The sequence below is a fragment of the Osmerus eperlanus genome, chromosome 27 (assembly GCF_963692335.1).
Source record: "Osmerus eperlanus chromosome 27, fOsmEpe2.1, whole genome shotgun sequence".
NCBI lineage: Eukaryota > Metazoa > Chordata > Actinopteri > Osmeriformes > Osmeridae > Osmerus > Osmerus eperlanus.
In genome coordinates, this window is record NC_085044.1 from 7,729,087 (window position 1) to 7,790,034 (window position 60,948).

The window sequence follows — 60,948 nt, forward strand, 5'->3', positions numbered from 1 at the left end:
ATTTTAGGAGGAAGAGGGAGGTACCTGCCCCTCTTTACATAAAAGGGGACACTGAAGAGGGCAAGTGACTTTAAGTTCCTAGGAACTCTGGGCTCTGGAACTGCCAGTCTGCTGTGAACAAGGCAGACTTCATCCCGGCGTTTGCATCCCATGCTTCTCTTCACGCCCTTGCGCTGACAGAGACATGGATCCTCCCAGAGAACACTGCAACTCCAGCTGCTCTCTCCGTCAACCACTCGTTCTCTCACTCACCCCGCTCAACCGGGCGAGGTGGTGGGACAGGTTTGCTTCTTTCCCCACATATTAAATACGCATCCACACCACTCTCTGTTACTGACAAGTCGTTTGAACACCATTATGTGATGCTAATTGATCCTATCAAAGCATTTGTAGTTGTCCTCTACCGCCCACCAGGGCCGCTAGCCGACTTTGTGTAGGAGCTGGACATGCTCCTCAGCGTCCTCCCGGATGATGGAACCCCGCTCATAATCCTTGGGGACTTCAACATCCGCCTCCAAGGATCGCAGGCCGTCGACTTCTTGTCTCTCCTGACCTCCTTCAACCTGACGCTGCTGAGCACACCGGCGACCCACAAGGCAGGCAAACCTCATCCTGACACGTAACTGTATCACTGAATTTAACCTCTGTAACCCCACTGCACATTTCTGATCAAGTCTCTGTCTCTCCCTCCAACTCCTCCTACCTCCCCTCCCCTCGTAACTTTCCGGCGCAACCTCCGCTCCCTATCCCCCTCCCATTTCTCCTCTATTGTAACAGCCTACCTCCCTCCCATCAACGAGTTCTCGTCCCACCCCACTAACACTGCCACCAACACCCTGTTAACCACTTTAACTGCATCACTTGCCTCTCTCTGTCCCCTGTCAACCAGGCCTGCACGATCTTCTCCCTCCTGCCCGTGGCTTACAGATGTTATCCGTGAAGAACGGTCCACCCTTTGCTGAGAGGAGATGGCGCAAGTCCAAAGACGGTCTGGACCTTGAGAAGTATCACTCCCTCCTTAAATCCTACTCTTCTCACTTAACTGGTGCTAAAACACACTACTTTCTGAACAAAATTAACTCTGCTTCAAACCCACACAAACTTTTCTCTACCTTCTCCACCCTTCTTAACCCCCCTCCCCCCACCCCCCCCCTCCACCCTGACAGCAGACGACTTCTCCTCCTTCTTTGAGAAAAAAGTCGCCGACATTAGCAGTCGGTTCCCTAAACCCACCTTCCCTACCCTCTCACTCTCCATGACTGACCCAACTAAATGTCTAAACTCTTTCTCTCCCCTGTCCGAGGCAGAGATCTCTGACCTCATTCTCTCTCATCGCCCCATCAAAACCCTCCCTTAACCCTGCCGTCCTCCAGAACTACAGACCAGTATCACTGTTACCCTTCTTTTCAAAAATAATTGAACGTGCTGTATCTAACCAACTGTCAAACTTCATCTCTCAGAACAACCTGCTTGACCCCAACCAACCTCCTGCAGCCTTACACCCCCACCCGCCACCTACGGTCTTCTTCAGACAACCACCTGGTGGTCCCACCGCTCAAGAGCGCCCGGTCCCAACACAAGCTCTTCTCCTGTCTGGCCCCCCAGTGGTGCAACCAACTCCCCACATCCATCAGAGACACTGACTGTCTCCCCACCTTCAAGAAAAGGCTCAAGACGCACTTGTTCCGGGAGTACAACGGTACTTAGGAATGGTTTGCTGGACCCCATGTTAGTTTCCTCAAGGATCGCAATGACTCTTGCTTAGAGCCTTGCTGCTCTTGTTGGTTAGTGGTAACTGATTTAAGTTGTTGAAATATTTTTTACTGTTGCTTGCTTTTCTACAGGTACACTTGCACTTATAGCAATTCATGTTGTTTAATTGTAACTTGTTTAACTACATGCTCTTGTGGTTCTTCCCTTTGGCACTTATTTTGGTTGTTCACAATATGTGCTTCATGTTTTGGCTACCCGCAATGTTTTGGGGTCTATCTTGTTGTTATCAGTGACCTATGCACTTTGTAAAGCTCTCTCTTGGAAGTCGCTTTGGATAAAAGCATCTGCTAAATGAATAAATGTAATGTAAAAATCACAGCAGCGACTATACTTTTTGAGATCACTGAGGAGAGTCAATCTTTCCCAGGAACTGTTGCTGTCTTTTTAAAAGTGTTCTGTAGCAACCCGTGAGTTCCTTTAAATAGATAGGTAGGTCGGTAAGTGGATGGATGGACGGAGAGGCAGCTAAATCCCTCAGAGCGTCATGGACGTCGTCGCTAGGGGGGAGTCGCATGGACGGCGATGGCGGTTTAACATTTTCCTTGTAAAAATCGCCTCGGTTTGCCAATCTACACATAGCAATATGCTAGGAAGGCAGTGCGCGCGTTCACGCGTGGCATTCTGGCAGGGAGTGAAATTTCGGCACAACAATTTCTCTGCCTAGCTTGGATGAAAACTACAGTAACGCACATTGAGTGCAGGGGTTGAGTGCGCGCAGGTAGGTAGACAGACAGACAGGTAGCCTGTCTAATCATTAGTCTCGGAACGGTGATTTGTCGTGTTTATTACAGTCCTGTGATGCCCACACGTTGGATTGATTTAATATTACAGTCAAACCTTTATTGGTTGCTATCAAGACATGACGTTTATTTAGTCAAATATGACAAAAAATGCTTCTCAACAACATCTACACAGATCTACAAATGCTTTAAGTACGAACGTTGATTTTGACAGTGGCGTTAACTCCGCTGATCATTAACTTTATGAGCAACAAAGTCCATCAAATTTCAACGACTTAATAATACTGTAATAAACTGTGACATAACCATGGTCTCAATTACCTCTATTATAGGCTATTTGGGGTATTAACAGTGTCTAACTGACATGTTGATCTACCTCATCTCTATTACACACAAGCCAGTCCTATATAGGGTTGTCCGTTTTATTGTTTGTGTAACATGTAGCCTACTTCTTTTAGAACATGGACATGTTTTGGTCAGCAATATATGAGAATACCGGAAGAGCTTGGGATAATTATATGCACACAGATGCCACAAACAGCGCTTTATGTGACTGTATTCTTATTGTTATTATCTTCATTAATATAATAATAATAATATATATATAAGTGATGTTGCACTGCACTTGAGAGCCTATACGATTTGAATGTTGTGCTACACATAAAATCTGAATGACTGTTTCACGAAAATAGACGTGAAGTTGAGCTGCACTTGACAAACGATGTTGATGTTGTGCTACACTGTCCTATTATCGGAATGAGGGTACTATGTGAACTAGAGAGGGTACAATTTCTGGGGAAATTGTAGGGTGTGCTTGCTTGCGTCGGTTGCACAGGGGTCCGTTTTTGAATGACATTTTTACAACTGATATTTCTGTATATGTTATATAAAAATGCATACTTATTATTTATAAAGATTACATAGATTTAAAAGCATATTTTTTTTGCTGCTCATTTACAACTGAAAATACGAGTGAAGTGTAGAATGAAATAGATGTCTTCTCATTTCCCCTGCAAGAGGCAGCCTCATCGTTGAATCAAAACTAATAAATTTGGCAGACCGGTGTAAAAATTGACCTAATCTCTATGATTTAAACGTCATTTTAAGTTTTTCCCTTCTCATGATATTTTCAGGCATTTAGCCTACTCATTGCATTCATTCATTAATAAAGAACCCCCTTTGAAGATTATTCTACGACGTTACCCGGCAGTAGAAGATGGAATCGCGATTCAAACAGTACCATCTGCTAACTGAAAATATGCCCCCAAAACGTAAATAAGCTTGACATTTATTTAGTGGAAAATCGCTCATTTATAAAAAGCTCACTGGTAGCGATCATTGTCAGTAACAACGCAAAATGCGATATAGCCCTGTGTGGAGAAGCTGCCCCGGTAAATTGTACTACTACGGTACAGTACTAGACTACTGCTGTGTTCGTCTTGGTACTGTAGCGATTGCGTTGGTTGAATTGGATTTAACGTTCCGTTGTACGGTTTAAAATGAAATTAATTATTTTCATGAACAGATTGACAACGTTTAGGCTGTGGCAATGAAGTTCAGGTTAGTAGTTAGATAGACTTTTGATTTAAGTAAGGAGAGTGCCGAACATGTTCTGTCGCCGTTTGACTTCCTAAACAGCTGTGTAAGTTAGATGTTTTTGTCGTGTGAACGTGTGAACGAAAATGTATATGTGAGGAATGTTTATTTTAACGATTGAAAACAGATAACGCTACATCATAGACCACTGTAGTATGTGTTGCCCGGGCAACACAGGCTAATGTCATGATGCTAATACTTCAGTGAAATAGTAGACTACTGTTTCCGAAAGTAGATGTACTTCCTTAATAATATCAGCTTATACTGTACATTACACATCACAATTGTGTGTCATATCACAAAGTAAAATGAGTAAATAGTTATCACCCTGGCCTCTTTGCTTGTGGCGTTTCTGCAGCTGCCTTGCAGTAAAGCTATAGTTAGCCTAGCTATCCCCCAAGTTAACAGATTCGAAACGAATGTTCTGGCAAAGGTAGTCACGCGTGTTTTCGTGACGTTAGTGACGTAGTGACGTTAGTAACGTCAGTGACTGTGGCTAGCAAATTAGCCACCGTTAGCTTCACTTTTCGCCACAAAAACTTAACTTCAGCCTAAACCATGCAACGGAACGTAAATTCCAATAGAAGCAACTCAATCGCTACCAAGACGAAACTTTTGACACCTACGTTGTCTATGTAGGCCAAATATTGACTGAGTTTTAGGGGGGCAAAAAGAAATAAAAATAATAATAATAAATATAGCTGCAAGCAGCGATGTGGGTTCCTCCGCAAAATGGCAAAATATTATAAACATGTACATCTATCGAAGATCGAGAGTTGGAAAACAAGAGAGCAAAACTACTTCATGTTTGGCCAACAACAGGCTGAATGGGGATTTGAACTCATGAGCATAAGGTTACAAAGCAGTCTCTCTATCCTCTCTGCTACACACCAACTGTTGAGATATAGAACTGTTTCTTTGAATAGAAAGGGCAGAGTATTAGCTTTGGTCAACATTGGGACAAAGGTTAAGAAACAGTTGACATTTCAAGGTGAAATTGCATGAAATTGTGCATGGTATTTCAGAATGATGTCATCCTGTTTAGCTAAACAGATAATCAAAATTATGACAGGCCAAAAGATAATGGCTGGATTCCAACCTACTACCTTATACTTTACAGATCACCATCCCAGCCCATTGAGCTATTCTCAGTGTTGAATATTATCATGTTCAGTTACTGTATAAAAAAGTAACTGTTTCTCCTGTGGTAAGCGTTGTTAGATTCAGCCAACGTTGAAACTGCTCTAATTCAATCATATTTTCACATACCAAGGTGAAATTGTTTGTGGTACTTCAGAATGATGTCATCCTGTTGAACTGAACAGATAATCAAAATTATGACAGGCCAAAAGACTATGGCTGGATTCCAACCTACGACCTTATACTTTACAGGTCACCATCCCAGCCCATTGAGATTTTCTCAGTGCTGAATATTGTCATGTTCAGTTACTGTATAAAAAAATAAGCTGTTTCTCCTGTGGTAAGCATTGTAAGATTCGTCCAAAGTTGAAACTGCTTGTACATTTCCTATAAAAACGGGACAACGGAATGACTGGGTTGCTGCTGTAAAGAATAACTTACTCATAGTTTTTTTAAAAAGGTTGTTAGGAGTGCCATAACTTGTCAAATTTCAAATCATGCCTAGCATCAGTGGGGATGTGTCCTGGCTCAGGTTACTGAAATGAATTTGTGCAACAGGCAAGGGATCCACCTGAACAATTAATTTACTTCATTAGAGATAACCATTAGAGTTATCTCTACCATGCGTAGACTACAAGTAGCTAGCTACTGTGGAGAACCTGGCTTGTTTTGCAGTGGTTTACACAGTCTCGCTAAACATATGATCGGAGTGTTGTGATGGGCTCAAATAAACACGCATTGCTATGTTTTACAACCGGAGGATTTATCGGGAGACTAGAAACCGTTTGGTCAGAATAAAAAATTAAAAACTATGCCTCTGACTGGTATTGAACCTTGATTACCAGCACAACATCTCAGCCAATTGAGCCATTCCCAGGCATGGAATACACAAAGTTCAATAACTGGATAATTAAAAAAAGCTGTTTCTCCAATGGCGAGCATTGTCAGATTTGGTCCAAGTTCAAACAGCTGTAATTCAGTCATATTTTGACATATCAAGGTGAAACTTTGCATGGTACTTCAGAGGCATGTCACCTTAAAGCTTATTAGGTTTGAACCATCCTTCAAAAATACATTTGATTTAGTGACACAAACATATTGAGGCAATGTGGACATTTACATAAATACAACCATTTCAGACATTTTGTACTTGATTCAATTGCCTTAAGTAACGTTTTTAAATATGTCAATGATACATATCTGTACCAAATTTCAAGTCAATTTCACCTTTGGTTCAAGAGAAGAGGAATTTTGAAGGTTTTCCCAGATTATCACAGTACAGGAAAATCCATCATGGCGGACCTTATGGGTCCTTGAGGCTTTTTTGTTCCTCATGAAAAATGAGGCATGCACACCAAGTTTCAGAAGAATTGGAGCAATGGGGTGGAAATGCCATCACTTTGAAAATCTGACATTTGGGCGTGGCCTGTGGCGCCCCCTATGGTCCGATGTGGCCCATATTTGGTGTGGGGGTACCCACTTGGATGTAGTATCAATGTGCCATATTAGAAAATTTATGACTAGGGACTTTTTGAGATATTGGGGCGCAAGGAGAAAAATAATAATAAGAATACCAACAATAACAATAGGTTCCCTCCTACCGGAGGAACCTAATAATATATATGTGAGAGAACAAAGGTTGTGCTCTCGCCGAAGGCTTGAGCACACCCAATTATGTTGTATTTGTGACAGCTGTTGTGTCACTGTCTGGTAAAAGCTAGCATCCTTCTTTGTATTCATTTGTACAAATCACTTTTAGTAGAACTATTCACTTCTGATTTTTGATTACTTGCTATTATTGTCTACTTACTAAATGCAGTATGTGCCAATTGTAATACAAATAAATTAGTAGTTTTTTTCTTCTTCACAGGTACACTTGCACTTTTGAGGTTATTGCTGTTTAATTGTAACTTGTCTAACTACATACTCTTATTATTCTTCCCTTTGAGACTTATTTGGTTTTCACAATGTATGCATCATGTTTGGCTACCCGCAATGTTTGGGGCTATCTCGTTGTTATGATCAGTGACCTATGCACTTTTATAAAACTCTCTCTTGGAAGTCGCTTTGGATGAAATCGTCTGCTAAATGCATAAATGTAAATGTAGTGCAGCTACATTATTTTACACATTTATATAAAAGGCCCACGGCCAAAGGTCCCTTCTACCAGAATTTAACTTATATTTCCCTCTCAGTAAACTACTTGACACACAACTGTTTTGTGTTTACAATCATATCCATTTGAAAAGATCCTGCTTCTCACAGCCTTGTTAGTATCTTCTCATTTGCAATGTACAGTGCTTGGTTGTAGTAAGCCCAGCCTGGACCTTCCCTTTGTAACTGGCTAGTGAAAAACACTGGGGGGGGGGGGGGGGGGGGGGGGGGATTTCGGCAGGTTTGAAAAACAGTGTTGCCAAAATCCTACTCCCCCAGTAAGTAAAAAAAAAAATACTGAATTGCTGTATCGATAGTTGATTCAAGTAGCAGTTGGTTTTCAGGATTGTTAAATTGGTGAGGTAGCGTGCAAGATAAAGAACATTTCAGGGATGTAGGAGGTGGAAGAAAATAGATTTCCTATGTGCTTATGCTGATCACAATAGCAATTGCCTTATCACCTGTTCATACAGACAACTCCAGAATTGCAGGCACCACAATGGCAAAGAGTGAAAAATGTCATATATTTATTTTTAATGAAAATGGAAACAATTAAACCTCCAATTTAATATCAAGAAAATAAAATGTAATCAATAATTGTTTTTATTTCTTTTGACACCATGTGTGCCATGCCACAATTCTTGACACCCCTACATATTGTTATGAACAAAAATTTAACTAAAACATTTTGCCATTTATATTACATTTACATTTATTCATTTAGCAGACGCTTTTATCCAAAGCGACTTCCAAGAGAGAGCTTTACAAAGTGCATAGGTCACTGATCATAACAACAAGATAGCCACAAAAACATTGCGAGTAGCCAAAACATGAAGCACACATTGTGAACAACCAAAGTAAGTGCCAAAGGGAAGAACCATAAGAGCATGTAGTTAAACAAGTTACAATTAAACAACATGAACCGCTATAAGTGCAAGTGTACCGGTGGGGGAAAAAAACAAGCAACAATAATAAAAACAATATATCACAGCGAGTACAATTTTTTTTCATCTGTTACCACTAACCACAAGAGCAACAAGTCTCTAAGCAAGAGTCATTGTGATCCTTGAGGAAACTAACATCGGGTCAAGCGAACCATTCCTAAGTACCGTTGTACTCCCGGAACAAGTGCGTCTTGTGCCTTTTCTTGAAGGTGGAGAGACAGTCAGTGTCTCTGATGGATGTGGGGAGTTGATTCCACCACTGGGGGGCCAGACAGGAGAAGAGCTTGTGTTGGGACCGGGCGGTCTTGAGCGGTGGGACCACCAGGCTGAAGAAGACCGTAGGTGACGGGTGGGGGTGTAAGGCTGCAGGAGAGACTTGATGTAGACGGGTGCAGTCCCGTTCACTGCTCGGAAGGTCAGTACCAGGGTCTTGAATCTGATACGGGCCATGATAGGTAGCCAGTGGAGAGAGATGAGGAGCGGGGTAACATGGGAGCATCTGGGTAGATTGTAGACCAGGCGGGCCGCTGCGTTCTGAATCCTCTGAAGAGGGCGGGTTGCACATGCTGGGAGACCAGCGAGCAGCGAGTTGCAATAGTCCAACTTGGAGAGGACAAGTGCTTGGACTAGCAGCTGGGTGGAGTGCTCAGACAGGTATCTCCTGATCTTCTGGATGTTGTAGAGGGTGAATCTACACGACCGGGAGACCGCAGCAATGTGGGCCGTGAGGGAGAGCTCGTCGTCCATGGAAACCCCAAGGTTCCTGGCAGAGGATGAAGGGGTCACCGTCGCAGATCCCGGGGTGATTGAGAGATCGTGGGAGATGGAGGGTTTAGCCGGGATGATGAGAAGTTCTGTTTTGGCGAGGTTCAGCTGGAGGTGGTGCTCGGTCATCCAGGCGGAGATGTCTGTGAGGCAGGCCTCAATCCTAGCTGAGATCCCCGGATCGGTCGGGGGGAACGACAGGTACAGCTGCGTGTCGTCAGCGTAGCAGCATATTAGACTTTTTGAAGTTGATCGAAGTATTTAGGAATTTACCAACAGTAAATCGTAGGCTATTGTAGCCAGAGGCAATATTCATTTAAACCTTCAATTTAATATTAAGATAATAAAATGTAATAGTAATAATTGTAATAATTGTTTTTATTTCTTTTGAAACCATGTGTGCCATGCCACAATTCTTGACACCCCTACATATTGTTATGAACAAAAATTTAACTAAAAAATTTTGACTTTTTGAAGTTGATCAAAGTATTTAGGAATTTACCAACAGTAAAACGTAGGCTATTGTAGCCAGAGGCAATATTCATTTAACCCTATTGCTGGGGTGGGCTGAGCTAAAGAATAGTGCACAAGAGAGTAGGACCCTGGATGATCTGGAGAGATTATGTAAAGAGGATTGCTCTCTGATTCCTGACGAACCCTATTTGACTGTAAATTATGTCATATTTGTTTTCTCTATTCACACCGTTCTGTCCTCAGAGAGACTTCTTTACCGTTGTGTCTGAACAGCTCATTTTACGTCGTCGTGTTATAACATTCTCTCCAATCTGCAGATTGATAATAGGCTTCTTATAAAACCCACGACTCAGTTTAATTTTGTAACTCCGTTAGTGAAGAGACGAACACTTTCTCCATTAAGAAGTTAGCAGTTTGCGAGCCCTGTAGCAGAACAGCGATCAGATGTTTTTCCATCCGCAGACATTAGCCTACGTAATCAGTAATGTGAAACGTTGCATTTGCATTGCAATGCATTTCACAATGAATTTTAAACACAGCCTATAATAAAACTGAATACAAATAGCCTCGGAACGCAACTCTACGTATAGCAGTTTACTAAAAGGTTGTGTGCGCGTTCACATAGGGGAGTGGAACACCGGCACAACCGGACTGACCCAACAGGGTGAATTCGGGTAATACTAATAATTGGGTAATGTGGGACACCTAAACTCCAGTGTTTTTCCTGCTTTGGCAATGTCTAGTCTCCACAACATTTTTACTCTAGGTTTAGCATGGAGGTTAGTGAAATCACAAAACTTGATTGGTGTTGTGTCAGAAAGGGGCAGGGCAATTGTCAAAGGTGCGTTTAAATAAGAAAATCAATTGGGAAACTGGGAGGATTCCCACTGTGGTCATTTCCCGAACCTCTATTATACTAACATCATTTAGATTTATCACCCAACATGACAGACTATGAGGAAAGCATTGCCTTCCTCGGACAATGGGGACCGTTCCAACAAACAGTGTTTTTTCTATTGTGTTGTAGTGCAATACCTAATGGTTTTACCGGCATGTCCATTGTATTCATCGGAGACACACCGCCCCATCGTTGCCTTATTCCCGCGGAAAGCAACATCAGTGCCGAATGGAGGAACCACAGTATTCCCTGGGAGGAAGATCAAAGTGGAACTTTGTCTCTCAGCAAATGCTCTCGGTTTCGACTGGATGTCATCAAAAACTTATCGAATAGTGGATACGTCCCGGGGATTGATGTGAACGTCACTGAGTTACCCCTCGAGACATGTCTGGATGGATGGAAGTACGACCAGGGGACGTACATCTCTACTATTGTCACCGAGGTGCGTTGATAGTGTTGGATAGTGTTAGTTTCAGAAATGTTTGTCTTTGAATTGTGCTTGCACACCACCGAGGTAAAGTTAGTTTCAGGCTGGATATTCGACAGGTTTTACCATTCATTTTCCTAACGTTCGCTAAAACCAGTTAGGGACCGTCAACAAAGTGACATGTTGTTTTATTAAAATGACAATAGCGCTTTATCAATTACTCCAATTTGTTTACTGATTCTAGCTAACCAAATAACATTGACACATTGTACAAACCCTTAGATTTAATCATTCTCATCTCACAAAATGTCAAATAAATATGTAAAACATTAGAATTTCAATTGATCCTTGGTCATGTGACCAACTGACCTCAAAATACTTTCAGAATATCCAGTAACTACCATTATATAACACACACGGATTAGATTGTCCACCTAACTTTGTACATCTTTATACCTCCCTTGTGTCTCTTTCTTATTTAAACACATGCATCTGCATCCACATTTTTGGTATTACCTACCCCTTTATGGGCCTATCTAACCCCAATAATTTGACTACGTACTACTTTCTGTAGTCTGTTTCCGAAGCCGGACGTTGTGGGAAGGCGAGCGGAGCGTTGCGAGTTTAAATTGTTCAACTTTATGTAAATGAGGAGCGTTAAACACTAGCGTTGGCCAATCTGATTGGTTTCTTGTTTCTTGTAACGTAGCAACCACTGGTCATGGTAAACATTTCTAGGTTTCACAGTTTCAAGATGGAGGAGAAACTTGTCGTGTGAGGCTGGACACCCAGTCCTGTTCAGAACAAAGTCACGTAATGTGACGGGACTGAATTTAAAGATTACGTAAAAATATTCATGCACGGTGCAGGGTTGCCGATGTTGTCAATTACACTGGTGTATTTTTTATACTTTTAAATTCAGTCTTTGTTCTGTGCCAATGCTAGCTCGCTAGCCCAGCCAACACACGGCTGGTTGAGTGACCGGTGGCGTAACCATAGATATATATAAAGGGTAGATGTCTCGACAACAGAGTGAAAGCTACAGTCAACTCGCTCACCCATAACATTGTGTTGATGCTACATGTAAAAAAATAAATAATTATTTATTTTTTATATAGAATAGAAGTATGCAGTGGCATAACGACATCTCTGATGTTGATAACAAACCAAACCGTTTCAAAATCGGTTGAAAATTTAGCAAGTTATGGTCATTTAAAAAGTACATGTACATGTAATTATACATGTACAAAAGTACATGTACAGGTCATTTAAAAAGTACATGTAAATTGGTACAGCCTGGAACACTGCATTTACAGTGCTCCATTTTCAATAGCTTGAAAACTTATTAACTTTCTTATTTGTAATTCCTGTGGAAGTACAGAGCAGCACGCAGCTAGCTAAAAAATATTGTCCGAGATCTACGCAACCTCCGTTCCTGGACCAGAAAACCAGAGGGCGGGTAAATGTACATTTTGGGGCGTGACAAAGTTGATGCTGCAAGTTGTGACGTCACAACTTGTTGCACTGTTTCAAAAGCTAGTGTTTTCAGGTTGCAGTTTCAAAAAGTGAAATTTTGATAGGAAAGAGGTTTCAATGGACTTTCAATGGAGATTCACTGTATGTCTATTTGACACACCAATCTGTCATTTTTCAACTATGACAAGGTAAAATCGGTTTTGCAATCAATCGCCCCTTTAAGCCTGAGGCCTCGACCAATCAGGGGCCTCTTAATAATAATACAAAATAATAATGATGATAAACGTCCGTATTCGCGGTGTCATTATGCTCTACAGTGGCATCTGGTGGTGGATGTGGAGGGAGCCCCCCACCCCCCTTATCTAAACAAAATGTAACAAAAACTAGAGAGGGTACAATTTCTGGGGAAATTGTAGGGTGTGCTTGCTTGCGTCGGTTGCAGATGGGTCCATTTAATATGAAACAAGCTGAACCCCCTTTGAGACAAGCTATTCTAACAACGTTGTCACCGGCAGTATTTTTCAGATGGAATCGCGATTCAAACAGTACCATCTGCTAACTGAAAATATTCCCCCAAACGCGACTTTTTGGTCTCAGTCTAGAGCCCTGCGTGGAGAAGCTGAATTGTGCTACGAGCAAGCTAGCCTAGCTGTTGTTGCTAGCCTAGCTGTTGTTGCTAACTACACTGAGGGGATTGTTTGAATGCGCCGGACAGTAAAAACGTTTCTTTTGACATAAAGTTTAGGCTGTTGCATTGAAGACAGCGACGCACCACACAAGCTTGAGTTTGATGTGACATTACTTACGTTTCTTTTGACATAAAGTTTAGGCTGTGGCATTGAATACAGGGACGCACCACACAAGCTTGAGTTTAAATACATAATTTATTGTGACATTACTTACTGTATATGCAAGTCTTGAATTGCTTAAATGTATAATGCTGCTAGTACACCATGGCACGATACAATATTTGCTGTGCAACAGCAATGCACATTGTATCCATGCGTCGTTGCTAACGTGCGCTGACGTTGTGACGTAGGCTAGCACTGACAGGGTTTTTGCAGGTTTCAGTAAGTCAAATTTAAGACCTTTTTAAGACATTTTAAGACCATAAAGATTTAAATTTAAGACCTACACGACGCATTACCCCTAAAAATATTCAAATCAAAGAAATTCTGAAAAAAAAACATTTTATTTCAATGAATTCAGTCATTGAAAAAGCATACATGTAATTTACAGATAAAACGATCACATTAGTAATTTTTGAATATTTTTGGGGCAAAGTTTGCAGCAAACCTTGTACCTGGAGCTGGGTACCGCTTGTAACCAACAGCGGAAATCGCTGTGATCTAGCCATGTCTCTTGAAAGTACACTTTCCCATTTTCCACACGTAGCCGAACTTTAACAAACTCTGAGGAAGCGCAGACGTATTTCGCGGTCATGTATTGCATTTATAACAGGATTTGTAGTTTTATCACCGTGTACATACCAACACCAATATCCCCCCAGAAAGAACTACAACACACCGAACCAACGTTCTGAGGGCAGCGTTCTGCTGGTTTCGTTTGTAGAGCTCCGCTTTGTAGGCTGCGACTGCTACTTTGTCATAACTTTCTGCGGCCAGCGGTTCTGGAAATGAATGAGGGTAAAACCTTTTTTAGACCTGACTAAATGAAATTTAAGACCTTGGATGAAAATCTGGCCGTTTTTAAGACGTTTTAAGGCCTTAAATTTAAAGTTCTGAATTTCAGCCTAAACCGTGCAACGGAACGTAAATAAAAATACAAGCAACTCAATCGCTACCAAGACGAAACTTTTAACACCGACGTTGTCTATGTAGTCCAAATATTGACAGATCATGGATCTAAGGATCATGTGATCCTTAGCGGGGCAAAAATAAATTGATTGTGCGATTAGCGGGCGGGGGGCCTCAAAAAATGAAAAAAAAAGTCCATAGCCCAGGGGCCTCAAGTGCTATTAAGATGCCCCTGTGGACACGTACCGTTATATACAGTAGACACAGTGAGCCTGCTCTTTAAAGATGAGGTCTCCATTCATTCATTTCTATGTAAAGTGCTCAGTGAGGCAAGCGAGAGCACGAAACGGACCACGCCATCCTTCCAGTTCCGGCTCGTCCGGTCTTGCGCAGAACAGTGGCTCGCCTTGCTCCTAGCTCCAAAACTCGTGCATTCTTGCATCTGGCTGTACACGTCATACTTTGCAACAACCTGTCGCGAGCGTGTGAGCTAAGGCAGTGCAGTCGATTTTTTTTCTTCGTCACAGCACATCCTACGTCATTTGTCAGCAGCACGTGGCGCGTCCTGTCCGCATGTTGACCCGATGACATGGTCAAAGACTGTTTCCACACACACCTGCCACACCCCCGGCCTGGGTCACTGCACCACCTTAAGTAGGTTTCTCATTGGAAAGGGAGGAGTATGAAGAGTTTCCGATAGAGGGAAAAACATGCAGTGGTAAATGCACACCAAAACAACGTAAATAATAGTATAATAAGTAATTGATATAACTTAAAGTCTACCACTATATTTAGAGCTCTTATAGTTTTTGTATCCAAAGTAAATGAATGGCTCCTACAGCTAGCGTAACGTCACAACGTTAGCACACGTTAGCAACGACGCATAGATACGACGTTCTAGTAAGACAGACAGCGATATCAGTATTAGTACTGTAGCTAAAGTCTAGGAAAGTTGAGGCTACTTTTCGCTAGGTACCTACGAACATGTCTTAATCTGCTAAACAAGTGGGTTCCCTTTCGTTCTTTTGGTGAGCAGTCTCACAAGCCCTACTTACGTGGCGTCATGGAGCCAACCAGCTAAATAGTTATTTAGCACTAGCGTTGCTACCTGCATATACCTACAGCTGGCAGCTGTGCTCCGTTTTGCTCCGAGATTCAGACCTAGCCACGGTAAATTGTAGCTCTAGCTAATATAGACTTCTGCTGTGTGGAAATCGCAGGAGCTAACCAGTCGAAAGGGAGTACAAAAATACAGGGTGTTGATATTCACAGCCTGGAAACATACCCATCTGCAACCGACGCAAGCACACCCCACAATTTCCCCACAAATTCCCCAGAAATGGTACCCTCTCTAGTTCTCTATTGGAACCGTTTTGTTGAGAATATTTGTTGGAAAAAAGTCTGGATGTTGCCCCAAACATACTTATTATTTTACAAAGTTAAAGAAGTTTCCTTTAAGATTATCCAGAGATACTATTCTGCAACATGAGGAAGTTTAAAAAGGATATACTTTTTAATTGTACTTTCTGTGACGACCACCCAGAGACATTGGCTCATCTGTTCTGGCATTGCACTCATGCTAAAAACTTTGGCTAAATCTTTCAACATTTATAATGGAAAATGTTTACAAGGACTTTGTACTTCTGTTTTTGTCTTAGTTATGAAAGTAATGTTTAGTTAGAAAAGTCTGGTGCCTTTAGTCTCTTCCACATGGTGGAAAGAAGGTATAAGGTGGAAGGTATACAGTTTATTATTAATTCAACAACGGTATCGGATCGGTATCGGGTATCGACAGATACACAAAGCCCAGGCATCGGTATCGGTATCGGGACTGAAAAAGTTGGATCGGTGCATCCTTAATAGTATTCCTTTCACTTGGTTTTTAGTAATATAGGCCTATTCTAGATGGAACATATGTTCCACATATGACTCAGAATCACCACATATACGTTGTTCCTTTTGCTTCGTGTTTTTAGTGTGACTGCTTAAGTATTTTGTCGGATTAAAGAAACTGTAAACTTGAATATCTGGCTCCTTCGTTGTTAAATAGCTAAGTTAAATAGGCCTATATATATGTTACTATGATAATGATGAGTGTTGCTTTACTATTACTAGCTTAGTTATTGTTAATGCCATCATTGTGGTGTTAACCTGTTGCATAACCATAACAATATTGTGGTTATCAGACATGATTTATTCATCTTCGTCTTTGCTCCAGAAGAACATGTCAACATTCTATAACGACGCCTTAACATGCCACAATATCACTAATTTATTAGGCTATAACTACGTTTGTCATGCCATGAACATAATAACAATCATTACAAAATTGTTAAATCTGCTTTAAAATAACGGAAATAAACTCTATAAACAACCGTCATGTATGTGTGCAACCATTTGTAAAATTGGCTACAGCAGGGCAGGCAACTGTAGATTATCAAGCCCTTTCTCCTTGTGCTCATTCAGCTCAGGTAAATCAATGATCGGCTAATGTTCCCTTTTGTGCTTGTGCTCTGTTCGTACCCGCGAACACAGTTCCAGGCATAGACATAATAAAGAGTAGACGCCGCATTGGCTGCTGGGCGCAAGAAATGCGGCCGCCACCTTGGACCGGGCATACTCCTAGTTGGGTAGCAGAAGAATAAACAAGATGCCAGCACTGTGCAGCATATTCCTGCTCAAATCGGCGGACCATCGCAAACAGGGCTTGGGGGATTACTTTTCACAAGTAAGATAGAACATTACCGTACTATTGGTTGTTTTTTGTGAATAGAATAATCATGTCATGTATCATAGCTACATGTATGACCTTTGCAGCAAAAAAAACAGTGTGAAAATCAGTTTGGTATTCAGTGAGGTGTGATTCATTAAATGTGCTGACAGCTCATTGTCCCTGCCAAACTGATTACACTGAGTGGAGCGGGTGCCCGTTCCAAGATGGCGACCCCACGGCTCGTCAGCGCCAGTAGGCTGTAGCGGTCGATGCGGCGTCTACTCTTTATTATGTCTATGGTTCCAGGCAACTTTTCTTGACGTAAGCAAATAAATGGGGTTCTAGTTTACCCCTTTCGGATTTGTTTGAAATTTAGACAAATTTGGCAAAATGATTACATGAAAAAGCTAGTAGTATGAGCCAGGTTGGAGAATAGAACAACAATTATTGGGGGATAGTTTTTGATATGTTGACTTGAGTTAATAGAATAAAATCAACCGGACAAGTCGGGCACCTAATCCGAAATGCAATACCACCAACATGTTTTACATTTTTAGTCATTTAGCAGATGCTCTTATCCAGAGTGACTTACAGTAAGTACAGGGACATTCCCCCCGAGGCAAGTAGGGTGAAGTGCCTTGCCCAAGGGTACAACGTCATTTTGCACGGCTGGGAATCGAACCGGCAACCTTCTGATTACTAGCTCGATTCCTTAACCGCTCAGCCACCTGACTCCCACATTCACCGGGACTTTTGCCTCAAGACCCCCACCCCCCGAGGAGCGGGGGGTGGCAGTTCTCAAATCGATCTCACGGTATCAAAACATGTAAAAAAACTATCTCCCCCAATAATTTTTGTTATATTCTCAAACCTGGTTCATACTACTAGCTTTTTCATAGCTGAATTTTAGCTAAATGTTTTGGTTTGAAACCAATCCGAAATGGGTAAACTAGCACCCCATTTATTTGCTTACGTCAAGAAACGTTAGCCGATTGCCGATTAACCTTGAGCTGAATGAGCACAAGGAGAAAGGGCTTGATAATCTACAGTTGCCTGCCCTGCTGAGGCCAGTTTTACAAATGGTTGCACACATACATGACGGTTGTTTATAGGGTTTATTTCCGTTATATTAAAGCAGATTTTACAATTCTAACAGTTCTATGTCCAAGACATAGAACCAGTAATGGGATACTGCAGTTATACAAATCATAGCAATAGTTATCTAACTACAGCTAGCTATTTAGCTTTGATAGCTAAGATTCAAGATTATTTATTGTAAGTCTTAAATTTAAACAAGACTTGGCATGTGAGTGGCAGAAAAAATGGAAAACAAAACACGTGAAACATGAAATATTACATACCCACTCACAAACATACCCATCACCTCCCTCCCAACAATTAGTAGGCATACAGTCAATCATACTATCACAGTCACTAAACTACTTATTATCTAAACAGGGGATGTGGAGATGCACACAGAGATGACAGTTGGATGTTGCTAAATGACAGTTGCTAAATATGCTTGCAATTAGCATAGGACAGGATTTGCTCGTCTAGCTAGGCCACCTATTCGCCTGCCTCATGTCGCCAGCTATCACACAGGCTACTGCATCGCGGGGCCTGTCATGTGACATCCTATGACTTCCATTTGTCTGGAGAATTTTTCCTTGATTTGCTGTCAGTGGATCCATACTTTCTCATACACAAATGGTACCCTATCCTAATTTGCATATTAATAATGTAATGTAATAATGTATTTATTAAAGCAGACGGTTTCATCCAAAGCACTATACTGGGGGATTTGAATGTGGGACCTCTTGATCTGTACTGCCACTAAACTATACCCCATCCCGTGTGTCTGTGTGTGCGTCGGTGTGTGTGTGTGCGCGTGCTGTTTAACAGTGGGACCTGGTTTGTGATGAAAAGTGGAGGAACCCTTTGACCTCCTCAATCTTCTTCTGTGGTGTCCTCACCGGTTCCTTCCTGTCAGGACAGCTGTCAGACAGGTGACACACACATACAGTCTGGTCTTCTATTGGGTTATTCTCAGTTGTTAGGTGAATCATTTAGTATTATTAAACTTTTCCAGATTTTCTTGATATTATATAGAAATAGTTAATACAGATAGCCATCTGTCCTACCATAAACATTGTTTATTGTAACAATTGTTACAAATGATAATAAACCTGAAACTGGAACTTGAACACACACCCATGTGTTGATATGCTCTCTTCTCCAGGTTTGGGAGGAAGATTGTGCTGTTTGTAACCATGGGGGTCCAGACAGTGTTCACCTTCATCCAGGTCTTCTCTCTGTCCTGGTCTATGTTCTGTGGACTACACTTCATCGTGGGCATGGGGCAGATCTCCAACTACGTGGCTGCCTTTGTCCTTGGTACTTTGAATGTTCATTTGATCATAAAACATGTTGTTATTCATGTAGCAGATGTTTTTAATTAGTAATTTGTTAATGAAATCTTTTTGTATTAATTTAGCAAACTTTTTGAAACCCAAAGTAAAAAAATAAAATAATAATTGACATGCAAATAGTAGTAAGTGAATCAGTGGCCAGTGATTGTATCAGGGTGGCTGTGGCCCCCCCAGCCCCCCGTTGGCGGTGCCACTGATGACAAATCAATCAGAATCAGAAATAGTATAGTTCTAACAGTATTTCAGTGCTTAGTGCAAGGGCGTAGATTTGTTTTATGGGGGGTGGAAGGGGGGTTCATTAGGGGGGTTGAAGTAATATAACACAATGTTAATTATATTCAAACATCGTACACCTCCCCCCTATCCCCCCCACAAACTACGCCCTTGGGTTAGTGCCAATACATTGTCTGTTTGACCAGGCAGTGCTACAATAACATTATCTGAACTACATAATTCTGAGAATACAAAAACAACAAGATCTTAAGAACAACATCTTTGGCAATTTTGTAGCTGTTTATGAGTCAGTGCTAGAACAGGATCTCAAATACAACATGCAGAAAAGGCCAGTTTTGCAGGTACCACAATTAGTAATGTAATTAAAGTTTCCTAAATGTTAATAGTGTATATATATATATATAAATATATATAGTAGTATATATAGTAAAGTAATTAGTTAATCTAAATCCATTTGAGACTGTCCTAAGGTCAAGTTATAAGTAATTAGACCAAGGTACAAGCTGTACATCTGTCGGTTTGTCTATCCATTTATACATCAATCAATGAATATATTTTTTGATTCATCAATCCATGTATCACTCCATCTAATTCATAACAAAACGATTTGACGATGCAGATAGGCAGATTGAAGTAACGGTAGCCTCTATCTCCAGGCACGGAGCTGTTGAGCCCAGAAGTGCGGATCGTGTTCTCCACCTTGGGGTTGTGTGTCAGCTTCGCCCTGGGCTACATGCTCCTCCCTCTGGGGGCCTACCTTATCAGGGAGTGGAGGATGCTGCTGCTGGTTCTTACCCTGCCTGGCGTCCTATATGTGCCGTTGTGGTGGTAAGTGTGTGTGCATGTGTGTGTGTTTATGTATGCCGTGGCAACCACTGAGTATGACAGGGCTTTTCAGCACTTTACTTATTTAGCAGATTTTTGCTTGATAAGCAAAATGCTGACAGAAGGCAGGGGTAAAGCCCACAGTTATTCATTACATAACAAACTAGCAAAAACTAAACGAAGGACCTCAGTCGAGGGCAGGAATAGACGTAGGTCAGCTATGTCTGCAGGGATACAGCAATGCAACAGAGTTATCTCACAACGTTACATAGATGCTAGATACTTGGATCTTCAGATGAACGTGAACACATCCCTTAATCCGTGCACTTGCTGGCCTTTATGCAGTAGGAGAGTCCAGTCAGTCGATGAGCTACAGCTGCGCCACTTGTCCCGTAACTGGAACGTGGAAGCAGGTAATACCTGACATGGATCCCATGTCCTAAGGGCTGCCTGGGTTGCTGCCTGGGTTGCTGCCTAGGTTGCTGCCTGTGGTTCTGACCAGGAATTCTTGGACTGGACTGAGCCACAATGCATGTCATTTTGGCTGTATACGTGTGTGTTGTGACAGGGCAGAGGAGACCAGGCACACACAGTACGAGGGTAAACCCTCAAACGTGTTTATTTAACTGTGTAAGTTACAAAGAAAACTAAAAGAGCTCTCCGTTGAGGTGTTTTCCTTTTCCTGGCAGATTGTCCCGTCCTCCTCCTTGCTGCCTGTGTGGACACACTTCGAGGTTAACGTGCTCTCCTATTTAATAACATTGCAAATTAATGAAATCAATGACAAGGCAAACATGTTACAAAAGGAAGGTTTGAACTCTTACCTACTCTACCTTGATTATTGTAAATCAGAGAGAGAAAGAAAGCAAAAGGTGAGCAAGGAGACAAGCCAGAGCTGAGGAGAAGCCCTCAGGAGATGAAGAATCCAAAGAACAATGCTTCACAATTCCCTTTACACACAAGAACAACCAATCAGACCACATCTTGACCCTTACTTATCAACATATGACTAGCAATGCGACAGTAAGTTACACAATGAGGTGTGAGACCCCTCAAGTAGAGACTCCGTCCAGCAACTCCAGATGTTAGCAAATGAGAGGCAGAAATCTGCGGGAGCTGGACATGTAAATGAGGGGGCTTTAGGCACCTCCAGGTCTCCTCGTGGCTATGCTAATGGTGTGTATGCATGTGAAGATGTCTCTTGTTTTACCCACTTGCTGTGAAAGTATCAAGTCAATGAAATCAAATGCAAAATCACAAGTTCAAGACAAAATCAAACATTTATTATAGATCTATGAGGTGCAGTTGTCTGATACACTTAAATTGAGCATCTCAGAGGACTGGACAATGAATACAGGAAGAAAGGGCAGTTAAATAGTATCACAATATGGAAGGTTTTACTCTCACAAGAAACGTCAGGGGGTGACATCAACATAGCCTTCGCAAGCACAGACAGAGGATGTCATATTTATGGTGCTAGATAGCTTTTGTTTGTAAGGGGTCAGATGGCTGAGCGGTTAGGGAGTCGGGCAGAAGGTTGCCGTGCCAAAGGACGTTGTGTCCTTGGGCAAGGCACTTCACCCTACTTGCCTCAGGGAGAATTTCCCTGTACTTACTGTAAGTCGCTCTGGATAAGAGCATCTGCTAAATGACGTAATGTAATGTTTAGTCTTTAGATGGTCCATAGAAATAGTAAAATTGTGACCTCGGACCTACCCTAGTGTCTCAGACATTCCCTAGTCGCATCATACAAAGAACTAACTTATGGCTATGCAGGCATAAGCAAGCTTTAGCAAACAGCATAATGACAGTTTATTAATGATACGAGCAACATCATTCATAGATAGACATATTTCTCTCCTGGACATGACCACGGATTAGTGTTAGGGTCTATAGCAGGTAAACTTTTGACTGGTACTGTAGATCAAACATTGTTTATCATTTTCAGAACATTCAAATCACTATAAAAGTAATAAAGCAATCGTTATTTGTAATCTTAAATTATTGTGAATTGATCAGTGGTTAATGACAGACCTCTTCACATGTCATTCTGGTGCTAAGTGTGTGTTTGTGTGTGTACTTTGTCAGCACTTCAGCTTGAGATCAACCACCCCCCTCAATTTAGAATAGTTCACATCACAAGCGTTATCTATGCTCTGCTATGCTCAGCTATTACCCTTTTTTTGTCTGTGATAGCTGCCAGATCCTGTATTTTTCCTTAGACTTTTCATCGTTTATTGGTGTTCGTTTTTTATTTTATTTTAAACCATGTTTTTATTCAAGAAAGATCCGACAGTACAGAACCATTTATTTAGGTACAGTGTCTTGATTACTATTGTCCTACATGAGAATCAATCCCATCTCACCCACACCACCCACATACGGCCAACACCGACAAGGCAAAAATAATAATAATAAATAAAAAATGTAAGGGGGGGGGAGGACGAGGTTGAGAGAGGGAGCAATTCCCACTCTGTGTAAAGCTCACATCATGCATCAGACAACGCAGCTGTGCGTACTGGGCAAAGTTGTTAGGGCCTTATAGTATCTGGGGGTAGAGTGGTAAGCCTCTCAAAGTACAACAGCAACAGATCCCATATTTTCTGGAACTTGTCAGTTGATCCTCTAGGAATACTTAATTTTCTTGAATTTCAGGAATAGCATCAGGTCATTAAGCCAGACTGACGCATTCGGTGGTCGAGGAGTCTTCCACTCCAGTACTATCCTTCTACGAGCCAAAAAAGAAGCAAAAGCAAATGCGTTGTTCTTATTAATTGACATTAAGACCTCACTTACTAATACACCAAAAATGTCAATTTCTGCATTCGGCCTCACATTTGTGTCAAATGCTTCATTTAAAGTTTTGCAAACAGTTGACCAGAAGTCACTTAACTTTGAACCAGACCAAAACATATGAGCCATGTCTGCCGAAGTAGAATTGCAGCGGTCACACCTGTCATCAATGTCTGGATATATTTTGGACAGCTTTGATTTGGTGTAATAAATTCGGTGAAAGACTTTAAACTGTATCAGGTTGAGGCGGGCACATGAGGATGTGCCATTAACTCTACTCTGAGCACAGTCCCAGGCTGCGTCAGATATCTCCATCCGAAGTTCTTCAGCCCAATCAGTTCTGATTTTATCTATCGACACCTTCTGAAAAGAACAGATTGTGCTGGATATATTTGAAATCTGGCCTTTACGCTGCATAGGAGATTGTAAGATATCATGCAACTCTGAATTTTCTGGTAACGCTGGAAAGTTTGAACTCCATGTTTGGATAAAGTGACGAACCTGGAAATATCTAAATAAATCTGACCGTTGCAGTTAAAAGTTTTTGGTAAGATCATTAAAGCTGCCAAAAAGACCATCTATATAAAAGTCACTACATCTAATAAGACCAACTCTGTGCCACTGTGTAAAGGTAGGATCCAATCTGGCTGCAGGAAAGAGGTGGTTATTGGAAATAGGGCTACACATAGAAAAGTCAAGAAGTTTGATCTGTTGTCTAAATTGTGCCCATATTTTGAGAGTAGAATGTACTACAAGTAGGGGTGGAACGGTATATGTATTCGTACCGAACCGTACGGTACGGGCGTCCCGGTTCGGTGCATGAAATTACACAGAGAATACACGGTATAAAAATAAATAAAACTTGCATGCAAATTAATTAATGTAATGCAGAACTACTGTTAGATACTCGTGTTCTTTAGGGACATCTAATCTGTAGCTCTGAAGCTCTGATTGGCGCCGCCGTGAGTCAGAGATAGGCTAGCTAGCAGCACTAAGGACGAGTATGGCGAGCCACGAGAGATAGAGGACCCGCCGGCCTTTTTAAGATTGCAAGTTTGGGAAAACTTCGGTTTCCCATTCAGTTACAGTAGTACAGGTGAGAGAGTGGTGGATAAGATGAGCACTGTGTGTCGGCGTTGTTCAGCAGTTGTGGGGTATGTGAGTGGAAATACATCTAACATGCTAACGCATATAACGCATCCGGCGTGTGCTAAATTACTAAAAATGTCCGACGCCATCACCCAGGTGTGCCAATTACTGGAACGAGACAAAAAAAAAAATCAACTTCTCCCTACAGTGCTTAACCAGCCATTAGATACACATACAAATAGGGCCAAAAAAATTACTGACGCAATCGGAATTTACATGTCATCTTCAATGCGCCGTATTCACTCGAAGAGGAACCTGGTTTGTTTTGCTTTTCCCTCCATTGTACCGAACTCGTACCGAACCGTGATGTCTGAACCGCGGTATGAACAGAACCGTGACTTCAGTGTACCGTTCCACCCTTAACTACAAGGTTTGAATACTGCGATGGTGGTAAAGGTAACTTTGCTGTAATAAGAGCGGAGAGAGATGTTGATATGCAGGAGTTTGCTTCAACATGCCACCATTCTCTTTCTGGAGACTGATACCAGTATATAACTTGTTGTATGTTTGACGCCCAGTAATAATTCCTTAGATTGGGAAGTGCTAGGCCACCCTGGCTCTTGGGTCTCTCTAGGAGCTCCCTTCGGATTCTAGGATTTTTACCATCCCACAGAAATGAGATTAACTTATTCAAAGACTGAAAAAAGTCTTTGGACAAAAATACTGGGAGACATTGAAACAAATACAGAAATCTGAGTAGAACGTTTTACACAATTACTCTACCTGCGAGAGATAGTTATAGGGCTGACCATCTCTGCAGGTCTGATTCTATTTTTTTCATGAGGGGTTTGAAATTCTTTCCATAAAGATCAGAGAAGTTACGGGTGACTTGTATACCTAAGTATTTAAAGTCAGATTTGGAAAAACGGAAAGGGAGTGCATCATCTGAAATCTGAACCGCTTGTTTTAGAGCCAAATTATTGAGTGAAAAACATTCACTTTTAGACAGGTTCAGCTTGCAACCAGAGAAAAGCCCAAATATACCTAACATTTCCACAATATTACGGACACATAACACTGGATCTGATATATAGAGCAATAAGTCGTCTGCATATAGAGAAAGTCTATGTTCAACTCCCATCCTGTGAAGCCGATGTATGACGTGTGATGTTCTCAACTTAATTGACAGGGGCTCTATGGCTAATGCAAACAGAAGTGGGCTGAGGGGACAGCACTGTCTGGTACCCCTTGACAGAGGGAAAAGTTGGGAAGCCAGTTGGTTAGTTATCACTGATGCTTTTGGGGAAGTATATAACAGGCGGATACAAGAGACAAAATTAGAACCAAAGCCTAATCTTTCTAATACAGCGAACAGATAACCCCACTCGATTCTGTTGAATGCCTTCTCCGCATCCAGGGAGACAACCACTTCTGGAGTCTCCCCGGACGCTGGAGAATGCACCACATTCAAAAGTTTAAGAATATTTGTGAAAGAGTGGCGGTCCTTCATAAATCCGGTTTGGTCCATTGAGATTATTTGGAGCATTACAGTATCCAATCTTGAGGATAGGAGTTTAGCTAATATCTTTACATCTGTGTTTAGAAGTGAAATCGGCCGATACGACCCACACTCAAGCGGGTCCTTACCGGGTTTTAAAATAAGTGAAATAGATGCCACTGTTAGGCTCTTTGGTAGGTTTGATTGACTCAATGAATGATTGAACATTTCAAGGAGAATGGGAGCTAGCTGAGATGAGAATTGATTGTAAAAGTCCACAGGATAGCCATCTGGGCCCGGGGTTTTACCATTTTGCATTTTATTGATGGAATCAAAGATTTCTTGTAGTTGCAAGGGGTGGATGACACGTTAATTTCTGCCCTACTATAATTTGTGCCATGTGCTGTGAAACGGAAGAAGGAGAGGGGGTGGAGTGTCAAAATCAACAAAAATACCATTCGGCAGTATAAAAAACCCTTTTAGCACAGAATGTCAGTCTTCAGGGGGTCAGATGGCTGAGCGGTTAGGGAGTCAGGCTATTAATCAGAAGATTGTTGGTTCGATTCCCGGCCGTGCCAAATGACGTTGTGTCCTTGGGCAAGGCACTTCACCCTACTTGCCTCGGGGAGAATGTCCCTGTACTTACTGTAAGTCGCTCTGGATAAGAGCGTCTGCTAAAACACTACATGTAAATGTAAGTCGGTTGTGTCAATAAGTAAACCCATCCCAACATTGAAAATAACTAGGACTGTCAAGCGATTAAAATATTTAATCGCATTATTTCATATACTTAATCGCGATTAATCGCAAATGTATTCAATTTATTTAATCTGTTCAAATTTTACCCCAATAAAAGATTGGGGGAGATTAACATAAAAATGGTGTACTAAACTTCAAATAACTGGAGGATAACAATAGGAAATTGTGAGCGGGTTTTATTCATTCACACATAGGCTGTACAATGTTGAACATACACATTGTTATATATTTAGGAAATGTAATCTAAAATGTAACATTGTCGAGTGTTGTCTGCTTTATATTACCGGAGTGAACGATGTTGTTGCTACCGCGCTGTTGCTGCTACCGCGCTGTTGCTGCTACCGCGCTGTTGCTGCTACCGCGCTGTTGCTGCTACCGCGCTGTTGCTGCTACCGCGCTGTTGCTGCTACCGCGCTGTTGCTGCTACCGCGCTGTTGCTGCTACCGCGCTGTTGCTGCTACCGCGCTGTTGCTGCTACCGCGCTGTTGCTGCTACCGCGCTGTTGCTGCTACCGTGTGCTTTGCTTGCATGTGATGTTTTAGGCTGGAAGTAGGCCTACTCCGGTGATAACTAAACTCAGCCTGACAATCAGTACACACAGCCTTGGTTTTGTCAACCGAGCCGTCTGGCAACTTTTTGAAATGGAAATTCCCATCTAAAAGCCCTCTCTCCATCATTCAGATACCGTCGGCAGTCGAAGTCATGTGACGACAGGTGATTCCCAGGGTAAAAAAGAAACCTGCGTTAACGGCTCTATTTTTTTAAATAGCGTTAATGTGAGATTACATTAACGCGTTATTATCGCGTTAACTTCGCCAGACCTAAAAATAGTACAAAGATCTCCAATGTCTGCCTCCAGAACATAGGCAGACCGCTGGTCCCACTCTAAATCTTGAATCTTCCGGGGATGCAATAATTCTTAACTAAACCGTTAACCTACGTTAAACGTAACGTTAAACAGTAATAGTTAGGTAACATTAATGTATTGCTAGGTATAACCAGCTAGCCACCATTAGTAAATGAGTCACAGTTTAGAATGACCCCAAACAAACAATTCAACTCAATTTAGCTAGTGATCGAGCGAGGATGCACATAGTAGGCCGGGTATAATACAGATTTACCTAAAAATGTTCATGTTAGTCCTTTTATACTGACATCAGTTGGTGAAGACAACACGCCTCCTCAAGCACAGTTCACTCTGAGATCGTTAACGGTAGTGAACTAGCCGCTAGCGGTCAGCCAAGGTAGCCACCTAGCCACTTCTTAACAAGTTCAAAGCTGAGTTGTTAAGCAATCCGTCGGGTCACTCTTGAACCATCACCTGTTGATCGTGGAATTTTATTCCCTTGTTGTAAAGTGCTTGTTTGATGTTGTTGAATTCCACACGTCTCCTTGATAGACTGACGCTGAAATCTGGGTACACTCTCATTGTAAAATTCTTGTATTTCATGCTGTCTAGCCCATCGCAGCACTCACTCCTTTTCCTGGAATCATTGGAAGCAAACCACAAACAACCGAGGAGACCTTCCAGTATGTTCAGGCTTTTTGCCCACTCTATGCGACCTCTCAAAAGTCGGGGAAGAGTCAAAAACCTCACTGACCATAATCTCCATCAGCATGTTTGACATAAATGCTACAGGATCCTCGCCCCCTTCACTGCAGTGACTTGATGGCTGCGTCTGCTGCGAATATCTTTTCAAAATTCTCCCCTGCTAGGGATTCCGTTGCAGTCAAGTGGCTTTGAAAGTTATCCACAGTCTCTTTTATAGCGTTAATGGACGTTTGCAAAGGGCCAACAGATTCGTGAATGAGGATGGAAATGTCTTCTCTTAAACTGGCATGTTGCTTGGACAGCTCCTCCACCAGCTGGACCATGGAGATTCCATCGTCGTACATAGAGGAGCATTCGTTAGCAAGGGAGGCAATATTAGCTAGCTTGTTAGCAATGGTGGTCCGCGTCGTCGACTGTTTGTGTCTAGAGGTGCTCATTATATGTTCGTGGCAAATGAAGACCATATATCCGTTGTGTTATGGTCTTCTTTTGGCTCTCAACGAAGACGGTCACATTTTTTCTCTCCCTCCCCTCCCCTGACCTTCCCTGCTTGGCTTCTATCATATTGTCTTGTCTTGTATACTGGAGAGACTCTCTCTGCATCACTCTCCGAAGCAAGAAACATGGAATTGATTAGCTGGTCTCTCAACGCAATTGACACCATCTTCTCGAAGAGAAGCTTGGGTTCGGGGGAACCTAACTGTCCTGACGGGACGTTCGTACCTGGCTACTCGATGGACGCGTGGGAGAAGTGGCGTGTCATGTGCCTAGCGGGGCTTTCCGTGGAGGACGTGGAAGACATCTACCTATTCGGAACCATGATTACAGGCTTTCTGCTGATTGGATTGGACGCTGCCCTGGTATATCGGAAAATTTATGAAACGGCTACAGCTGTCAAAAGCCCCCTAAGGCTGCCCGACATGATTGATGCGATGGGCAGAGCTGTTGGCGCTCAGACTGTGACTTTACAACGCAATATGGATAACATCATGGAGAAGTTAGCGGCTCTGCAAAGGAAAGTGGACCGATTTGGAGACCATAATGTGTAGACGTGGAAATTGAATGTGGCTACGCGACCAAACAACAACCCCAATCTTATCTGCTTTCGGCCCCGTAACCAGCACAGGCCTTGGCCATGGCCGTTGCTGGAACAACAACTCCCCTGGAGAGCTCTGCAGTGAGACTCTCTTCGCCTGCTTCGTTCCCCCAGTGTGGCAGGTGGGTCTGTGACCAGCGCCTCTTACAGCCGCAGGTCCAGATGCTGCTTGTTTGCACTGGCTTCCCACCCCTGCATGTCATGAGTTCTGTAATGTTGTACAATGTATGTGCCTATGTGCTGAGGTGTTTTTTCCTGTTCCCACACTGTACTCCTCTAGGAGCATAGTCTGGGGGTTGACTTTTTATCTCCTCTCCTCTCCTCATGTTTCTGCTGAAATTTTCAAGGGGGCGCCAATAATGGCTGCCTCGGTCGGTATCTTTCGGCCAAAGTAAATTCCTTGTCTGTGCAAACTTTCATGGCGAATAAAAACCCATTCTGATTCTGATTCTGATTATTACCGTTCTACGGCGTTAAAAACACTTTTAAAGGGGTCATTGACTGCAAAACCAAGTTAACCTTGTCATAGTTGAATAATGACAGTTCGTGGGTAAAATGGACATACAGCGAACCACAAAGTCCATTGACACATCTTTCCTATGCAAATCTCACAATTTGAAACTGCTGCTGTAAAACGGTAGGTTTAAAAAAATCCCCCGTTGTGACGTCACAACAGCTGAGTTGAATCACAATAGTTTGTTTGCTAAGCTGTGGTGCTAACGTTACCCACCAAAGTCATTCTACAGCATAGAACAGCATCCGGGACATTTTCAGCCCAACCAATGTTACATACCCTATTCGGAGACCTTAAGGAACAGTGTGAATTTGCCTATAAAATCAGTAAATGACCCTTTTAACCCTCGTGCTGCCTTCGGGTCACATGACCCAAAGGTTCATAACGAACCATCGTTGTGTTTACCCAATTTTACCCAATACAAAAACAAATTAAAATTATTTTCTTTTAACCTTTGCAATGTGGGGGGTCTGAGACAGCCCAACGGTTAAAAGAAAATGCTTCACTTTGTCTTTGTATGCGGTAAATCTGTCGCAATACGACGGTGGGTCACAATGACTGATGGGTCAGAATGACCCGAAGATAACACAAGGGTTAAGGAAAGTTATAAGCAAGTTAGGCCTGAGCTCTCCTCTCGTGCTGCCGCATGGCCCACGTGTTCGATTTCTGACAAATGTACACCTGCCTGTATTTTGTTCCTGATTTTGCCTGTCATTTTGAATTCAGTGTTTGGTTTTTAAACTCTTGCCTGTCTTTGGATTCCGAGTCTTCCTGCTAACTTTATACCAGTTTGCTATGTGAATTGTACTGTATCTACATGTATGTACCATAGACTGTGTCATACTGAGCACAGTGTGTATTCTTGTGTGGTTCTTTTAATTTGGAATCGATGTTGTTGAGTCTTTATCTTCTGTTCCTTTGTCCAGGTTCATCCCAGAGTCCCCCCGGTGGCTGCTCTCTCAGGGCAGAGTGGAGGAAGCCGAGGCCATACTGAGGAGAGCTGCCAGACAGAACCGAGTTCAGGCTCCTGACGTCATCTTTCAGCCTCCACAGGTCAGTCTAGCTGCTCGCTCAGTCCTGATCAGTCCAGGGGTCGCACAGTGGTCAGGGATTGGTCGCAGTTGGAGACCACTTTCATCGGATAGCACATCCATCTGGATGAAAAGGAGGGAGGGAGAGAGTTGAACAGACAGAAAGAGAAACATAGGAAGAGAGAAACTAGGATTGAAAGAGTCAGAGGGGGACTAAGAGGGTGTACGAGAGAAAGAGGGAAAGGGAGAGAGTGAAAAAGACAGAGGGCAACAAAGAGAGACATACTTAGTAACGGATGAGGGAGAGATTGATGGAGAGAAAGAGAAAGAAATATTGGACTCCTGCCAAAGCTTACACTGACCAACAACAAATCCCCTTCTTTCACTGGAAGTGCACATCGGTTAGTTAGTGTGTTCCCTGCAGCCTGGTCCTCCATGATAAGCAATGCCTTTGACAGGAACAGCAACCAGCACTTTGCAATTAGACAGGAACCCTGTGAAGCAGGAATGTCGAAGTTTAGTGAGCTGAGCACAGAGAACCTCGCAACTTGCCTACAGGCCTACAAAGGTTTCCATATTCAGTTTGTAACTATCATTGTCTGTTCTGACTGATTTAACATGTTATGTTGTTGTTGAGATATCATTTTTGCACTGTATTTGAGATGTTAATGTTGCACAAATGCACTGTACCTGGTAAATACAGACCGTTCCTTGACTCTCACCACCAAAATACTGCTAGAACTATACACTTCTGATCCTGATGACTTTATGCTGTACTTTCTATATTAACTACTTGCATGTCACTTTGGGTTAAACATTTTTTTAAGTAAATATTTACATGTTTACATTAAGGACAGCTCTGAATGAATGAAGGATGCAGTTTAGGAACAACAGGGCCGCCATTTTGTTCGCAGTGCACCTGCCCTAGGTGATCTCTGACCCAAAGTTGGAGGTGTTAGTTCCACTATGTCCACACAGCTGGCTGGCTGTTGACATATTGGCGCCCACCCTCCCTCTCTCTCCTGTACGTGTGTGTGTGGTTGTGTGTGTGCATTTGTGCGTATATGTGTGTGTTTAGATGGAGCTGGCGTCTGGGAAGTTAGAAACCTACAACATCTGTGACCTGTTGCGTTCTAGGAACATCTGTTGGGTCTCAGTCACCCTGTGGATTGTCTGGTGAGTCCCTCAGATGCCCCTCAGACGCCCGAGTCGCCGGCAACAAACACAGAGCACCCAGATGTTCCTGGAGCCTCAGCCTTAGCCTGGTCCCAGCCTCAGCTTCCAGACTTCTCTACCCCTAGCCCTGGCCTCAGCTTTTCCCAGACTTCTTTACCCCTAGCACTAGCCTCAGGCCTGTTCCATACTTGACCTCCAGACCAATCTAGCCCTAGCCCTAGTGTTACTCTCAGCCATAGCTCTAACTCTACCCAAGCCTCAGCCCCAACCTCCAAACCCAGCCTGTAACATAGTCACACAGCCCTCTCTCCCTTTTTCTCTATCTCGGACCACCCTTACCAACCCCCCCTTCATCCCTCTATCCCTTACCTTCCCACCCTTCATCCCTTTATCCTTTACCTTCCCACCCTTCATCCCCCTATCCCTTACCAACCCCCCTTTCGTCTCTGTCTAGGACTGTCATGTCCATCGGCTACTTCGCCCTGTCCCTCAACACGTCCAACCTTCATGGCAGCTCCTACCTCAACTGCTTTGTGTCGGCGGCCATCGAGGTACCGGCCTACCTGCTGGCCTGGCTCCTGTTCCGCTTCTGCGGACGACGGCCTTCCCTCTGCTGGACACTGTTCCTGGGAGGAGTGATGATGTTTTTTACCCACCTCCTACCTCCAGGTGAGACTACCCTTGAGTCACAGCTCATAGCTCCAGGTCTCAGACTCCACACCTGATCACGTTGGCCTTTCTCTCTGTAATCTGTTCTTCAGGCCTGAGCTGGATTTCCACGACTCTGGAAATGTTGGGGAAGTTTGGCGTGACGGCGGCTTTTTCCATCTTGTACGCCTTCACAGCGGAGCTCTACCCCACTGTCCTGAGAAACACAGCCGTGGGGGTGTGCTCCATGGCATCCCGCGTTGGCAGCATCTCAGCGCCGTACTTCATATACCTAGGTTGGTTGTAGAATGTTCTGTTCTGTCTGTTGTGGACAACCACAATTCCAAAAAAAGTTGGGACAGTATGGAAAATGCTAATAAAAACAGAGTTTGTATTTGTTTTAAAGTGATGTTTGTATGATTGTAAATGTAGTTTGTTTAAATACTTTTTGTATTTAAACAAAAAAATATATAAAGACAATGTATTTTATGTTTTACCTAATCAACTGCATAGTTTTAGGTAAATGTTTATTTTGATATTGATGCATGCAACACGTTCCAAACAAGTTGGGACAGGAGCCATTTAGGACTAATAGCAATGTGACAAGTTGATTTACGAATGTGATATGAAACAGGTGAGGCAATCATGTAATCATAGTATATAAGGAGCTTCCAAAAAAAGGCCTTGTCCTTTAAGAGCAAGGATGGGTTGAGGCTTGCCAATCTGCCAACATATGCGTCACAAATTATCCAACACTGAGAACAAAATTCCCCAAAGACAAATCGGTAGGAGTTTGGGCATTTCACCTTCTACAGTGCACAATATAATTTTAAGATTCAAGAAATCCTGTCAAATCTCGGTGCGTAAAGGGCAAGGCCGAAAACCACTTCTGAATGCGCGTGATGTCCCAACTGTTTTTGGAGTATGTTGCAGTCATCAGATTTGAAATTAGTGTATTTTTTTAATGTATTAAATTCACAAAGTAAAACATCAAATGATGTGTTAATAATTTGTTTTCAATATAGCACAGGGTGAATGTAATTTCAAATGACTATTTTTGTTAGTTCTTTTGCATTTTCCATACTGTCCCAACTTTTTCGGAATTGGGGTTGTATATAGGCGAGTTCTAGATGTTTTCTCATGTCTTGTACAAGGTTGAGTTATATCCTGTCACCTGAAAGGGGTTGCAGAATGTTCTATCTTTTGACAGTTTCCAAAAAAAGAATAGTGATTAGTGTTTCTTTTGTAGAATCGTTTCTTCTACTTTTACTTTGTATGTCTACTTTGCATGTCTCTTTTTCTCCTTCTCTCTCGCCTCTTTTCCTTTTCGTCTCTCTCTCCCTCCTCCTTGTCCATCTATTGTTGTTCTGATCTATATCTGGGTTTTCTTCTCTCTCACACTGTGTTTCAGGGGAGTACGACAAGTCCCTTCCCAACATCCTGATAGGTGGTCTGACCATTCTGTCCGGACTGCTCAGTCTGCTGCTGCCAGAGAGCCACGGCGTGCCTCTTCCCGACACCGTCGACCACATGCAGAGCTTCCCTGGGTAGGAGGAAAACGGCATCCACTGGCTGAATACAGTAACTGCAGGAGGGCACAAAATCTTTATTTTATGAATGGATCTTCTCACTCCCCCTGCTGTTGAACTTCTGTAACTGTGTTTCAGTGTCTCCTTTACAAAGATGCAGAGAAATAATTCTGATCTTATTTAAGTACTTTCAGACATTATTTAAGTACTTTAACCACTGCAGAGGTTTAGTTACTAACATGATTACAGTCCATCTGTGGATTAAATATCGCTCTGGATAAGAGCGTCTGCTAAATGACAATGTAAATAAGATGAAAACATCAGGAAACACTTGATGCCATGAGTTTAGCTCCAGTGTCTCAAAGCCAACTTTTGAAGAGTGTTTTAGCCAAGTGTTCAAAACAAAATCCCTCTCCTTCTCATAGGTGTAAAAAGCGAGAGGTGTGTAAATGCACCTGTCCATCAGGAGAGGAGGACGAGCGAGCCATGGAGATGTCGCGACAGCTAACACTCAAAAGCCCCTCAGCTGACCCATGTATTTATCTGTCACATGATCTCTGAACATACTGTTAGCTATAGTGTGAATCTCTATGGTCGCTTAGCAGATGGTTGACTTACTAGCTCTGTTTTTGTCTGTAATCTATCCATCCAGTAGAGAACACTTATGTTCACTTATAATTGACAGTAAAGTGGTTTCTTTGTTTACCTCACTCCCAAATGACAGAAAATGAAATAGAATACAGTATCTTTATTTCAAAGACATGACACTAATATATATATATTGGAATACTACATATCATATGTAACATAGATAATATATATTTGAATGTTTATGGTGATAGGCTTTATGGAAGCCTAGTGTGGGACCCTCAGTGAGATTGGGGTAATCGGCACGGGACCCCCCCCCCCCCCCCCCTCCTACTCTGATGTACCATTGTTGTGACTGTGTTGTTACTTTAGTTTGTTTTGTTCATTCATAATGTCAATCATCATAGTTTTGTAAAGCAAATAGGGTTGCAATTGTTAAGGTTTAGACAGGCACTTCAGGCAGCTAAGGGGTCCCTTCTTGTCGGGAAAACGGGGCGGGAGCAAGTGCTCGCGGGAATTAGGAGGAGAAACGAGAGAGCGCGAGGAGAGGTAGCCAGATTGAAGAACTAGCTTGTAACCCCTGTATGAAGACAAATAAAAAGTATAAAACATCTGCACGCCTGGAAGACATTGTGTCCAAGTGTGCAACACTAACATAGTAGATAACAGTTGCATCAAAACAATTGGGAAATCCTGTGTAAAAATGGTCCTAACCTATATTAGGCCTATGACTTAAACTTACCCTCAAGTTTTTTCCTTCTAGGTATATTTTTTTTAACATTTACTCATTGCATTTATTAATAAAGAACCCCCTTTGAAACCAGCTGATTCTAACAACGTTGTCACTGGTAGTATCTTCGTTGGAATCTAGTACCACCTTCAAACTGAAAATATGCCCCCAAAAACGTTTATAAGCTTGAAATGTATTTCTGGAAAACTGGCAAATACAACAAGCTTTGGAAGGGTGTACAAAAATAGAGGGTGTTAATATCACAGCCTAGCTAGCTACATGTTATCATCCTGGACTTGGCCTGTAGCCCTTCTGCAGCTGTTTTGCAGTTTGAGGTAGCTGTCTCCCAGAAGTTAACGAGCTGCTAAACTAATGTTCTACTATGGGTAATCACGCATGGGTTTGTGACGGTGTGACGTTAGTGACTGTGGCTAGCTAGTTATCCACCATTAGCTTCACTTTTCTCCACAAAAACTAAAATTATGCCTAAACCGTCAAAAGGAACGTTCGTGCAAATACAAGCAACGCAATCGGGACCAAGACGAACATTTTGACACCGACATTGTCTATCTAGTGCAAAAATTTACGAAGAATATAGCTTGTGCCTTGTCAAAAGCAAGCACATCCAATTAACCCTCTTTTTGCATTGGTAGACACATAAAACTGTTCTGTTTTAAGTTTTCCATTATTTCTGCACAGTTAAATATAAGAACACACATATGTCTACACTGCCAGGGTACTGTTTGCACACCCTTTTTTTCAAAAACATGACAGTTGGATGACACAAAGAGAAGAGTTAGAGAAGTAGTTTACTCTGTAGTAGAACTACAGAGTAAACTCCAGAAATAATTATAGTCTGTTCACATCTTCCACACCTATGTTCTGTTTAGAAAGGGAGGGGAAAGAAAACCTTCAAGATAATTTCACTAATCTAGCATAATTGTTTATGCATGCATTGGCCCTCAGATGGTGTAAATTACCAGACCAATGATTTACTAAGGGGAGGAAGAATGCAATCAAAACAGACTGTAAGTAGCACCAGACAAGATTGAAACACTCAGGGCTGGTTAATAAACTAGAAATCAGTTATACCTGTGATATGTTTGAAGTTTAGGTGTTGTTTTGTGTTTAAAGAATACCTTGGCTCAAGATTGAAATGATTCGATAACAAAATAAAATTGCTAATCTGGGTTTGACCGCTTGACATTGCAGTCATATTGAGATTATTTGCCTGTTATTTCCCTGTAACAAATAAAAAGGGAGAAAAATAACACTGTGAAAAAAGTAGATTTTATTATCAGTATCCAAGGAGAAATCATTTCCAACTGTCCACATTCTCTATGCAACAATCAGACAATGAGGTGAAGGGGGTAGGGGTGGAGACCACAGTCCATGCTTATGTGTCGTCTTCATCACTTCCTGCCAGGCTGCTGTCTGTGGAGTCTGCTTCCTGTTCTACTTCATGGTTCTTTGCAGTCCCTTGCACTGATTGGCTTGAGGCCTTGTTGTCTGGGAGTGTGATTGTGGATGTGGTGCTTGGTTGGTCAGTGCTGCTGTCTGTAGTTGGGTCTGTAGGGGGGCCTGTGGGCTGCTCTAGAGGGTTGGGCCCAGTGGGCTTGGCCCCTTTCCCCTCTAGATAATTGGCCCAACCCTTCAGCCTCTCCTCTCGCTCCCTCGAGGTCTCGTCCACCTATATACACACAGACACACACGCACAAAGAGACACACAAAAACAAACATATTATCTCTCTCTCAGCACACATTCTTTCACACAGATACACTCTTTCACACAGATACACACCTGATAGTCTGTGGTACCGTCCCAGAGCTGGGCTGACAGCTTGCGTCCCCCGAACCAGCGCCCCTCCAGAGCCACCTGGCACACGTCTGCGTCCTCCGGCTCCTTGAACGCTACAGATGCCACGCCGTCAGGATGGCGCTAGGGAGCAGACACACATCATCACACCTGGGACTAAGTGCCTCCCTCTGCAAATGGATCCTCAACTTCCTAACGGGAAGGCCACAGGTTGTGCGAATCGGTGGCCGCACCTCATCCACACTGATCACCAACACAGACACCCCCCAGGGCTGTGTGCTCAGCCCTCTCCTGTTCTCCTTGTTCACGCACGACTGTGCGGCAACGCACAGCTCCAACCTCTTTGTTACATTAAGTCATTTTTTAGCATACGCTCTTTTCCAGAGCGTTAAGTTAAGTGTTAAGTTTGCTGACGACAACCATCGTGGGCCTCATCTCTGGCAGTGATGAGTCAGCCTACAGAGGAGATTGATTGTGGACTATAGGAGGCGGCAGGAGGAGGAGCATGCACCCCTTCACATCAACGGATCTGAAGTGGAAAAGGTCAGCTGCTTGAATTTCAGTGCCCAGCCTGACCTTGTGTTGTTCTGTGCACCTGACAAATAAAAACTTATCCTAACTAGAGACCCCTGGTGGAGGGGAAGAAGTCATCACAACTATCCTAACTCCTTACTAGAGATGGGACAATTTCTCTGGAAATTGTGGGGTGTGCTTGCGTCATTTGCAGATGGATCTGTTTTTTTACAGATAAGTATGCATACTTATTATTTATGAAGATAGCATAGATTAAAAAGCATACATTTGTTGCTGCTCATTTACACTTCAGAATACTAAGAGTGAAGTGTAGAATGAAACAGGGTTCTCTTCTCATTTCCCTTAGTGCAAGAGGGAATGTGATAGGCTATGTGGCAGCCTCACATTTGCATCAAAACGAAGAAATTGGGTAATCCTGTGTAAAAATGGCCCTAACCTATATTAGGTCTATGACTTAAACTTCCCCTCAGGTTTTTACCTTGTAGTGATATTTTTAAGCATTTACTCATATTGCTTTTCATTAATAAAGAACCCCCTTTGAAACAATGATTCTAACAACTTTGTCACTGGCAGTAACTTAGCTTGAATCGCGATTCAAACAGTACCATCTGCAAACTGAAAATACACCCCCACAGACGTAAATAAGCTTGAATTGTATTTCTGAAAACCGGCTAATATAACAAGTTTACTAGAAGTGATCATTATGTGTCCCTGTCTGAACACTAGGGGGTCATGTGATTTGACCGACTATCGCCGCTATTGAATTATATATTAGTGCTGTCAGTTAAACGCGTTATTAACGGCGTTAACGCAAACCCATTTTAATGGCGTAAATTTTTTAATGGCGAGATTAACGTTCTTTTTGGCCTAGAAAACTTTGTAGTTTTTTTCACATGCAACAACTAGCGACGTTAGAAAACTACAACACCACACCGGATCTAGCTAGACCGGAAACAAAACAACACACTTGTTTGGGCCAAGCCCCCACCCCTCGGCTTGAAGCAACGGCCCCGGTGGATGTAGGTGGTATTGCATTTCTTGTTAGACTTCCGGCTCTTCCGGTCGTTTAATAACTCCAGTCAACATTTACAAAACTATCTCCCCCAATAATTTTTGTTCAATTCTCGAACCTGGCTCATACTACTAGCTTTTTCATAGAATAATTTTTCCTGATTTTTGCTAAGTTTGAAACCAATCCAAAATGGGTAAACTAGCACCCCATGTATTTGCTTACGTCAATAAAAGTTGCCTGCAAATGTGCTCGCGGATACTAACAGGGCACAAGCACAAAAGTTCACATTGGCCGATAGCCGATTTACCTGGAGCTGAAAGAAATGGCTTGAGTTGCCTGCCCTGTTGTAGCAAGTTTAGCAAATGGTTGTCACACATACATGAAATGTTGTTAATATAGTTTATTCCCGTTATTTTAAAACAGATTTGATTTTTCGTAAAAACGTTCATGACATGATGGCAAATATTATATTATGTTAAACGTGAGCATAGATTGTTGACATGTCTATCTGGAGCAAAGACGAAGATAAATACTTTAACTGATAACCACAATAGGAAATTATATATATTTAACGACGAGCTAAGTGTTCATGTTAACAGTTTATTTAATCCGATACAATGCGTTGGAAATCATACTCATATCACAAAGAAAAAAAGCAACATATGTGATGAGTTCCATCTAGAATAGCCCTATAGCCTATTTAGCCCTATAGCCTATTTCTAAAAACCAAGTGAAAGGAATACTATACAGTGACAGCATACATTTCCGTAAAGTTTGTATCATGACAAAAGTTGCTTCATCTAATAATATTAACTCTATGGTTTGGGCTTGCGAGCTGGCTAAAAAGTAGTAGGCTAACATTACGTTTTGAGTGGATGGCGAGCGCGAGACGCCTAAATGGATGCCAATAAGATTCTGAATGGAAAGTGTACTTTTAAAAAGTTGCCAAATGGTTCCATTGACAAGACCAAAGTGATCTGTGCGTTTTGTCGTTGTGAACTGAGCCATCGTTGCAGCACGTCCAGTCTGAAATACCACTTGATGGCCAAGCAAACAGCTGATGCGAATTCTCCGGCCCCTCGTCAAAGTCAGGTGATTGCAATGTTGTTTTCAATACAAAAAAAAAAAAAACATTTGCACTAAGCAAGCCAATCCACTTTTCCATGTTTATTAGAGCATTAAAATGAGAAAAAAACAATGGGACAAAAAGAAATCAAGGGACATTTAGAATCAATAAAAATGTTTGATTAATTGCGTGTTAACTGTGACATTAATGCAATTATTCGCGATTAAATATTTTTATCGTTTGACAGCACTAATATATATTGAATTTCATCGATTGCTCTACAGGACTTACGACCATCATTTGATAGCCCTCTCGTGGTTAATTGCTTTAATAATGTATCAGTCCCACCACATTACTAGCTCAACAGTAACATTCTGTGCTTTGGAGAAATTGATTATCTGCTACAGAAGACCCCACCCAGCAGGCATAATGTACCATTTCCCTCACCTGGAGATGCTGGCTGTGCTCTGTCTTGCTTCTACATGCAGACCTGACCCCGGGACCGGTAAGTAAGTTTTACCAGTGTTGCCCCCCCCCCCCCTCATCAGACCAAGCAACGTTTTTCCAATCCTCTATTGTTCAACTTTGGTGAGCCTGTGCGAATTGTAGCCTCAGTTTCCTGTTCTTAGCTGACAGGAGTGGCACCCGGTGTGGTCTGTTGCTGCTGTAGCCCATCTGCTTCAAGGTTCGACGTGTTGTGCTTTAAGAGATGGTATTCTGCATACAAGTGGTTATTTGAGTTACTGTTGCCTTTCATCTCGAACCAGTCTGCCCATTCTTCTCTGACCTCTGACATCAACAAGGCATTTTCGTCCAAACAACTGCCGCTCACTGGATATATATTTTTTTTCGGACCCTTGTCTGTAAACCCTAGAAATGGTTGTGCATGAAAATCTCAGTAGATCAGCAGTTTCTTAAATACTCAGACCAGCCCGTCTGGCACCAACAACCATGCCACGTTCAAAGTCACTTAAATCCTTTTTCCCCCATTCTGATGCTCGGTTTGAAATTCAGCAAGTTGTCTTGACCACGTCTACATGCCTAAATGCATTAAGTGGCTGCCATGTGATTAGCTGATTAGCTATTTGTGTTAACAAGCAATTGAAGAGGTGTACCTAATAAAATGGCCGGTGAGTGTAGGTTGTGCCTTGTCAAAGGCAGACACCCAATAATAAATAAATAGTATATATGAGAATATAGGTGGCGCCTTGCCAAGGCAGGAACACCCAATAAAGGAAAGAAAGACAAGGAGCAACAAGCTGCAGGGAGGACAGTTCTTGAGGGACACTCACATCAAAGATGATGACCTTCTTCACCTGGCCAAACTTCTCACACTCCGTCCTCAGGTCATCCCGGATCTCGTTCAGAACCAGAGGGTCTTCCTGGGGGGAGACAGGGGTTGAGGACCCGGTGATTGAAAGGGGGAAGGAGTGACAGCTCCTTCCATTACTAATCGCTAATCACTCATGTTGAAACATAACAACCTGTTAAATTGAACTGTTTAACTACAGCTATTCTTGTTATCCTCATAAAGTTATAGTATGTAGAAAGTAGTGCTGTCACAAAAACCGGTACCAAGTCGGTACTCAAACTAAATAAATGGTACCAGAACTTCTGAAGTACCGTGTTGCAGTCAGAAATAATCTCACCAGAAGTCGCTTGTGGCTCTCTAAATCTAGCGACAACGTTGTTAAATTGGCAACACTGGACAAGCAAAAGTGAAAAATGCCACATATGGAAATAGCTTCGGTGGCAGATGACAATGAGAATATCGTCGTTCACCAGAAAACAATTTACAAACATCAACGTTCAGGGCTCTCAAATGTTATCAAAATTTTGGCGTGAGATTACCATACATGTAATGTATGTCGTGAGTCTCACGGCGAATGCATGAGCCTTGAGAGCCTTGAACGTTCATGTCCTTTATGATTTGCAGCAGACTGCAAATGCAATACCTAATACTGGGGCATACAAAAGGAGAGGGCACCACAGGCTTAACACATTTTTACAGAGGCTTTTAGATGACAGTTTGCAAAAAAATTGTGTTTTGGTGATTGGGATGTATACAGCTCTGGAAAAAAATTGATATGAACCTTTTTCTTTCAATTCAAAAGTTGAGAAGGGTAACATTTAAGAGGCCACTGCAAATTGTATCCTTCTGTTCCTCACTCAAAATGGTCCTTTTCAACTTTTTTTCAATTGAAAGAAAAAGGTGCACTGGTCTCAAATGTTTCCAGAGCTGTATTTACGACCAAAATTTAAAGGGCACCATGAAGCATGTTGAACCCATTCTTTCTACTTCTTAAAAATGATCAAGTCAAGATTTATATTTTTTAGCTCTACAAATGATCTCTGTCATTTGCTGAGTTCGCTAAATGTCTATACTCAGTTCACAGTCTCCACATACATTTATTTTGCCTTTAGGCCTACATGCATTGTGATTGTATTAATGCTCTGTTGTTGTCATGAGTAAGCTACAGTCTTGCATATTGTAGGTGACTGTTACTGTCAACAAGAGTTGTTCAGTAATATATATATATATTTGCTTCGGTATCAAAAATGGTATCAAGTACAGTGAAATTTCACTGGTATTGGTACCGACTACTGAAATGTTGGTACCGTCACAACACTAGTAGAAAGGTATACATTATAATGTTCATCAACCTATATACTAAGCCTAGTCTTAGATAAGATGGAAAGAAAAAAGAAAAATAGTTTTAATCTGGTTCAGAGGCAGTACTCAGACCAATCCCCATCTGGGAGAACCCAGCTGCAGGTTCTACAGCCTCACCTCAAAGTCGCTGGGGTGGAACATGTTCTGGATTATCAGAACACGCTCGTGTCTCTTTCTCACCTCCCCCTTCTTCTCCGGTCGCCAGTCCAGCTGCCTGTCAATCAATTACAACTGCCAATCACATGTCAGGCCCCAACCAGGACAGCCAATCAAGACACAAGCTGGCTGTCAATCCCACAAGTCCTTCATAAACACAGAATAATGATCGCAATAATTCCACACGCAGACCGGACCTCGACCAGCCGGGGAGCACCTACTTCTGCTGTGCCTGCAGCTTCTTCCTGTACTCCTTGCTCTTCTTCTTCTTCTTGCTGGAGTCGTACTGGCCCTTAAGCTCAAACCTGGCTGCCTCCACGTGGAGCTTGTAGCCCCGCACCTCCGACTCGTCTATCAGACGCAGAGCCAGGGCCACCGACTCCTTCTGTGTGTGTGTGGACAGAGGGGGTTATTAATAGAGAGTGGCAGGCACGTATACAATAGATTAGGGGAGGGGGTGATTGGATGGGTGGATAGACCCAGAATCACTGACTCCCTCTATGGGGGGGGGGGGGGGGGGGTAGTAGAGGGGGGGGGTGTATAGAGACGTATACCCACAGCCTCCTTCTCTAGTGAGGAGAGAAGACAAACACAGGAGTGTACCTTGAGGTAGCAGCAGAGGCCATCTCCCTTCTGGTTGCCCTGGGCATCCTTGTACAGCTTGACCTTGTACTCCTCAGTGATGGGGTCTCTCATGACAATGCCACACTTGGACATGAGCTCCACAAACTCCTCCGTGGAGATGTCTGGAGGCAGGCCTAGAGGGACACCAGCAGGGAATCACCATAACACCTGACAATGACCACCTAAAACCAGTGTTGTGCTGTGGAGTGTGTTCCTACCATGTGTGTGTGTGCAGATTGTGCACAAAGGTTCGAGAAGCAAGTTGATATTACAATGTGTGTGTGTGTGTATAGGTTGATTACAGTAAACAGTCAAGCAAAAATAAAGAAAGTGACCTACCTGACACATATACGTTGGTATTCTTGTCTTTGTCTACATCAAACCATCCTGCAGACAGAGAGACGTTAGATATTCTTTACAGTGGGGCTCCGCAGTCCAACAATTACTCATGCTTCCCAAACAACAGAAGAGCCCAAATACAGCTGTTAAAAGTGCTGTAAAGCTAATTCCATGATTTGCTTCTCAGTACATTATATACGTGTGAATTTAGTTGCTGAAAGCAGGGGAAAAGCTCTCAAACGTTTTGTTTAGGTGTTTGTTTAGACGTTGTTAACGTCACAGCCACCTATCTACGTCAGATCACAGACAGTTTATATAACCTGCATTCTGTTACTCAGCTGGTACGATGCAAAGACAAAGTAATTAACACACAAAACACTCAGAGACTGCAGGTAGGTCTGTTCTGATATCTGCAATTGATTTGGCTAGTTGTTGCTGTTGTTGCTAAATTCGAGGGGGCGGAGATTCAGCTCCTTCAGGCGACACGCCCCCCAGTATCAAGCAGAGAAGACTGCTGATTTTCTCACAATTTCAAAGCCTATTTTAACATACTTGTCTGTTTTTTTCATTCGAATTTGGATGGGTAGGTAACAACACATTCTTCTGTGGTGTGATGAACTTAAAACTCATTTTCAGTTCTGCTTTACAGCCACTTTAAGTGGCTAGCTAAAGAGTAAAACCAAATCAACACTTGTTCACATCAGATCAGTCATCCAGTGACAGGCCAACTTCTCCAACCTCAAGTCTACAACTTTTATCTGTAGTACTTACATGCACAATCTGTATGTCGTTTTGGATAATAGTGTCTTCTCAAATTAATTAAATGTGAAATCTACCACCACACTCCTAGATAAGACACCAAACTCCAACTGGGAGTATCGTTCCTCCTATTCTGTACCTGGATCTGCTTTCCTCTTCTCTCCCTTCTGTTTGTCCTCCTTTTCTGGGCCCTGGTCCTGGTTCTTAGTGGGGGTCGGGTCTGTGTTCTTTGATTTGCCGTCTGGACCCTGAGCTGCTGGGGCAGAACCGGCCACCACCGCTGCATCCGGGTCATGCTCGCCTTCCTTGGTGAATCCATAGTTGGCGTGGTATGCTGCCAGGAAGTCCTCTGTGATCTGCGTGGGCAGAAGGGATGCAAGTTACACTGAGTTTGCATGGAGCATCATGCACCACAAACAACCTTTCAGCAAGAAGGAAGCAACAGTGTAGCAGGGAAATAGACTGAAAGGCAGATGGATATGCAGTTGGCAAAACCTGACAGACAGACAGACAAGCAGACATACTTTGGGGAACCAGGCCTTTTTGTTGTGGTCCCAGTCATAGACAGTTCCATCTTCTGGGTCGGTGAAGGTGTAGGGATCTGTCCCGTCCCCTGGCTTCTGGCCGTACAGTTGCTGCAGGCGCAGCTGTTCCTCAAACTCCTTGTTCCCGGAGTTGTCACCACTCATCTAAAATAAATGCACAAAGGGGTACGTCAACGCACCATTCGTCTGAAGGCATCGATCCGTTATTCATATCACGCAAGCTACTTGCGATTCAATACCAGTCCATTAGCTAGCTAAGCTACCCATACGAGCATGGGCTACAGATTAAGTATAACGCCGGGGAAGATACATAATGATGTGCTTATATTTAGTTAGTTAGCTTAATTAAATAGCAGTAACCTAGTTCCTTTCTAGGGTTGGCTGGGCTACTTGACAGCGAGTAACGCAAGCTAGCTAACTAGTGTTAGCCTAACTCGTTCAGAAGCCAGTGTTAATACTGGCTCGCATCATAGATACCCTACCGCTAAGCTATATCACGGCTTGCATTGCAACGTTAGGAACTCAGTAAACATGTCATAAAATCTATACAACATTGAGTTTTTGCTCAAACATCAGTCAGGAAAATAACACCTAAAAGCTATATTACGTTCGTTATTCGTTAGCTGAACTGTACCTTTGAACCGCGACGACGCTTGAACAACAGACCCACTTCCGATCTGGTCAACTTCAGTTCCGCCAGGACTGACTTTGGGTAAATTCGATATAAATATCACACAGTCCGCCGGTTACCCGATCAGATTATGAAACCCTCCAAAGCCAAGTGGTGCCACCAAGCGGTGAAAACAAATCAATCGTACCTAATCACCAGCACATTCAAAAGTATCAAAGGGCTAGAACAGACAACCACTGGCACACTAACTCTGTTAATGGCTGAGGGCAGCAGTGGTAACGCGGGTGCGGTTAATCTGCCACCAGGTGACCCGCAACTCATCGCCATGATTGTGGAGCATTTGAAGAACAGAGGCCTCTTCGACGAGTTCCGTAGAGACTGTCTCGCAGACGTAGATACAAAGGTAGCTAACTAGCTTGGTAGCCACAGTATGTCGCTAAAGTGAACTGGACAATCTCTGATGTCTTAAGATAACTTTTTGTTTATTGGAACTTGCCAATATACTAAACCATAGAAAGTTCTGCAGCTTTTCCACCGCTTTGCAATCAGTTTTCTGACGTGATAAAGTCACTCAGCCAGCTATTTAGATAATTACGGGGATAATGTCCCAGCCAGCTAGCGTAACCAGGTGTTGATGATGGTTAACTAGCAAGCTAATTCTCTATTCCACTCATTGTCCTACAGCCAGCCTACCAAAACCTAAGACAGAAAGTTGACAACTTTGTCTCCACGCACCTAAGCACACAAGATTGGAACCCTTCCATTAACAAGAATCAAGTGAGGAATGGACTGAGACAAAGCGTCGTTCAGTAAGTATCAATCAAAATTCAAATGTAGGCTATTTGAATCTGATGTGGCTGTCTAGTACCAGCCTGGTATCATCTTAATTTGCAACAGTGACGTGAGTTTAGAAATATATATATATATACAGACATTAATACGAGTACGACTGTCATTCTAGTTGTATACTACTTTTTTTCATTTAAGTGATACATTTGTGTCGTAGCCTTTTCTGTTCACAAGTGACTGTTTGCAGTGTTGGCTCCAGATATTTGTTTCTACCTAATGGTTGCATTTTCTGTGTTATGCCTGCAGGTCAGGCATGCTGGAGTCTGGGGTGGACAGGATAATCACTCAGGTGGTGGACCCCAAGCTCAACCATATCTTCCGGCCACACATAGAGAACGCCATTCATGACTTCCTAGACTCAGACAGGAAGGAAGAAAACCCGATGAGCTCCGCCCTACCGCCAGAGCCAGAGCAGCCAGAGGCCCCGCCCCCAGCTGCTGGCCCCAAAACACCTTGAGGTCAGAGTTCAGACAGTAATGTTTAACTGTAGAAATGTGATATTAGTAATTAGCAATCATGGACATTGAACTAAAAAGCGTTAATCTTATACTGTGACACCTTACCATCTCTCACACTCTAACCCCACCAGACACTGCCAGCAAAATCCTGCTTCTTCTGGAACCTGCTAGAACTTTATGGATGTCCACAGGGCTGAAGCAGCACCATCATGTGTGACAGCCCAGAGAAGATGAGCAGGAGCAGTTGGTGTCTACTTCCCCCTTCACCTACTACCTCCACTTGTCTGTCTGTGAAGGTGTGAGAGAGAAGGATAGCCTGTCCTGGATCCTGCTGTGACTGGTGGACTGCTGGTTGTCTTGGACCCAGAGGTCCTCTCCATGGCTCATGCCAGGTACCTGAGGCAGACTGGACTCTTTCACCCCCTGCCTAATCAAGGACAGCAGAAAGTGCTGCACTGAATCATGGTACCCAAGAGTGTCCTCCTATAAAATGAACAAGTGGAACTGCCCTTTTATGTCTTGGTGTGTGTGTGTATATATAAAGGATACATTTATTGTAGCTATTTGTGTTTGATTTAGGAGCTCCCCCCAGTCATTTTGGATCCTATGAGGAATTCTGTACATAATTGTTTCAATCGTAAATTAACAGTTTATGAGGACCTTCTGTGCTTTTTAGTGGTTTAGATGGAGAAGGATGGGCCTTACGGTGTGTGTGTGTGTGTGCGCCTGAACGGTGGTTCGGACCAATCGTCGTCCTATGAGGATACAGCCAGCTACAGGTGTGGTTGAAGTTAACCTGTGATAGATGGTTCATCCAATCACCTGCCAAGTATAGTTTGAAAGTGCCTGCCCTTTTCCAAACAGTTTCCAGGGGTAATTTCCCAGATGTTTATGTGTAACAAACCATCTGGCTAGTCAGTATAGATACTAGGAAGAACTTTAGATAGTGTTTTTGTTCTAGAGAACCATCAGGTGCCATAGTAATCAATACCATTAGGTGTGTGTGTGTGTGCGTGTGCGTGCAGTATAAGGGACCAGTCAATATCTGTAAAGTGGGGGGAACATTTCTTTCTTGGTTTGCCAGAACCATCCTTCTCAGCTGACATCAACACCAGGGCAGGGCACTACACTGCGACCGAAATGGTCGCATTTGCGATCTTTTGAAATGCCATTGCGACCTTAATTTTTAATGGGTCGCAAATGTAGCCTCACTGATTTTTGTGCTTACCTTAGGTTGTAGGCAATATGTTATGAGCATTTATTAAAACAGTAATGTGTATTTTAAGAATACGCAGCAATCGCATAATATTGTAACGACCACGACTATGGTCGTATGAACGAGTCAGGACGACTTGGATGTCCACAGTTATATTTCTTTATTTGCACAACTGGGCTGTTGTTCTGGCCACAGCCCGCGCCGCTTAACCAGCACGCTAGCAACAAACAGTAAATCAAACACGTCTTCTCACTCGTCAAGCCACAAACACAAGAGAGAGATATCAAGACAGTCGCTCTGATTTATAACTTCCCAACGCCGCGAGATTACCCAACATCCCCCCCAACCTTACTGTCTCCCCTGAACTCCGAATTCATGAAAACAATAACTACAACACTACTTACAATATATATAGCCCTACTAAAATCTGACGTGTTAAAATGAAGCGGACAATTGACTCCTTTTTTAAGAAGAGACATTCAAGTGTAACCGAACCATCACTTGATGTCGATTAAGCGTGTCAAACGGAGCCTGTGAGTGAGAATGATGAGCCTGAGAATGATTCGTCAGGGAAAACACGCGGGAAAAACGATACGGACATGAATTTCGACACCAGTGGCTCGAAGAATACCAGTGGTCATAGGTGCCATCACCAGCGTATAAGTAGCCTAGTATTGCCAAACTTTTTCGCCAGCGCAAGGCGCAACGTGTAAGCCTATTGAGAAAGTCTAATGTATTCGTTTTGCTTCAGATTACTCACTACATAAAACATTGAAGCTTCACAATGACAGTATGAAGCACGCAAAGTGGAGAGACAGGTAGGACCTACATATCCCGTAACGCAGCAGCACTCCCAACGTCCTGGAGTTATTTTTCCTTAAAGAGGTCATTTACTGATTTTATAGGGTATTTCACACTGTTCCTTAAGGTCTCCAAATAGGGTATGTAACATTAGTTGGGCTGAAAATGGCCCGGGTGCTGTTCTATGCGCCCTAATGCACCCTGTAAAATAGCCCTGGAATAAAACGAGATTTTCTCCATTTTATGGTATTCTCATGAATATATAGATGAGCTGCACGCTGATTGGTTGGTTTACAACGAGTGAAGCTGCGGAGCAAAGACGCAACACAGCCAACAGCACTCACTGAAACATCGAAGTCTGAGACTTGAAATAAAAACGTACAAATAAAATCTATTGTGTCTACACAACACTTTTCAACAGAGTGACTAGATATCATTTGAAATGATAACGTTAGTTTTTTCCACTTCTGTTGTCGAAGCAAACGAGATCGACTGGTGGGTAATGTTACAGCTTAGCTCTAGCAATATCGTGATTCAACTCAGCTGACTCACGTTAGCATTGCTAATAACTGTTCGACAAAACCATACTACAGCTTGCGGTTGTGATGAACATAAGGTCGGAACAGCACCTCTTTTCAGCAACAGCTTCATAGCAAATCCTGCTTTACATTGTCCCAGGTTTTCAAAACTGTCCTCAGTGAAATTGTTCGAGCAAATGTGTATCTGAGGGTCGATGTTTGTCTATGAGAAGATCCCTGCACAGGGATCTTCAAACATCACAGCCCATCGAGTGTTGGTTCCTTGGGAAGACTCTGAAAAGTGTCAGCATTCCCTGTACAGCCTGGAACATAAAATCAATAAAAACAATAATACAAGTGATAAAAGTAATAATTAAAATAGCAAATCTATAAAAACAATAATATAACTAATAAAAGTAGTAGGCCTAAACCCTTCTGAGATACAAATACTTAAATGCTTCGGTAAAAAGTTAGGTTTTAAGGTGTCTTTTAAAAATGTCTAAGAATGTGGTAAAAGTCCGATCAAGAAGCACATGTGAACTTTACGAAAATCAATACTATTGGTACTGTAGTATTATTCGTGCAGGGCCTATACGTTGTTCTTTTTGCTTCGTGTTTTTAGTTTGACTGCTTAACCCTCGTGCTGCCTTCGGGTCACATGACCCAAAGGTTCATAACGAACCATCGTTGTGTTTACCCAATTTTACCCAATACAAAAACAAATACAAATTATTTTCTTTTAACCATTCCAATGTGGGGGGTCTGAGACAGCCCGACAGTTAAAAGAAAATGCTTCACTTTGTTTTTGTATGAGGTAAATTTGTCACAATACGACGGTGGGTCACAATGACTGATGGGTCAGAATGACCCGAAGATAACACAAGGGTTAAAGGTGACATGACATGAAAACTTCCCTTTAGGAGGTTATTTAACATTAATATGAGTTCCCCTAGCCTGCCTTTGGTCCACCAGTGGCTAGAATTTTCGATAGGTGTAAACCAAGCCCTGGGTGTTTTTCTCCGCCTTTGAGAAAATTGAAGGCGCAATTGCTCTGTTTGAAAATCTCCTCCTTGTGACGTCACAAGGAGGAAGGTTACCTCCCCTCTCTCTGCTTTGCCCGCCCAGAGAATCTGGCCCGCCCATAAGAAACTGAGCTACGACCGTGCAAGTGTTTTTATCCTCGAGAGACATCATGGCTTGCAAACGAACGAAGAATTACATTTTCTCAGTTTGGATGTACAAAGGAAAACAAAAATATTTTTACAGTTCCTTCATCCGAGCCTCTGAAGACCCAGTGTCTTGATTTTATTTTCTCTGGAAATGCGCCTACACAACTTCTGTTGTAGGCGCATTTGTTTTGTATTAGTGATGGGCATTCCGGCTCTTTTTCGTGAGCCGGCTCGTATGGCTCAGCTCACTAAAAAGAGCCAGCTCTTTTGGCTCCCGAACGTCTCTTTAAAAAATACATGTTTTAACTATGAATTTGACTATGATATGTGTGAAAACAATTTGAACTAGAGAGGGTACAATTTCTGGGGAAATTGTAGGGTGTGCTTGCTTTCGTCGGTTGCACAGGGGTCCGTTTTTGAATGACATTTTTACAACTGATATTTCTGTATATTTTATATAAAAATGCATACTTATTATTTATAAAGATTACATAGATTTAAAAGCTTCTTTTTTGCTGCTCATTTACAACTGAAAATACGAGTGAAGTGTAGAATGAAATAGATGTCTTCTCATTTCCCCTGTAAGAGGCAGCCTCATCGTTGAATCAAAACGAATAAATATGGCAGACCGGTCTAAAAATTGACCTAATCTCTATGACTTAAACGTCATTTTAAGTTTTTCCCTTCTCATGATATTTTCAGGCATTTAGCCTACTCATTGCATTCATTCATTAATAAAGAACCCCCTTTGAAGATTATTCTACGACGTTACCCGGCAGTAGAAGATGGAATCGCGATTCAAACAGTACCATCTGCTAACTGAAAATATGCCCCCCAAAACGTAAATAAGCTTGACATTTATTTAGTGGAAAATCGCTCATTCATAAAAAGCTCACTGGTAGCGATCATTGTCAGTAACAACGCCAAGTGCGATATAGCCCTGTGTGGAGAAGCTGCCCCGGTAAATTGTACTACTACGGTACAGTAGTAGTACAGACTAGACTACTGCTGTGTTCGTCTTGGTAGCGATTGCGTTGGTTGAATTGGATTTAACGTTCCGTTGTACGGTTTAGGCTGAAATTAATTATTTTCATGAACAGATGGACAAGGTTTAGGCTGTGGCAATGAAGTTCAGGTTAGTAGTTAGATAGACTTTTGATTTAAGTAAGGGGAGTGCCGAACATGTTCTGTTGCCGTTTGACTTTCTAAACAGCTGTGTAGATGTTTTTGTAGTGTCTCGCGTAGGCTACAGCGTTGCAGTGAGCTACACTGGTTTGAAACGACAGGTAATGATAATTTCACCCACAAATCGTTTACTTGTAATCTAATGTCATAATAAATCCTACAACGAAAACGTATTTGTGAGGAATGTTTATTTTAACGATTGAAAACAGATGCATCATAGACCACTGTTATGTGTTGCCCGGGCAACAGAGGCTAATGTCATGATGCTAATACTTCAGTGAAATAGTAAACTACTGTTTCCGAAAGTAGATGTACTTCCTTAATAAGGAAGTACATCTACTGGCCTCTTCTTGTGGCGTTTCTGCAGCTGCCTTGCAGTAAAGTAGTTAGCTTAGCTATCTCCCAGAAGTTAACAAGCTGCTAAACTAACGTTCTGCTAGAGGTAGTCACGCGAGTTTTCGTGACGTTAGTGACGTAGTGACGTTAGTAACGTCAGTGACTGTGGCTAGCAAATTAGCCACCGTTAGCTTCACTTTTCGCCACAAAAACTTAACCTAAGCCTAAACCATGCAACGGAACTTAAATCCCAATACAAGCAACTCAATCGGTACCAAGACGAAACTTTTGACACCTAGGTTGTCTATGTAGGCCAAATATTGACTGAGTTTTAGGGGGGCAAAAAGAATAATAAAAATAATAATATATATGTGAGAGAACAAAGGTTGTGCCCTTGCCGAAGGCAAAGCACACCCAATTAAATTATTAAATGAAATAATACTCGACCGTAACCACATATCTTTAAAAATGCATTGATTTGTCATGCCTCTCCTCCGAGTTTTGACTACTCTCTGACTGTGTGTGAGTTGGCTCGGCCCTCCCTCATGCAGGATTGACAGGAACAGAATGTGAGGATGATCGTGTGCGCCTTTAAGCCTACAAGTATTTTTTTGTTGTTCTTTGAATTAGTCAATTATTTTTAATACAATTAAAATTCATTATTTCATAATCATTTAGTTTTTATAGGCTGTATTACGGACGACACCCCCCCCTCCCCTGTCAGACAGGTACACGCCGCTCTGGTTTTGTCGTTGTGCTTAAATTCAATGCTCTATACTGGCACCTCTTAAACTCATTACACCCCAGCACATTCCCTTTCAAATGCCAACACTAGGTGACTACCACGGACATGCTCCTACCCATGGCCTCTGCACAGGGAGGTCAACAAGAAGGGAGATAGACAGACACACAGGGAGATAGGCATGCATATATACAGGCAGGGAGACAGCTAGACAGGCAGGAAAATAGGCAGATGGGCAAACAAACAAACAGGCACACCGACAGGCATTAGGGTAATCAAAAGGGAAGGCAGATAAGACAGAGAGACAGACTGTGTGCTGTGGGTGTGTGTGTGCGCCCCAGCGGAAATCCAACACTGCCTGGTCAGCTCAGGGGAGGTTAGAGATGTGAGATACGAGGTCTCCAGGACATCTGCCTCACCTTCCTGCACAACACTGGAAAGTTTGACGCCCAGGTAACTCATGTGACTAACCAGGCTCTGGATAACCCAGACAACCTACTAACTTACTAGCGAGGCAAGCTAGTTAACCTTGACAACCTACTAACTTACTAACAAGGCTAAGTAGGTAACCATAACAAACTACTATCTTACTAGCAAGGCTAACTGGATAATCATAACAACCTACTATCTTACTAGCAAGGCTCACTAGGTAACTCAGACAACTTGCTGACTTAAAGGCAGGGTAGATAATGTTGAGAAGCACTTTTTGACATATTTTGGGAAATAAACTGCACATCCTGATAGCAACTAATAAATCTAAAGGTTTGATAGTAAAATGACATAGATCCAATATCTGGGGGTATTGCAGGACTGTAATAAACACGATAAATCATTAAGGTCGGACCGGCACTAATGATTGGACGGCATTCGATCCGAATGCAATGATTGGACGGCCTCTTATCTGTCTACCTACCTCCCGGTAGTAGTCAGTTAATCTGTTTTGGAGTTGCTTTTATGGGAGGAGGTGGGATATTTTGCTTTGAATCCTTTCAAACTCCAGCTAAAACTGCTGGGTTTTCAAAACGTTGCCTATCCTGCCTTTAAGAGTAAGAATAATGTATGTGTCATTGTTGTTCATTGTTGCATGTCCTGTTGTTAATTTTGTTTTTGTTATTGATCTGTGTCAGGTTAAACTGTGGTTCACGGACGTCCTTCATCCTCGATCTTAACCCTTGTGTTATCTTCGGGTCATTCTGACCCATCAGTCATTGTGACCCACCGTCGTATTGCGACAAATTTACCTCATACAAAAACAAAGTGAAGCATTTTCTTTTAACTGTCGGGCTGTGTCAGACCCCCCACATTGGAATGGTTAAAAGAAAATTATTTGTATTTGTTTTTGTATTGGGTAAAATTGGGTAAACACAACGATGGTTCGTTATGAACCTTTGGGTCATGTGACCCGAAGGCAGCACGAGGGTTAATGTTTGTTTGTGCCCTGATGTTGTTTTAGTTATTGTCGAGCAGGATAAACTGTTCTCAAAAGGATGTGCTTTATCATCCTCATTAATGTTTGTTTGTGTCCTGTTGTTGCTGTTGACCAGGGTAAGTCATTCATCAAGGATGCCCTACGTTGTCTGGCGACAGGGCTTCGCCAGCGCCTCAGCTGTGTGAGCCGGTGGTGCCAGATGCTGGAGGACATGGTGTACCAGCTGCAGCGGGAGTGCTACGCCAAACACAACGTCTGTCTGGTCGTCACTGACAACCTCAGCGTCATGGCTGACATGATCCACTTCCACCTGCTCTTCCCCAAAGGGTGAGTCAGGATGGTAATACACACCGCCAGTCTGGAGTAGTTGAAATATGCGCCCAGACCTGACCAGTCGAAATATACTCATAGAAATAGACTCATCAATAATTACCACATCAGACAAGGTCAATCAAATGCTGAAATCTATAGACATATATACAGTATCTAAATGTGAACTTGGACACAATCACTTTATTAATTCACTCATTCAGAGTTGACCTACACTTCTAAATCAATGTAGAGATTTTCCTCCTTTGTACCCCTCCAGACCTCATGTAGAGCTGGTCAACATCCTGTTGGGATGTGGCGAGGACTTGCAGGCCGCCATCACCCGCCACGTCATTGCCCAATGTGAGCAGAACTGGGGCGCCTTGTGCACCAGCCTCAGTCTGTGCTCCCTCTGCCAATTAGATAGCTCGCAGCCCATCACTGCCCCACCACCAAGCCAACAGGCTAGGAACATGGTGCCCTCTATTAGTCCAGTGGGCCTCCCTGTGCACCTCCCACTCCAGGAAGCCAGGACGGCCCTGCCACGACTCTCCAGCCTGGGCACAGAATCTTCCCTGAGTCAGGTAGCCCTGGACAACTCAACGGAACCTAGTATCTCTGTGGCCCAGGTGGAACCTACCACTGCCACCTAGTCCTAAATACAAAACATCCTAGCAACCAGTATAACAACCAGGACAGTTTCCTGCTAGCACGCATTGCTATCTCAGGAATTTAAAGATCCTGTAAAGCAAATTCCATGATTTGCTTCTCAGTACATTATAGGCTAATATGTGTGAAATGAGTTCCTGAAAGTATGTACAAAGCGCGAAAACTTTGTTGCACTGAAATGTGGAGTTAGACCGTTGAACAGTTTCTCTTCCGTTTTCAGCTCAGGTTTTGAATAGGCGGAGCCAAAACCCGACCTATGTACGTCACAGCGACCGATCTACGTCAGATCACAGACGGTTGCATTCTGTTACTCAGCTGTTATGATGCAAAGACAAAGTAATTAATACATGAAACACTCAGACTGCAGGTAGGTCTTTTCTGATATCTGCAATTGATTTAGCTAGTGTTGCTGTTGTTGCTAAATTCGAGGGGGCGGAGATTCAGCTCCTTCAGGCGACACGCCCCCCCCAGTCTCAAGCAGAGACGACTGCTGATTTAATGCCAAAACCATTTGTTTAAATGTATGTATTTGTCTAGAATAAGGTATTCAAAGTCATGTTGTTGATGCCAAATTCAGTTCAGTGTGATTGCTATGTGAATGAACTAGCTGCAGTATTTGGCCAACAAGGGATGCTTAGTACACATGCAGTCAGTCAGGTAGGAACTAAGAACCAGTGGCGAAAATCTGCTATCAATTTTGGGGGGGACAATTATATGACATTTTCTCAAGAGCAATTCTTGAGGGGGACACCAAAATTACTGCTGTAACACATAGCCTACATTGTAATAAGTTAAATGTATATTATTAATATTATTTAAATGTCCTTATGTTTACAGTGATTTATTGGGGGGGACAAATCCTATTTTTCCCAGGACGGGGGGGTCGTGTCCCTCCCTGGATTTCCGCCTATGCTAAGAACCCACTTTACACTCTTTCATACAAACAAATACACACACAGTACACACACTAGTCACGTGTTAACCCACTTTACACTCTCTCACAAACAAAAACACATACGCTAGTCACACACGTTTGTCTCAGACTCTCAGTCGTTTTCAGCTCCAGTGGCTAACGTTTAAAGCTAACGTCTAAAGCTAACGTTAAAATGAGACACATTAACCACAACCTCATGAGTTGGCTAATAATAACAACGCGACTAAACGAGACGAAATAACGTTTTAACATTTCGTCTCATTTTTATTTTGTAAACCACATTTCGTCTTGTTTTTATTCGTCAACAATATTGCATTATACATTTAATTAAAGTCATTGTCACATGACCAGCATTTACGTTGCGTCTCATCTCGTTTTCGTCACGTGATAAAGGTTCATTGACGACTATATGTAGTCATAATTTTCGTTTCCGTTCGAATTTGGATGAGTAGTTAACAACACATTCTTATGTGATGTGAAAACTCATTTTCAATTCCACTTTACAGGATTTTTAAGGTCGGCATAGCGACAGACGCGTCCTTGCATCGGAACGGCATTATGGCGTCAGATAGGAGTTTTTGGCACTAGGACAGTTTTTGGCGTGACAGTCTCAGTTTCATGTCTTTCAGGCATTTACTTCAAACTATCTAATTTTACACATTTATCACCAAAATTATTTTTATATTTGTAGACACAACATTTCTGAGTATGGTTCTACTTCAAATAAATGTTAAACAATGACGCCAATGGTTCAAAGTTCTTTTTTGTGGACAAACCACTTCCTTGCTGCGCTGACGGTTCTCCTACCCATGGTGCATGCAGCACTACATATGGTGCTGCATGGATGCAGGTACATGAGGGATCTTCTTCTCTGGTAATACATAAAAAAGACATGACGGTACAAGATACTGTTCATCAAAAACTACATTATTAAACACTCAAATGTATCCAACATATACAACATTCCTTGGAAATAACAATAGGAATTACAGAATTCACTTTAGTAAAGCTAAGTAAGGTTTTCCTCCCTCTGCCAACAGTATTATATGTTCAGTGCATATCAGTAACTGGTTTGGGCAGCAAATATCTCAGGTGACAGAAAGACAGACGTGTTCGGTTTTACATATATGCACGTTGAAAATTAACGAGGGACCATATTTATTGCATGTGTGGTATATTACGTGTTAATATTTGGTGTGTATGTCTATATGAAAGGGAAGAGCCGCTTCTTGAGGATGTAGAGGACGGTAGCGAGGAACAGCGCCATGGCCAGGAAGATAAGCAGCTTGTCAGTGAGCTCACGCCGGTTGTACTTGAGGATGAGCTTGCGGCCCAGGTGGATGGTTCCTGTCATGTTCTTGAACTCCTCGTTGGTCTCCAGAACCGTCCGGGATGAGGTGGCTAGAAGGGGTGTGTGTGTGGGGGGGAGAGGGGTAGAAGAGATGGGGTGGGGGTTCAAAGTTTTTAATACATAAAAACACAGTCATAAAGAGCCTTTCTCATTTCCTCTCTTTCACACACACACAGTTTTAAATGTATTACACAGAGTGCCGATGGTGTCCTCGCTCTGCATAACCTGCTGTGACATCATCCTGCTGATGCTCATCAGGCTTTCTGTGATGTCACTGCTGGTCTGCACCAGGCTCTTCTTGGTTGCCTTCCTGGACACAGTAAGATTCGAATAGCTATAACAAGGGGCTAGGGTTATGTCCAGAGTTGGGGCTAAAACTAGGAATTTAGCACTAGACCCAGGGTTGGCACTAAAACTGGGGGGATAAGGCTAGGCCCAGGGGTAGAACTGGGGGTTTAAGCTAAGCTAAAAGTCGAGGCTAGGGCTAGGGCCAGGGTTAGATTTAGAACGGTTCTGACCTCTGCCTGATGTTGCCGTCACCTCCGTGCAGAAGCTCATCCTTCTCCAGCATGTCTATGGACAGCTTACAAGCTAGGTTAGCCTTCCTCCACGCTGTCTGGTTACTAAGGAGGGAGTAGGTGACAGTAGCACACAAACTCGGAATCCACCAGTCACTTTCCATTTCTCCACACCCACACACACACACTCCTCACCTGAGCATCTGTCTGTGCTGGCTCTCTGTCTCCTTTAGGATGGCCTGCTGGTCTGTTTCTCGATCCTGCTCTTTAGCCATCTGCTCCAGATTCTGTAAGGATGGAACACATCGATGAAGCATCACACACCCTGCCAAACAATGACCATCTATGCTTTGCCTTTAACAAAGCGAGAACTATTTCTGTCTTACTAACAACCAAGCAAGATCCTTTCAGGTTTGATATTCGACAGATATAGGAAGAAAAACCGGTAGTTTTCCTTAAGTCTGCCAACAGCATTTGTTTGTACAGAGGGTCTGGGATCGCTCCATTGACAAGCGTTAACTTCCTTGAAGGCGGGTACTCTGTTTAAGTTTAAAACTATTGGATCTGCCCAGAGCCACTCAGATCTGCAATAACCAATCGCTAGCGTTTGCCTTAGCCAACTCCTTCAACGCTACTGTAACGGAGCTAGCTGCCGTAGCTGGAAAATCAAACTTTTCCCGAACCCCGTGGGGAGGAGGGCCACAACATCATGGCCACCAACAAAACTCATCAAGGATTGTTCTTGCTCTGGCTTTAACTTTTGGATATTCGGCAGCGTTGCCACAACCGACCCAATAGCTTCGCATGCATCTTTCTCCGCCGCCATTACTGAAATACAACTCAAACTAGTGCACGACATCAACGTCATCGTTCTCAGCCACTCCCTCTGTTCACTGATTGGACCTACAAAAAATGTGTTTCTGAAAAACGACTAATACACCGAAATCCCAGACCTAGTACAGAAGCAAAATGAAAATTGAGCGGAAGTACGTAGGAGGGCAGAGCCAGGCTAGGCTTATATAGCCTACACCTATGTTTCTCAATTGGTGGGCCGCGACCTGGTGTGGAGAAGGTCGCGGACGTATGCTTTGCCTCATCTAGTTTGATACGTTCATTTAGATTGAATTATGGCCGTTAAATGACATCTATAGATACAGACTTTATTATTCCCATCATGAAGGGCAATTTCTTTGAAAAGCTTGCACACACACACCAAAAAATCTAGCGGATCTAATGTATGTAATCAAGTAGTGGTGATACAGAACTGTAGGTAATTTGGGTCAATGTTCTGTAGTGTTAGTGTCATTTATTGGTATATGGCATATTTTTATATATACTATATCACAGTATATATATATATGTATATATCACATGCATTGTGTACATCCTACAGAGCCAGGGCCCTCTCAGGTAGAGCTAGAGGGAGGAAGACGTGTGGAAGCACAGGAAGAAGGGAAGGAAAGTTACAGTGATGATGAGGATGAGAGATGCATGGTGGAAGAAGACAGAAGTCATAAAAAGGATGTTGACCCAGGTTTGTGGCCAGCAGATTTGACTGACAGGGACAGGGAGGTTTTTGTGAGGGCACTGGCCAGCAGAGATGATGTACACATGCAGACTTACATGAACAAATCACCAGCAGTAAATAGTGTGCTAGTGCTAGTATTGAACTACAAGAAGCAAGACAATTGCAAGCCTTTAATTAGAGTTATGTAAAGCTTTTGATGGGACAGTTAGGTCCTAGAGATGTGGTGACAACAGCTGTGCAGAGGGGGCCCAAAATTCCTGGCAGCGCCCCTGTTAATCAGTGTCAACTGTTTATTTTTTTATTTAAAAAATAAAGTCTGGCATTGTTCAGAGGGCCGGTCCAAATGCGTGGGCGGGTCGTAGTTTGGGGGGCTATTATCTAGGATTACGAATATTTCTACATGGTTGACAAGTTTGTAAAGCAAACTATGGTCCGAATCGTGGAAATAAATGGTGTGCATGTTGTGTGCTATTTTTCCAACATTATGACTTTTATTTGGAATTTAGGCACTGGGTGGTTTGAAAGCTACTGAGGTTTGAACGCGCTAATCGCCCGTCGAATATCCAACCTGAAAATACCTCAATTGACAACCGTATTACCTGGATCCTCAGACGTAGCTGGTTGAATTTATCCTTCACCTGTGCGTTGAGGTCCATCAATACCGCCTGCGGACCCGGACATTCTCTTATGTCCTGGTTAAAGTAAAATACATGACGTTACAGCGGCGTGTGTATTGTAAGTAAAACATAATGAAGACCTGAATCAGGTCCGGTCAGTTAGTCTAGTCAGGCATGTACATAATGACAGGACGGCGTCACTGTAAAAGTTTGAGAATCACTGCATTGTGAAATGAAACAGTTTTGTTAAATAGGCTAATATGGACAAATATTTTGTCCATAAGACATCTCACAAATAAGCCAGATGACGTTTCAGATGACAGACTTTAACTGTAAACCCCGCTTTGAAGCTGTCAGGAGTTGCAGAACACGATCAGAACAAATCTTTGAAACATTTACCTGAATAAGAGCTTTGATTTCTAGATCATATTTGATAATTTCTTGTCCACATATTTTGACGTGGACATCCAAAGAAGCCATTTTTGTAATTGTACGGTAAGAATCGTTGTCCAAATGAAATGAGCCACAGAAAGCGATTCGTATATGCACACTTCACAAGACAAAAAGGATGAGAAAAGAAAGTTCACGAATTGGTACCTGTGACCTGTCCTTCATCTTATTTTCAGTCTGCTTAATTGTGTGTGTCTTGGATCCCCAATGGGTCAATAATGTCTTTAATGCCTTTAAATGTACATAGTTTTAAAAACGATTTAGCATATTTCTACAGACGTGGACAAAATTGTTGGTACCCTCCCGTTAAAGAAAGAAAAACCCACAATGGTCACTGAAATAACTTGAAACTGACAAAAGTTATA

At 42.6% G+C, this 60,948-nt stretch overlaps 4 protein-coding genes across 6 annotated transcripts; 2 read left to right on the forward strand and 2 right to left on the reverse strand.

Moving 5' to 3' along the window:
• The first annotated feature begins 10,530 nt into the window (after window positions 1-10,530).
• Window positions 10,531-34,834, forward strand: LOC134013823 (organic cation/carnitine transporter 2-like). The gene is made up of 10 exons (XM_062453560.1): window positions 10,531-10,926; window positions 18,760-18,863; window positions 19,097-19,251; window positions 20,177-20,348; window positions 30,573-30,699; window positions 31,756-31,853; window positions 32,308-32,522; window positions 32,615-32,797; window positions 33,913-34,048; window positions 34,456-34,834. Exons 1-10 carry the CDS (start codon window positions 10,531-10,533, stop codon window positions 34,589-34,591), a joined length of 1,722 nt encoding a protein of 573 aa, XP_062309544.1. The 3' UTR covers window positions 34,592-34,834.
• A 1,782-nt stretch (window positions 34,835-36,616) lies between these two features.
• Window positions 36,617-45,641, reverse strand: htatsf1 (HIV-1 Tat specific factor 1). Of its 3 annotated transcripts, none has more exons than XM_062453252.1 (10): window positions 45,508-45,641; window positions 44,853-45,017; window positions 44,468-44,684; window positions 43,570-43,617; window positions 43,210-43,364; window positions 42,828-42,991; window positions 42,568-42,664; window positions 41,069-41,158; window positions 37,150-37,287; window positions 36,617-37,038 (listed from the first exon to the last, which is right to left on the reverse strand). In XM_062453252.1, the coding sequence occupies exons 2-10, from the start codon at window positions 45,015-45,017 to the stop codon at window positions 36,745-36,747; spliced, it is 1,368 nt and encodes a 455-aa protein (XP_062309236.1). In that variant the 5' UTR covers window positions 45,508-45,641; the 3' UTR covers window positions 36,617-36,744. The 3 variants fall into 3 exon arrangements, with proteins under 3 accessions (XP_062309236.1, XP_062309237.1, XP_062309239.1); XM_062453253.1 differs by lacking the exon at window positions 45,508-45,641 and adding an exon at window positions 45,481-45,502; XM_062453255.1 differs by lacking the exons at window positions 36,617-37,038; window positions 37,150-37,287; window positions 41,069-41,158 and having other exon boundaries at window positions 42,556-42,664.
• A 47-nt stretch (window positions 45,642-45,688) lies between these two features.
• On the forward strand, window positions 45,689-55,169 carry bod1 (biorientation of chromosomes in cell division 1). Its single transcript, XM_062453075.1, is given in 8 exon segments — window positions 45,689-45,907; window positions 46,189-46,313; window positions 46,600-46,804; window positions 50,802-50,814; window positions 53,120-53,155; window positions 53,158-53,231; window positions 54,323-54,534; window positions 54,797-55,169. Coding segments are annotated over 8 exon segments (1,185 nt in total). The 5' UTR covers window positions 45,689-45,760.
• A 2,084-nt stretch (window positions 55,170-57,253) lies between these two features.
• On the reverse strand, window positions 57,254-60,702 carry bnip1b (BCL2 interacting protein 1b). The gene is made up of 6 exons (XM_062453814.1): window positions 60,533-60,702; window positions 60,116-60,208; window positions 58,184-58,275; window positions 57,989-58,093; window positions 57,662-57,780; window positions 57,254-57,520 (listed from the first exon to the last, which is right to left on the reverse strand). The coding sequence occupies exons 1-6, from the start codon at window positions 60,611-60,613 to the stop codon at window positions 57,324-57,326; spliced, it is 687 nt and encodes a 228-aa protein (XP_062309798.1). The 5' UTR covers window positions 60,614-60,702; the 3' UTR covers window positions 57,254-57,323.
• Window positions 60,703-60,948: the final 246 nt, after the last annotated feature.

What these genes read in the sequence shown, in the direction of transcription:
- LOC134013823 (XM_062453560.1), top strand. Translation starts at nt 10,531, where the DNA reads ATGACAGACTATGAGGAAAGCATTGCCTTCCTCGGACAATGGGGACCG. An exon ending in CGTGGCTGCCTTTGTCCTTG is followed by an intron (nt 19,252 to 20,176) that starts GTACTTTGAATG and finishes CTCTATCTCCAG; the next exon opens with GCACGGAGCTGTTGAGCCCA. An exon ending in CTATATGTGCCGTTGTGGTG is followed by an intron (nt 20,349 to 30,572) that starts GTAAGTGTGTGT and finishes TCCTTTGTCCAG; the next exon opens with GTTCATCCCAGAGTCCCCCC.
- htatsf1 (XM_062453252.1), bottom strand. Translation starts at nt 45,017, where the DNA reads ATGAGTGGTGACAACTCCGGGAACAAGGAGTTTGAGGAACAGCTGCGC. An exon ending in AAGCTGCAGGCACAGCAGAA is followed by an intron (nt 42,665 to 42,827) that starts GTAGGTGCTCCC and finishes ATTGATTGACAG; the next exon opens with GCAGCTGGACTGGCGACCGG. An exon ending in AGAAGGTCATCATCTTTGAT is followed by an intron (nt 37,288 to 41,068) that starts GTGAGTGTCCCT and finishes TCTGCTCCCTAG; the next exon opens with CGCCATCCTGACGGCGTGGC.
- bnip1b (XM_062453814.1), bottom strand. Translation starts at nt 60,613, where the DNA reads ATGGCTTCTTTGGATGTCCACGTCAAAATATGTGGACAAGAAATTATC. An exon ending in AAATCAAAGCTCTTATTCAG is followed by an intron (nt 60,209 to 60,532) that starts GTAAATGTTTCA and finishes TACTTTAACCAG; the next exon opens with GACATAAGAGAATGTCCGGG. An exon ending in GGACACCATCGGCACTCTGT is followed by an intron (nt 57,521 to 57,661) that starts GTAATACATTTA and finishes CACCCCTTCTAG; the next exon opens with CCACCTCATCCCGGACGGTT.